Below are 72,089 nucleotides of genomic sequence, written 5' to 3' on the forward strand. Positions count from 1 at the left end.
GTCCTTCATTCCCTATTTTTTCAAATACTTTATATAGTATTAGAGTTAATTGTTCTTTATATGTTTGGTAGAATTCACATATAAATTCATCTGGTCCTGGAGGGACTAACTAACACTCTTACTAAATTCATCAGATTTTGTTTTGTGGTTTAATTTACTGTATAACGAATTACTCATTCAATTATACCAGCAAGCATTAGGAAGATACTTTAGCCAGACAATGAATTGAAGATGGGGAAGGTGCCTTTTGATTTCATATCATAGGCATGTTGGTATATATCCTCCCCCATCCCCAAAATTCCTTTCTTTCAGTAAATAAAAATAGGACACAACTATTGATACAGAAATCACACCAAAGATTTTTATGCCACACCTATGGGCCTCCACATTTCTTTTAAGAGGGGAGACATGTTTCATTATCTCTTCTTCAGGATTCACATTATTCATTATAATTAATTAAAGTCTTATTTCCTCTTTGTGATTTTCAAATTTGCAGAAGTCATTAAATATTATGTTCTGTTTTCTTCAATTTGCATCAGTTCAAACAACTCTTCTCATTTCTTATAATTCAATGTTATGTGATTATTTTCATATGATATAATTTAATCACCCATTCCTCAATCCATGGACACCCATTTTGTTTACCATTTTTGGTGTTCACATTTTCATTTTGTTTTGCTATCACAGATGTTCTGCTATTTTTCTTAAACATGAACAATTTCTTTCTAAATTTTGCCACCTTCAGTTCAGGTGGGGTGGCGTTATATCTCCATTTGCCTTAAGTCTTAAAGTGATTTAGAGAAATACCTTAGAGTTTGACCTCAAAATCTGACATCCTCAGATTGTAATTTTTGTTTCCCAGAAGTCTTTACTGCTGGAAAAAAAATACTTTGCTTTTATTCAGAGGAACGCTGCTACGATGGTAACAAAAGTTAATGGAGACTATAGGAGAAGGGAGTTTATGCCAACCTAAGAGCTGTGCTCATAGTTCAGAGAAATAGAAAAGAAAATAAAGATATATTATAATATGCAAGTTCTGTCCTTTCATTTGAAGGTTTTTCTTTTAATTTCTGATTTCCTAAATTGCCTTCGAGCATACTTCATGGTTGGGAACCCAAAGACACATTTGCATTTGTTCTATTTATTACTCATTGCAACACACAATTCTGTTTGACAATTAGTACAGCTACATTTGGAGCTTGCATGTGACCTTTAGGCTCTCCCCATATTTACTTGCAGCTTTGATGTGAATCTGAAATGAGTATATAGAGAAATGGTTGACCCATGGGGAAGATGAAGAAATCTTGTGAATAACAGAGTTAGAGAGGGTCACATCATTTGCAAACCCTAAAAGACTGAAGATGGGTCAATTGCCAGGCCTGACTAACTTTGGAAATAGCAAATTGGGAAGCAGCTCAAGACAATAAAGCCCTTCTGGCAGAGCATCTTAAATAAGCAAAACAGACAACAATTCCCTTTTTTCTCCTTATTTTTTTTTTCAGAAATAATTTGATTTTGAATTGTTGCCACAGTACAAAGTACACTCGAATTTTCAATAGTGCAAGTAATGTAAGTAGTAAGGTGGTAAAGATCTGATGTTCCATAAATGGCTGAAAATATCTTGAGGACGAAGATAATTTGCCTGTTTTTTTTTTTTTTTGTTTGTTTGTTTGTTTTGTTTTGTTTTTTTTCCCTTTTACATGACTTGGTATTTGTCACTACTCATTAAGGTAAGGAGATACAGGAGTTGCAGAAAGCTATTCAGCAAATTGTAGCACTCTGGGTAGCCACACTATACTTGAAGCAGTCATGAGAAAATGTGCCTCCAAAGCATCAGGAATTCAGAAGGGAGAATGAAAAAAAAAATGTTTCTCAATTAGCTTGTATCATTGCTTAATTTAAAAACATTAGCCAATACCGAAATGGTAGAGCTGGAAGGCTTGGCTAATTCCAGTATACAAACTAGCCCACAATTTTTAACCATATTTTAAGAGTTTAAAATTATGAGATATGAAACATACATTCAACAAACCATTATTAATCATCTCCTGTGTGTAGAGTTAAGGTTGTATAATCTGCAGAGCTCTGGATCTAGAGTCAGGAAGATCCAAGTTCAATTTAGCCTCAGGATAGTTTCTAAGTTTCTGACCCTAAACAAATCACTTCATCTCCACCTACCTCAGTTTCCTCATCTGTAAAATGAAGATAATAATAACACCTATTTCCCATGGTTGTTATAAGAATGAAATGATGTAATATGCATAAGTTTGTAGCAAAGTGCCTGGTACATAATAAGTGCTGTTTAAGTGTTAAATGTTATAATTACGTACAATACTTTAGCAAGAAAAGGACAGCAACAACATGGGGCTTATGGCATCCAAACATAGAACACTATATCACATAATAATACCGAGTGAATTTTTATTCCCCCAGTCTAAGCTTACAGTTTAATGAATGTCACCAAAACAAAACAAAACCAAAAAAGTTTTACTCCACTATAATTACGATCTTATAATTTGTTCTGAGACAATGAATGCTTAAATGCCTCATCTATTTAGAAGCATTGTGTATTATACTGTAATATACATAATGGTCATTGTGCTGTGTTGTTGAATACAGAAACAAAAATATAAGTGACTATCCCCAAGTAACTTCCATTCATTTGAAGGAGGGAGTTTATGCTAACCTGAAAGAATTGCTCGTAATTCAGAGAAATAGAAAAGAAAATAAAGATATCATATTATAGAAGTTAAATTCTGTCCTTTTGAAGTCTAAGTTGTCCTCGAACATACTAATATATGCAAATAAAAAACAAGGGAAACTTTTGGAGAATAAGTATGAGTCAAATACAGGACTTGAATTAATTTCTTCCTGATTCTAAGATTTATCTATCCCCTCTGCCACAGTGCTTGCCAAATACATTATAGGGGTATAAAACACAATGTTGTATGAAAATCAGAAACAATTTCCTGAAGAAGGTAACATTGGATTGGGAATTGGAGTTGAGTTTTAACAAATGGCTAAAAACATTGGCGGAAATGGGAGGGGAGGTCAGGGAGAGGAAGAGGCAAGAGAGCACAAGATAAGGTATTCCAGGTATAGGGTATAGTATCACCCAAAACTCCAAATCAGGAAAATACAGACTATGTTTAAGTGACAAAGTCCATTTTGACTAAAGTGTGAAATACTTGCAGGGGGCGTATTATAAAATGAGACAGGAAAGGTAGCATGACCCTGTATTGCTTTGAGGAGTAGGCAAAGTAATGCAGATTTTAATGGCTAATAATCCAGAGGGAGCCATGGAGGTATTATAAGTAGAAGAGAGACATGACTACATCCATGAATAAGGCAGCTGAGTCTAAAGGCATATGTAAAAATGGTTTATTAAGCCCAGATCAGAATGTAAAGAACCAAACCTAGCTCAAGCAGCTAAGCTATCTAAATTCAAGGATTTTTTTGTTTGTTTGTTTTGTTTTTATTTTTGTTATTGTTGATGTTGTTTTTCCTGGAAGAGTGCTTAATTTCCTCCTAAAGATAGTCAATCAGGAATTGTGCCAGGCACTTTTATACAACCAATGGTTTGTCCCCCCCTCCCTCCTTCCCCAAGGATTCTGGATCATTTCAAATGCACTTATTCTAAAGTGTGTGTGCATGTGTGTGTACATATGCATGTGTATGTATGTGTGTGTGTGTGTGTTCTGTGTATCAGTTAAGAGAACATTGAAATAATGGCTCTTTAGTTTATAATCTCAACTTGTATAACCTTAGGCACATTTGGTTTGAGCCTAAAATAAAATGACCATTTAATTATTCATAAGCCAGATTGTTAATATTCAGTTAAAAAAATCCAAGAAGAGTACTTAAGAAAGTGAATTCCCTTTGTTGAATAGATTGCACTATCTGTGTCTTCTCTTGCTTAGTGCTGCCCTTTTCCAGTCAGAAAGTTGGGAGGAAAACAAAAGCATTTTTAGCTAAGAGAGAAGACAGGAGGGACATACTTCAAAGATGCCCTATTTCTTCATTTCCTATTTCAATGTTTTCTTGCTCTTTTCTTATGTAATATTTATGTGACTTTAATGAGTGACCATGCAAAACCTTATGTTCTTCCTTTTACCACAGAGGTACTTCAGAGAAGAAAAGATTGTTTTAGACTTTAAAATTGTATATATATATATATATATATATACACATATGCACATACATACGTATACACACAAACATATATATGTGGTAGATGTCTGCATATAACATGTATATACTAATATGTATAAGTATAAATATAGTATTTATAAGTATATATATAGTATATATACATGCATATGTGTATCTATATGTGATTGTGTATCTGTGTATAATGTTCTGACATTTTCTAAAGGGCTTTTTTCCTTCCTTTTCTTTTTTTCCCCCTTAAAGGAGTGGATGCTTCATAATTTTGCATTTTTGGCTAGAGCTTTATGAAAGAAAGCAGTTGCATATTACAGGTTTCATCTGTTCATAGCTCAAGCTTTTCTTCAGTAATTCCTTATTCTGGTTTCCTTTATTATGAATTCTGGATGCTGTATCTAGTAATCGTTCTTTATGACGGCCCCAATATGGGCTGCATTATTTGTGAATTAGAGAGCAATTTATTTAGAATCTCAGAAAATTACTTTTCTCCTGAATGCTGTTTTGCAGTCTATCCGTTTTCTTTTATCTACTATTGCTTCCTCTGTGCCACTAGATTCTTAAAAAGATATTTCATTCAGATTTGAACTACAGTGCCACATTAAAAAATCTACTCTCATTTGCACACACGTTCACACACACACACACACACAAACATACACAAAGTGGAAAAGTACCCTGCTTTGATTTTGGCCAGAAGTGAAATAAAACCAATAGGAATAACCCCCAAAGCATTTCACATGCATAGGGAGGAGAAAACATTCAGCATTTTCCTCAATCAATAATCTTCCACAGCCATGGGGGTTTAAACCAAGGCCCAAGCACAAGAATTGAATGACAGCCTCCAATGAGTATTGACCATACCAAGGACCAGTGGATTGCAGACTCATTAGTATGACTGTGATAAACTGAGCTTTGTTCCTGCTCATTTCAGTAAGTACTGGAAAGGGATCAACAGGGAAATTGCAAGGATCCAAAAGCCCAGAAGTCATTGGTCTCTATGCATGATGACTCAGCAGGATGAATTCCACTCTCACCAGAAGAAATAGAATGTTTTTTAAAGACCACACAGGTGCCTTTCTCTCATTTATGCCAGACCTCCTAGACATAAGTAGACTCTAGCTATTAAAGACAAAATAAAGATGCTTTGAATGAAGGTGGCCAAATGTACCAGATCTAAAACTATATTATAGAGCAGCAGCCATCAAAACCATTTGATATTGGCTAAGAAATAGACTAGTTGATCAGTGGAATAGGTTAGGTTCACAGGACAAAATAGTCAATAACTACAGAAATCTAGTGTTTGACAAACCCAAAACCTCAGTTTTTGGGATAAGAACTCACTATTCAACAAAAACTGCTGGGAAAACTGGAAATCAGTATGGCAGAAACTAGGCATGGACCCACACTTAACACCATACACCAAGATAAGATCAAAATGGGTTCATGATCTATCTTTTAGAACTGAGGGAAGGAAGGAATTTGTGACCAAAGAAGCACTAGAGATCATTATTGATCACAAAATAGATTATTTTGATTATATTAAGTTAAAAAATGTTTGTAGAAACAAAACTAATGCAGATAAGATTAGAAGGGAAGCAACATACTGGGAAAATATTTTTACATTCAAAGATTCTAATAAAGGCCTCATTTCTAAAATATATAGAGAATTGAGTTAAATTTTATAAGAAATCCAGCCATTCTCCAATTGATAAATGGTCAAAGGATATGAATAGACAGTTTTCAGAAAAAGAAATTGAAACTATTTCTAGTCATGTGAAAAGATTCTCTAAATCACTATTGATCAGAGAAATGCAAATTAAAATAACTCTAAGATACCACTACAAACCTCTTAGATTGGCTAAGATGGCAGGAATACATAATGATGAATATTGGAGAGGATGTGGGAAAAGTGGGACACTTTCAGGGGAATTGTGAATAAATCCAACCATTCTGGAGAGAAATTTGGAACTGTGCTCAAAAAGTTATCAAACTGTGCATACCTTTTGATCCAGCAGTGTTTCTACTGGGCTTATATACCAAAGAGATCTTAAAGGAGGGAAAGGGACCCACATGTACAAAAATGTTTGTGGCAACTTTTTTTTTGGTGGCAAGAAACTGGAAACTGAGTGGATGCCCATCTGTTGAAGAATGGCCGAATAAATTGTAGTGTATGAATATTATGGAGTACTATTGTACTGTAAGAACAATCAGCTGGATGATTTCAGAGAGGCCTAGAGAGAACTATATGAACTGATGCTAAGTGAAATGAGCAGAACCAAGAGATTATTGTACACAGCAACAAGATTATATGATGATCAGTTCTCATGGATGTGACTCTCTTCAACAATGAAATGATTCAAACCAATTCCCATTGTTCAGTGATGAAGAGAGCCATCTATATCCAGAGAGCAGACTGTGGGAACTGAATGTGGTTCACAGCATAGCATTTTCAGTCTTTTTGGTTTTGCTTGTTATGTTTTATTTTGCTTCTTTTTTAGTGGTTTGATTTGATTTTTCTTAGGCAGCACAATAATTATATAAATATGTATGCATATATTAGATTTAATATATATTTGTACCATGTTTAATATATATGGGATCACTTGCCAGCTAGGGGAGGGCATGGGGGAAGGCAGGGAAAACTGGAACACAAGGTTTTATAAGGGCTAATGTTATAGAATTGTTCATGCATATGTTTTGGAAAATAAAAAGCTTTCATAATAATAAAAAAGAATCATTGAAAAAAATAAAGATGCTTTGATAGAAAATAATAATAATAATAATAATAATGTCACTCCTCCACTGAAGAAAATAATATTTCTTTGATTAGGATATAATTGTTCAAATAGGAGTTAATGCCAAAGCTATCCATTCTAGAGATAGCATATAATAGTAGGAAAAGGAATATGATTTTTAATAAAATGATTCATTTTTGAATTTCAGATCTGTCATTCTTATGTGATAAAATATAAGGCTTTTTAGTATAGGGTATCAATGTAAAATGAAAGCATTGGAGTAGAAAATGTTTAAGTTTCCTTCTAGTTGTAAATTGTCCTGATGTATATTTGGGCACTGGACCCAGATGGCTTTGGGAGGGAAAGTGAGGCAGGTGACCTTGCACAGCCCTCCCTCACTTAAATCCAATTCATTTTCATGTCATGGCATCACCTCCCTGATGCCATAGTAATTTTCAAGAATGAAGAATAAATAACAAAAACAATATATCTCTTGCTACTGAGGGGAAGCCCTTTTTTTCCTATTCACCAAAATTTTCCTATTGACTAAAATTTTCATATTTACCAAAATTTCCTGGCTCCTTTCAGTATCCAGAAACAAAACCCACTAATTTTAAGAAATTTCTGAGTGGCAATGTTAATTGCATTTTGCTAAGAGAAAAACATAAAACCTCAAAGAGCATTTTTATATTCTTTTACTGGAAGAATTTTTTTTTTCTCATCATACACTGAAAGAGAAAGGATGCCACTATTCAATCCAATTCTATTCCACAAACATTTACTTAGTGACTATAATGTGTATAAAAGTACACTCATCTAGGCATTTAAGGAGATCATAGAGATGAATAAGTTTCTTCTTCAAAGAGTATATAATTTAGTTAAAAAAGAAATTCATCGTAAAATTTCTAGTTAAAATAAATTCAAAAAGAGAAATGCCTAAAATCTTAAGTAGCCAAAAAATAGGATACTTGACTTCTTTTATTCATACTACCTCATAACTGTAGAGTTAGAAGGGATCAGAACTCACCTCAAGTGCTATTATATATAGGAGGTCTTTCCTGACACCCCAATCCTGTAATGCCTCACCCAAATCTTATCTTGTATTTATATTGAAGACATTTTGCATAGACCCATTTATATATCTGTTGTCATCTCCCCCAATCCCAAAGTAGTGTTGCTATCAGAGACTGTTATTTTTTTATCCTTTTTTATTGTTATCACATAGCAAAATACCTGACACATAGGCATTTAAGCAATATATGTTGCTTAATTGTTTTTGAGAGCTCCTCTCATTCCCTTGAATTTTCAGATGAAACATGACTTCAGTTGATCAAATTGCTTCTTGATTTCTCTATTGAGGAAAAATGGCATTTTAAAATAAAGTTCAATATTTTTTTTTGATTTAAGCTGCATGGGTCTTCCAGCAACACAGATCAGTATTAGAAAATGTTCTTTGGGATTTGCTATGGTTAAAAATAAAACAAACAAACAAAAATAAAATATGATTCTGATGCAAACCAATGATGACTGTCTCTGTGCTTGGAAAGGCTGAACCTCAGGGAACATCACCAGAACAGTCTATCATCAGGCTTTTATACCTGAAGACTTTAGAGCTCAGTAGGACCCATAAAAGCTAAGCTCTTCTGCACAAGCCATGAGGCATCAAAGCAGAATATTAGCAGAGAATTTCACCTTATGATGGTAAACCACTTTCTATACTACTTTATTGTTTATCAAGCACTATCTTCATGACACTTCTGTGTAATAGGTAATTAAAATATCATTACCTTCACTTTTCTTTGGATGAATATGAATCTCAAGCAGGTTAACTGACTGCTCACAATTATAGCACCAGTGGAGGTCAGGATCAGGATTAGAACCTAGTGTTTTTGAGTCTAATACAACACCATTCTCCTTGTCATAATTCACAGCAATATAGCATTTTAAGATTCTTATAGAGCTTCTCTCACAAAAATCCAAATTAGCCATGTAAAAATAAAAAAAAAACTGAAATCTAGAGAGTTTAAGTATTTTGGCATAATTACATAGGTGGTAAGTATTAGATAATGGGATTTGAACTGAGATATTCATGACTATAAGTCTCTTTCCATCTTAGTTCTGGCCCAAGTGTTTGATGCCGATGGGACTTGGATTTAATTTGTAGGAAATATAATGAAGGTGTCTCCATAAACCTGAATCAGAATTAAGGTCCACTTCCAGTTTCACCTCTTGGAAAAAACATTCTCCTTCACTTAGAGCAGCTAACATTCCATGATAACATTGCTATTTGCACCAAGTATAACTAAAAGCCATTTTAATGTAATAACTGGAATCTTTCCTGGAGTAGGTGCCATGTGTATGAAGATATAGGCAAACATTCTATTAAAGCAGGCACATAGATACATCTGCTCTGGCACTTTCATTTACATAGTAAAGAAATATTTTGCTGCTACTTAGTCCTCAAAATAACTGCCTCAGAGATGTTTGCTAAAACAGATGAATAACCTTAGCATCATTTTGAGTATGATATGCAACAATTTTAAACATTATCCAGTAAATCGCTTTCTTATTGACAAACTATAATCAGCCCTCAAAATAAATAAGGGTAAACTCAGAACAATAAAAGAGAGATGCAAAGCCCTCATTTCCCACAGTCAGTGGGGAATAAAATCCCTCTCACATATGAATAAGGAAAGCAGCAGGGTCATTTAATCTCATATTTTTAGCTCAAAGGAATGTAAAAAAATTTCGACTCAAGATATATACCTTTCTCCTCCATTCCTCAGTCACATTCACTGATCCTGTTTCCATTAACAGTGATAAATAAATAAATAAAAAGATAGATAGATAAATGTGGCTCAGCAATCAGTACACAAAATGCTAAGATCTTTAAAATGTGTTTGTACAGTGCCCTATCACAGAAATTGGAATAGGAGAAGGAATGTAATGACATCTGTACTATCAGATATAACACAATAAAGGAAAACATAGCTGACATTAGTGAGCACAGATTAGTAAATGGAAGATAGAAAGTTTTCTTCATCTAAAAAGGAACGATATTTAAAATGACTGCAGTCAAAGGACATTAAATGTCTTGCTCTGAAATTCTGCAGGTGGGGAGAGTTTGGGGTCAGGAGCAAAGGACAGGCTGAATGGGTTAAGTTGCAATTGCATTCATTGTACTCATATCCTCCTCCCAATGCCATCATTTTCTTCATTAGCTTTGGAATTCTCACCTAAAAAATTTCCCTTGCAAAGCTGTACTCAGGGATCTGGCACCCTTAGAAATAGCTCATAAGTTCATAGGATGATAGATGTGAACTAGAAGTGAATTCAGAGGGCAGCCAGCCCAACTTTCATGAGGTATGATGTAAGAAAAATTAATCGTGATGAAGTTTTATAATGAGGGCACTTGATTACTATCATCATCAATTTCTTCATCTGTAAAAAAGGAATAATAAGAAATCATTTCCTAGTACTGTTTCAAGGGTAAAGTGAGGCAATATTTGTAATTTGCATTTGCAGATGAGATATTTGTAAATAATATTTCATATTTGCTTCATAAAACTTAAAGGTATATGTAAATGGTAGTTATTATTATTATTATTTGTTATATTTCATAAATCTGAAGACGATAAAGCATTTCACAAATATGAACTCTCCCTAGAAGACAAATAGTCATCCTGGTCTTTTTCTCAATTGTTTCAAAAACCAAATCAGAGTTTTAGAGCACACACACACATTTTGCATGTGCATGTGCACCTGTGCATGAGAGAGTAAGCATGCATGCTTGTATTAGCAACTATCTTCCATTCAGATATGAAAGCTAAAAACTAAGGATGAGAATTCTGGGAATATCTTGGGAGAATAACCAAAGTGACTCTTATTGGTGCTTTTTTCTTTCATTCCTTTTTTTTTATTGCACAGAAGCTTTGTTTTTGATAGGAAAAGTCTATTTGAGCATAAACAGTTTATGAACAGTTTGTAATGGAATGAAGGATGCCCCACTATATAGATGGACTTTTTAGCTGCCTCTTCCATACAAGGTAACGAGAGGCATTAAAAATACATTTGCCACTGATAGGTTGAATTCATTTTGGCTGGCATAAATAGGACAGATGAGCTATTCAAATGTCTGAAGAGTACCATAGAATGAAATATTGATCATCTTCTCATGGTCCCTGCATAAGGGGCCAATAATTTGTTTTCTCTCAGTACTAGTATTTGGTGGCACTTATAATGAATTATACATTGCAGCTCATATCCTTTGCCCATTTCTATTTACCTATCAAGCCTGAAATCTCATTTGTCAAAGCTTTAAAAATCCATGAATTTGAAGCTACACCCCTTTTCAGAGAACCTAGAATTGATAACTCAGGCATCCTCTAGAGAATTGGAGATTAAGTACCTGTTATAACTTGGCTTCTAAGTATGCAAAATAATGTTCATTTTTGTCATAATAAATGCTCCCAGTGTGTGGATGGACAGGAACACTTCCCTCATTTGTTTTCACAAACTATGGGAACAGTTTCCTCCTTTTAACCCTGGTGATCTCAAGAAGGAATCAGGATCACAGAAATATTGTAGCCTTCAAGATTTGAAGAAGGTAATTTAATTTTTTTCTTTCATGAAGTCATTCCAAATATTCAATTAAAGTAACCAAGTTTTTATTAAGAGTGTCCCATGTTTAAGGCACTATTCTAGGAATACATAAGAATAAAATAATAAAATAATTCCATGCCATAAAGGAATTTAGATCCCACTGAAATCCAAATTAAAGTTTTCCTATTAAATCTGATGATTTTTTAAAAAAAATATTTGGATGAGGAATTCTAAGTTTTCTTTAGTTTGGAAATTCTAATCCTGACCCTCTGGATTCATAATTCATGTAATGTAAAGTTCCAGAGCATATTGAAAGAAATCACTTTTTTGTTTTCCTAAGTGAATAAGATCATTCCTCATGCCTGGAAGTCCCTCCCTCTTCACCTTTGCCTCTTGGAATCATGAGTTCCCTTTATACCTCAGCTCAGGTGCTATCTTCTACCTGAAGGAGCTAGGTGATACTGTGGATAGAATACTAAGTTTGGAGTCAGAAAGATGTGAATTCAGATTTGGTATCATATATTTCCTAGTGGCATAAATCACTTAACTTCTGCCTGTTTTCTTATAAAATGGTGCATACAATAATAGCATCTAATTCCTAGGATTGTTAGGAGAATCAAATTATAAATATTTGCAAAGTATTTAATGCTTGCCTGGAACATAGTAAGTAGGTGCTTAAAAGTATTTTCTGATGCTTTGAATGTCTTTGCTCCTCCCAAAGTCCCCATTTTGTATATAGATACATATTTGTATCCTTTTATACAACCTTAGAGTCCTTGAGTTCAAATCTAAGGGGAGTAGATTTGTGACTTTGCTAGCATAGGAAACTTAAGAGGGGAGAAAATTCCTTCTACCAATAAGGGTAGACAGTTTTTTCCTTAGCGAGCTGCTTAGAACATTAAAAGTTTAAATAAGAACCTCTTGCCCATAGGAAACAGAATCAGGGTCAAGCCAGAGTTGGAGGTGGAGCTCTTCCTAGCTCTTAGACTCACTTTCTATCCCTTACACCAAACTACCTCTGAAGTTGGTGGTCATTTTTGTTTTTCTATTCACAGCACTTAATGCAGCGCTAAGAACATAAAAGTTGCTTAGTAAATGCTTGTTGATTGGTTGATATCTTCCTATTCTCAGTTTTTAAGAGGCATTTCCTTCATTTTTTTTTCCACCAATTTGCTTAGTATGGCTTCAAAATTGGGTACTTGTGGCAACAATAACAATAATGATTGGTAGCTCCTGTTATAAAGAGCTGTAAGGTTTTTTGTTTTTTTGTTTTTTTTTTAGGTACTTTACATGCATTAGCTCATTTGAAACTTCATTGATATTGGATTCCAGTAAATCACTTGTGTATACAGATTTATGAATTGGCTTCTGGGCTAATCTAGAAAACAGTTTAGACATTCCATAATGATTACCTTTAGAGCCCTCTGATAGCATTTAAAAGTTCTGCATAAACACCAAAAAAGAACATGAATCGTTTCAGCTATTAAGTCAAGTTTTTTCCTGGAGACATTTAGAAAAGAGCTACAATTCAGCTTTTTCCAATAGTCCAAATGAAGGGTTTTCTTGATTTTTTTTTTAAAGCTGACTAGGCTCAGTTCTTCATTTTTTAAGCTTTGTTACTTTTGTCTGTGGCAAAATGCTCATCATCTCCCAGAAATCTTAATTTGGACAGATCTCATTATGGTCACATTGGAAATATAAGATTAATGTCTGTTGTTTCATTAAATTTATATTTGGAAATAAAATAATAATCCTCCATCAGTATAAGTTTTCCAGGTTTCTTCATAGAATTGGCTATCAAATGAAGAAAGAAGGAATATATTATAAAGAGGAGAAAAACGAAAGTATATTTTCTCCTTAAAAGTTACACTGTTCTTTGGCTTTGAAGTTTATCATTTTGACCCTGGGACCTGGGCTCTTGGTAGTCTTATCTTGCTAAGAGCCAAAGATACCATTCACTTCCTAGCCATTTAAAAAACAGATGTTTGCCCTCCCCGCCTCCAGCTGTTTTTCATCATACATCCTTTCCAAATTTACTTGTTTTGTTGTGTTCTCTCATGGGCAAAAAACATTTATTTTCTTCTATCTGTAATGCTACCTTTTAACACAGTGCTGGCACATAGTATATGCTTAATAAATATATTTTTTTCTTTTTTTTTTTTTCTCATTCACTTCCTGAGCATTGGAACAGAGAAGACTTCCAACTATAATTATTACCTCTACAATCTAATCCTTTCAAAATCTCTCATGCTTAACTGGTTTTGAACTTGGAAGATTTTGACTTCAAATTCCAACTTTTTTTTTCTCTATACTGCTTTCTCAGTATTGAGAATGACTCTGTTCCTTTCCTTCCAGTCTAGTTGAGATGGGTTCATTTACAATGCAGATTATGTCTCCAGAAACCAGAGAGCTAAGAAAGACCAGGGTTTTTTGCCAGAAGTTTTAAAAAGGTCACATGGAACTAAGGCTTAGTTACCACATAATGCTATGAACTATGTCGGAAAGCAGGACATGATCAGAAGTACTGATTAAGACTTTCTTAAGTCTTATCTGATTAAGAAAGTTCAATGGGCAAGTAAAAAGATGTAGTTTGTTGATCAAGGAGACAATTCTAAATCAGGAAAAAAAGAAAACATTTGGGTATAACACAAGGTTTGGCACAATTTGCAGGACAGTTTCTTGGGTATATGGTTGTTGTGTTTTGAACTTCCTCAACATGTGACCCTGATTTCCATTTCTCCTAAATTTGCTTCAGTTGTTTAGCTCTCTGCCGGCACTGACAACATTTTTCTCTGAGGAAAATAGCCTGTTTAAGCTTCAGCAGGCAGGACCACATCATATGCTTTGTATCTCCAGTCTGGAGCATAGCATTTTGATTGATTGAAATCTATAAGCAGCTATGTGTAATCAGCTACCATTTATTGAGTGCCTCCTAACTCTGACCACAGTGACTGGAGTGTACATGCTAATAACAGGCTGAGCAAAATCATTCAGGCCTTTACCCCCTCCAGATGGATTTCAAAACTAATTTTGCAAGAAGAAAAGTGGAATGGAAGAAAAGTCTGTCATGGTAGCTGAAGATGTAAGAAAGTAGGAGGGTTTATCAGAAGGCACAGCCATTTTAGATGAGTCTACTAAGAAATAATGGGATGGTTTCAGCCATCTTAACTCATTTTCCCCTGCCCATGAATTTATGTTTTGTGATAAGGAAAGCTAGAAAATCCTGTTTAACTAGGTTGGTGGCCAGAGTCAGTGGAAACTGGTACCAGAACCACAATTCAATGGATTGAAATTGACAAGGGCTGTGATGACATCTGGGATTTTGTAAGAAGCATGATTGACTAGCCTGAGTTAAACAAACAAAAAGAAAAAAATCACTGCTAAAATTTGATGGAATATAGCTTCTAGGGAAGACAGCAACACTTTTCAAGGTCACCTGACCTTAGGGTGCTTCTGTTCTAACAATCTGTCAGTGATTCTAAAGTTTTCTGGCTTTGGAATCTGTGGTCTGAGGGTTCCCTTCTCAACCTTAGAGTGCTATTGTTCTCGCAATCTGTCAATGATTGTAAAAGTTCTCTGGCTTAGGAATATAATAGTATTAATTTCCTTAGATTTTAGGCAAGACATATTAGTGATGCTGAGGCCCCCTGACTTTAGTGCTCTATTGTTCTCTTTCAATGATTCTAAAGTCTTCTGGCTTTCAGATAGTCTTGGGTCTGTTGGTCAGTGACAACCAAATTCTTGAGACCATTCCTCAGTTCTATTTCTAAGGCTATGAAATTAACACATTAGTGACATGAAGAACTGGTTAAAAATGTCTCCTTTCAGAGACTTACATGAACTGATGCTGATTGAAATGAGCAGGACCAGGAGATTATTATATACTTCAACAACAATACTATATGATCATCAATTCTGATGGACATGGCCATCTCCAGCAATGAGATAAACTAAATCAGTTCCAATAGAGCAGTAATGAACTGAACCAGCTACACCCAGCGAAAGAACTCTGGGAGATGACTATGAACCACTACATAGAATTCCCAATCCCTCTATTTTTGTCTGCCAGCATTTTTTATTTCCTTCACAGGCTAATAGTACACTATTTCAAAGTCCGATTATTTTTGTACAGCAAAATAATTGTTTGGGCATGTATACTTATATTGTATTTAATTTATACTTTAACATATTTAACATGTATTGGTCAATCTGCCATCAGGGAGAGGGGCTGGGGGTAGGAGGGGAAAAAATTGGAACAAAAGGTTTAGCAATTGTCAATGCTGTAAAATTACCCATGCATATAACTTGTAAATAAACAGTTGTTTTAAAAAAAAGTCTCCTTTCTCTGAGTTCCTTTTTAAATTCTTTTTGAATCCAGCTAGCTTCAATTGATTTCACAATTACAATAAACTTTGCCCCTTGACTTGGATATGGGTTTAAGCCTGCAAATTCTTTTGAGACACTTTGCTATACCAGTCTGTGACCCCCAACTTTTTGGGGTACCTTCCCCATCTTAACAATTTTGTGTAAGGTTATAGTCATACAGGCAAAGACTAAGAGAGAGCAAAATCATCTGTATTGTTGATATCAACAGCTTGCTCACAGACTGGGAAAATATAACTGAATCAGTAAGGGTAGTAAATTCAGGTCTGATTACAAATAGGGATCCAGATAAATAGTGAAGATAGAAGGAACTGGTTGATGAAATGAAGTCAGGGCAAGTGAAGGAAACAAATAGAAGATGAGATGATAGCAGGGACATCTTAGCTGGTTTGTTGCCACCATAAGAGTTTGTGTTCCACTATTAGTGACTTTTATCTGGAATTGATTCTTTCTGTAATGTTAAGCTTTCATATGGACTATTTGTGCCCAACCTGTGTTAGAGTCTTCCAAGTTTGTATTGGTCTGATCAGCCATAGTCAGACACACTATAAATTTATCCTGAGATAATGATGTAATTTTGATCTCCTTTAAGAAAGAAGGGCAAGATGATTAGCTTTCTAGATTTTGAAGGGTCCAGGTAATCCAGGCAAAATTCTAGTATGCTGTGGTACCAAAATATCTTAAAGAGTACAGTACAGTGAAAAGTTTTTCCAAGCTGAAAGGCTTTGAATAGACATGTGGCGATTAGCATAATTGTTACCTTAGGCTCATTCCAGCAAACAGGTCCATCCTTAGAAAGTTGATTTGGAAGTGCTGTTTTTTTGTTTTTTGTTTTGTTTTGTTTTGTTTTGTTTTGCATACACATAAAAACTATTTACTAAGGAATTGAGGGATTTTACATAATGGAGGGTCTATTCACATCAAAGAAATCAAGTAGAGAGACTACCTACAGTGACATCCTGAAGTTGGCTTTCATGAAGAACAAAATAAACCATAGACATTCCAAGTCAAGAAATGAAAAAAATAATGTTTGTTTTACATGTAAAATTATTCTTAGAAGGACTTCTGACTGAGGGTAGTGAGAAAGTAAAGCAGATGGAAAGAATGGGTTAATTAATAAATCATATAGTTTGAGATCCAGCCTAAATGTTATTCTATACTGATTATGGAAAACCTGGCTATTGAAATATATAATGTATATGGATAATTGCAGATGATCTCTATTCTTCTCTTCACTTCTAACTCAAGTGGGTGGGAACAGCTTTTGTCAGCTATTGGTACCTTGCAATTTAGAAACAGCCAGGTCTGTTTGTTCTTCTTCTGATAATATGTTCTCTGTACTCACTTACCTTTGTCTAGTTACAGAATTGCCTAAAAGAGGGTTTTAACTCTCCTTTCCCTTGCCTAGAGATTACAAAATGATTGGATGTCATGTCTATGTCAGTAGGTTGAGTGCCTATTTTTCTTTAACAATGATGACTCATTATTAAGACTAAGCCACAGAATTACCTATTCAGAAGCTACAAAATTAGTAATTACACGTGTTTCTTCATGTTGTACTTGTGCAATGTGGTGGAAGATTTAAGTTTGTGAAAAGATAATTGATATTAAAAAAATGAGTGAATACACATTTTGGTGCTCTGTGCAATTTTTTCATCTTGTTTATTGAAATTGTAATTAATGTGCTGCAATATAGCCGACATTCATAACTATTAATTAAACTCATATTAAATTAATGCCAAATAAATGATTTGTAAGTGAATGCTTGTGTACCATAAACCCAACTTATAAGAAAACCTCAAAGCTGTTGTTCTTACTTCATTAAGAAACTTTCCTCCAAGAGAGAGGTTGTGAGAGGGAGACTTTATTGGAAAATGAATGATTTGCTTTAAAAAAAATACTTTTCCACCCCACTTTTTTGTCATTGTTGAAAAACTGTTCCCTTGGAACACAAAGAGTCCTTACAATATGGCTTCTGTGGTTTTGTCTTGCAGCTCAGACATACCCCTACCTATGAGCCTTAGTAGGTTATCCTTTGATTATCACTTGGTTTCCTAACTGGCCAGAGGTAGAAGAACAGTCAAGCCAACTATTGTTAAAGAAAATATATCTGGCATTCTAAATCCTGCCCCAGCAGATGGCAGTATTCCCTATAATTTTGTCCAAATATGGTAGTAGTCCATATTGTATGGGAGACTCAGCTTTGGAAACTTTGCTAAGAAGGTAACTCCTAGATATAATTCATGGAGATTCCCAGGCATCAGAGAACTGAGAATGAAAGAAAAAAGAAAATACACAACTAAACATGGCATGTTTTTAAGTTGTGTAAAAGACAACTCACAGTCATCCTGTGATGGAAAGGCATAAGTATTTATTATAATCCCTTTTGTACAGATGAAGACACAATTTTAGAGGGTTTGTGACTTCCTACATAGCTAGCAAATCCTAATAACCAGGACTCAAATCCAACTTTTGATACTAATGTACTTTCCACTAAACATTGTCATTAAAAAGAAACATTTAATATGGCAAAGGATGACTATATATAATGTTATAAAGATAAACATTAGCCCATTTTATTCCACTAGAATGACTGTGCTATTAAAATGTGGCTTTCCTTCCGAGGAGGAATAAAGAATTCTTTCTCCCTAATCCCCAAGGAAATTTAAACATTCACATGGTGCCTATGAGAGAGATAGAAATAAAGATAGAGACAGAGAGAATATTACAAGCAAATAAACACTTATAGAAAGACTAGGGGATATATGTATAGATGTCTGGCTCCCAGCTAGGGGAGTATTGATGAAATACTTTTCAGGGCACTCCATTTTGTAAGAGCCTAAACATAGTTCAACTTGTCAAGTTCTCTCTCTGCCTGAAGGATAACACCCACGATAGCTTCATATGGGCAACCAATATTGAGAGAGGAATGTTTGGAATCAAACAATATAATATCCCTAGGAACTACTTACTTTCTGTAGACAATAACTGGCAGTCAACTTGACTCACATTGTGTTAACCTAATGGAAAAGTCAATCAGAATTCAAGTTCAAATTAAGAAGTTCAGCAGAGACAGTGATGGAGCGAATTAAGGTTTATTGCAGGTATACATAGGGGCAGGATTCAGCCAGAAAGTCTAAAGGCAGAGAAAAAAATTTCTTACAAATTCTGAACCATTTATATAATGGATCCCATATTTCTGTTTACTGAACACCTTGATGCCTTGCTTACTGAACAAAACAGAATACATGGCCATAGCCATAAATCCATTGATTAGTGAAGTGAGGTCATAGGAGTGAAAGTTGTTTATGTTCTTTTAATTTTCAAGCTTTGTTTTCCTCTATTTTAATATTTTTTTCTAGATATAATAACCCCATACCCTGGAACTGAAATACCTTGTAGTGAAAAAAGCAAAACAAAAGAAAACACACAGAGTTATGCCAAAGCAACTTATTGAGTTAACATATTTGACAATGTATGAACTACTCTACATGGCAGATTTTTTTTTTAATCCTATTGGGAGGTTAGAAAATATTTACTTAGTTGTTATTGCTTTGTTTTTAGATTGAGTCCCATTCCCATAAAATGGAAGATTACCAGTTAGTTTGTCACCTGTTTCAAAATGTACTCTTCCCTATGTGAACTTTAAAAATGTATCTACAAAATTTTGAGGTATGAGGTATACAGAATTTCTTAACTCCAGTAGGAAAATCAAAAGGTGTAAGTAGTTAATTATTGGGAGTCAGAAGTTTAGGAAGAAAATTCAAGACATGATTATATGATTATATTGAGGGCAGTTAATGAGAATAATGTTGAATTTGGACCTTGCAAACTACTTCACAAGCCAACAACATAACTGCTATAAATCTTAGATATCTTATACAATCCAATAGACTCAAACATATTTTGTCTTCTATTGTTTCCTAACATTTCATTTTTATATGCCTTATTTTAAAATTGTAAACTCATTAAGTATGTCATTAAATATATCTACATTTTTTGTGGTTAGCACAGAATTATGCAAAAGTTGGTGTTTAATATTGTTATATACCCTTTTTGCCCTACAAAATTACATTACCAACTCAATTTTACTTTCATTTTAACTAAGTCCATGATTATTTAAGTACAGTTTGATATGTTTTGATAGATGTGTCCCCATACTTTCCTGGACTGCCTTTCTTTTTTTTATTATTATTATTATAGCTTTTTATTTACAAGATAGCTGCATAGGTAATTTTTCAGCATTGACAGTTGCAAATCCTTAATCCTTTTGTTCCAACTTTTTCCCTCCTTCCTCCCACCCCTTCCCCCAGATGACAGGTAGACCAATACATGTTAAATATGTTAAAGTATAAGTTAAATACAATATATGTATACATCTGGACTGCCTTTCTTACCTGCCTTTCAGGTCTATGTTTTAGTGTATAAGGTCTAGATATAACCACACTATAAAATTTAATAGTCTGACTCCACTAAGCCTCATGTCCTTACTATGAACTTCTTCCTCCCCATGTCTACATCTGCCCAAGTGTCCTTTCCTACGAATGGATGCACATCTCCATTGTGAATTATCTTTATGGCCTTCCTGAATGTGCAGTATTGGAATGCCAGAGAGTATATCTTGGCAAGGAAGGCAGCCAAAAGTGGCTGGCACAAAAACAACTTCTAGATGGGAGACTTTGAAAGCTGAAGAGGAAAGGGCATGGCATCTCATTCTTAAGGATCTCCAAGAAATTCTCCACTTCTATAGTGTTGGCTTGAGATAATTCTATCAGAGTGTCCTTCATCTCATCATTTGCTTATGCATACCTATATATGTATGTGTGTATGTGTCTTTATATATATATATATATATATATATGCATATATATCTTCTTATTGTTTCTTGATTATTAAGTTGAGAAACAGATTTACCTAAGTAGTTTCCTCAATGTCTGTAGAGACAGCATTTCTTAGGCCTCTGTAGAACCAACCCAATTGATAAACCAAAATTTACAAGAGTATTGAGAAACTGGGGAAAAAAGAAACTAAAAGCAAAAAGATTATTTGGATGGCTGTTCCAGTGGTTCAAGTGAAAGATAATAAGAATCTAAATTACTGTTGTTGTTATTTGAATTAGTGAGGTGACGAGTATAAAAGATGCTATAGTTTTATGGTTTTATTTTTACATTTCCATGATAGTCATTTTATAAGCTCCACTCCCCCCCCAAAAAAAATATACACAGTGAAAATTTTAAAAAGTAAAAAAAAATCGCCATTCACACACTGTTTATTCTTTCTCTGGGTATATATATATATATATATATATATATTTTTTTTTTTTTTTCCCATCTTAAGTTTTTCAGAGTTGTCTGAATCCTTGTATTGTTGAGAACAGCTAAGTCATATGAGTCATCATCTTTCGATGTTGCTGTTACTTTGTACATAGAACATTTCACTTTATATCAACTCATGGAAGTCCTTCCAGGTTTTTCTGTGGTAATTCTGCTTATCATTTCTTTTAGTAAAATAATGTCATTATAATTACATGCAACATTTTATTTAGTCATTTCTCAGTTGATGGTCATCCCCTCAATTTCCAATTCTTTGCCACCAGGGGAAAAAAAGTTACTATAAATATTTTTGTACATATAGGTCCTTTTTCTTTTTTTCTTTTTATCTTTTGAGATACAGATCCATTAGTGCTATTGATATGTCAAAATATATACATAGTTTTATAACTCTTGAGCCCAGTTGCAAATTGCTATAAAGACTGGTTGAATCAATTCACAACTCCATCAACAATGCATTAATACTTCATTTCCCCAACATCCCCTCCACCATTTTCTGTCTTTTGAGCCTAGCTAATAGATAAGTATCTCAGAATTGTTTTAACTTGCTTTTCTCCAATCAATAATGAATTAGAGCATTTTTTTTAATATGGCTATAAATAGCTATGATTACTTCATTTGAAAACTGTTCTTATCTTCTGATCAGTTATCAATTGGGTAATAGCTCTTATGTTTATGAATTTGACTCAATTGTCTATATATTGGAGATAGAAGGTCTTTATTAGAGAAATCTGCTTCAATTTTTCCCTACAATTGACCTTGCTAACTGTATCCATTCCCATTTATTCTATTATCTCTCTCCTTTTACCCTGTCCTTCCTCAAAAGTGTTTTCCTTCTGGCTTATTTCTTCCCCAAATCTGTCCTCTCTTCTATCACACCTCCTCCCCCATACACACATGCTCATACCTGTTATCCTATCCTCTTCTCTTCTGCCTATTCTGTAGAATAAGATATATTTCAATAACCAACTGAGTGTATACATTATTTCCTTTTTGAGCCAATTTAGATAAGAGTAAGCTTTACTCCCTTTTACCTCGCAACCCTTTCTCTCTATTATAAAAGTTTTTTCTTGACTCTTTTATATATATAATCTTTTATGATACTTTTTTGGTTACCTTTGTATGTCTTTTATGATACTTTGCTCTATTCTATCATTCCCTTTTCTTTAATCTCAGCACATTGCTTTCTCACCTCTTCATTTTACTTTTTAGAAATCATCCATTTACATTCAACTAACAGCTTCAGCTTTGGTATATATATATATATATATATTTCTTTTAACTAAAAATGATAAAATTCTTATAAAGTCCAAGTATCATTTTCCCATGTAGGAAAGCAAAAAGTCAAACCCAATTAAGTTCCTTATGGTTTTCCTTTCCAGTTTATTTTTTTTATGCTTCTTTAGAGTTACATATTTGAAAGTCAAATTTTCTATTCAGCTCTGGTCTTTGCTTGAAAATCTTTTATTTCATTGAATATCCAATATTAAGATTATGCTAATTTTTGCTGAGAAAGTGTTTCTTAGTTAATCCTAGTTCCTTTGTCTTTTAAAGCTTCATATTTCAAATCTTCTAATCTTTTAATGTAGAAGCTACTAAATCTTATGTTATTCTGATTGTGTCTACATGATACTTCTATTCCATAATTTTTGTGGAGTTTGATGCTTTAAAATTTATTTTGTATCAAAATTTAAAGATATTTGAAGGGCTTTGAGGAAGAGCTCAGAAGAGTGCTTGTCTTTAATATCTTTAATATTTCTCCAAGATGCAAAAGTTGAGAATAAATAGGATTTTACCACCAGTTGGACATAATGGAACCTAATGGAATGGAGAGAATTTGAAATGCTCTCTCTCTTCTTCTCTACCTCATTTGGCATCCCTAGGTCCCCTCAAGATTCAATTTAAGTCATACATTATATATAAAGTATTTCTTGGATCCTTTCTCCATTTGTTAGTACTCTTCCCTAAACATGGTATAATTTGTATTTGAGTTGTTCCCTTCCAGTAGGAAAAGATCCTTGAGAGCAGAGACCATTTTTTTTTTAAATTCCCACCATAAAGCACAGTGCCAAGCATCTAGTAGTTGTTCAATAAATATTTGTTAGCTTGAATTTTTTTAGTTGAACACATTACAGACTATATAGACTTATTGAGAGCAAAAACATAGTAGAAAGAATCATCAAGAACACTTGTCACTGACTTATACCAGTTTGTTTTAGTCCCTAGAAACCTGTGCATAATAGGGGAAGAGGAGAGAATTAATAAGAATTTATTAATTGCTTATTATCTTCAAGAAACTATATTAAGTACTTTACAAACATTATTTTATTTGATCATCATAGCAACTCTGTGAAGTAGGTGGTAGGAGTTATTATGAACCTTATTTTATCTTTGAGGAAATAGATACTAGCAGAGATGAAATTACTTGCTCACTTAGTCAGTAATATCTGATGCTGGTCTTCAACTCAGTTTTTTCCTGGCTCTGGGCCTACAACATTTTGAATTTTAGTACATAAATTGTAGTATGAAAATTGTAGTACTCCCCAAATTGTAGTATGTAAAAGAGGAAGAGACTGAAAAAAGGGGAAAACAATAATAAAGTTTTGAAATAATACAAGCATAAGTTGAGAAGGACAAAAACTAGGAATAAAAATGTAAGTAAAAAGATAGAGCTAGATCTAAGAAATGAAAAAAAAAATGAATGATTGAATGTGGGACACAAAGGTGAGTTCAGGATCAAAAATGAGTTTGAAAGCTTTGAAACCCTCATAAATGACCAAAATCAACATACTCAAATAAATGTTTGTTTACTCCTGTAACATCCACCTACACGTTGGTTTTTTTGTGCATTGGAAGCCATTCTGGCTTTTAATGAATTTGTCCATAAAGTGATTTTATTCAGTCATTTTATTTTCAGTCAGGTGAAGCTCTTTTTTACCTTATTTGGGTTTTTCTTAGTAAAAATACTGAAGTGATTTGCTATTTTTTCCTCCAGCTCATTTTGAAGATGTGAAAACTGAGTCAAAACAGGACAAGTGACTTGCTCAGGTTCACACAGATAATCAGTGTCTGAGGCCAGAAGATGAGTGCTACTAAATCCAGTTGTGGCACTTTATCCACTGAGCCATCTAGTTGCCTCTACAAAATGTACTGTTATACTAAATATTTTTTGAGTTTCTTCTGATAGTATAATGTCTTTTAAAAATGAATGTGTTTGTGTACAGATATACATACATACACACATCTGTCTATCAATCTAATCTGCTCTATCTATCTATTTAGTCTACTGTATTATATCTAACAATCTATCGAGGCAGACAAGTAGCAGAGGATAGTACACAACAGACTTCATGATTATCAATCCATGGAATGAAGCCCCATTTCTGACACATACTGTCTTGTGAGCCTATGCAAATTTACTAATATTTACTAAATTTTACTAATTTACTAAATTTTACTAAATTTACTAAATTTACTAAAATTTACTGATATTAACAGGAAACTTACTAAGCCTTTAAGTCATAGAATAGTGTTAATCTCCATAGGCAGAGTAATCTACCCTTATTGGAGAATTGTGTACATTATTGAAATTACAGGTCTAGATTAAAAAGGAGGGGGGAGGGGCAAAAGAAACAAACAAACAAAAACCTACCTTCGATAAAACTCAATAGCTTTTTAAAATATAATCTGTGCTGACTTAAATACTTCTTTAGAAGGGACTGAGAAAGGAAACATGAAGAGATAACTGAGAAAATCCATAGATCTTAGTTCTAGTCCTTTATTACACAACTTACTAAACACAACTGACTTAGTTTTGTTTTTGAGATTCAAACTCCTCAAATCTAAATTAAGAACAATATCACTGGGCAGCTAGATTGTACTTGAATAGAGAACTGGCTCTGGAGTCAGAAGCATGTGACTTCAAATCCAGCCTTTGACACTTAAAAACCAGCTGCATGACCTTGGGCAAGTCACTTAATCCCACTTATCTAACAACAACAACAACAAAAGAACACTATCACCTAGATTGTCATCTTCAGAATGTCATTGTTAAATGCAATTGTTTAAAAGTTTTGACTACAAAACCCTACAGAAATATGATGGCTTTAAATATTATTCTTCAATAGGATATGTGTATATATACATACACATATGTAGATAATATTATGTATGTGATAGATGCTTAATAAACATTAGTTGAATGCATCTTTTTTTCTCCCCAAATGCATATATAGGTATATGTGTGTATATGTGTATGTAATATATGATATGCGCATATACACGTGGATATATTTGTATGTGCATATACAGATGTAAATACTAGTCTAGAAAATATTATGCATATATGTGACAATATTCAGTAAATATTTGGCATCTTTTTCTCCCCAATACATATATATGTGTGTGTGTGTGTATGTGTGTGTATATATATATATATATATATATATATACATACATATATATATATATATTTCTAGGTGTGTACATATGTATATATATACATATATATATATACACACATGCATTTTTGTTCTCCAGTGAAAATATATATTTCATGCATTTAACAAATGTTTATTAAATATTTATCACATTCAAGGGATTTATAAAGATCTATTACAAAATTCTTACCTTCAAGGGACTTACAATCTATCATAAAATTTACAATTACCAATGGCATTACCTTTCTCAGAGAAAAAAATAAGAGACTGTGTTGGAAGCACAGAGTCATAGACTGCAAAACTGGAAAGGTCCCAAGAGATCATCTAGTCCAACCTCCTCAATTTACAAAAAAGAAAACTGCTAGTTATTCTGTGAAAACATCTAGCCAGAAACGGGAGTCTTTTCTGAAGCAATATGAAGTACAATTCCATGGGCTGCTGGTCAGAGGAAAATGTTTCTTACTATCAAGAAACATATAAAATATCCTGGGGCAGGGGAGATTGAATACCAAGAGCATGAAGCCCAAACTTTGAAATATTTAATCTTTCTCTATTTGGTAACCCAGATGTTTACAGCGGAAACTTATACCTTAGAAATCATCACAAAACACTGGAGAGCCCTGAGAGAAGCTTAAGTACCTTTTACTTTGGGTGAAAAAACCACCACCAACAACAAACAATTGTTTATCTTTCTAAAAAAAAAAATAGTTAAGCTAATAATAAGTTAAGATAATAAAATATAATGAGCAAAGCTTTTTTGACTTTTTTAGATCCCCTTAATTTGTGTAAACTTGGAGTAATTTTAAAGATGAAAAATGTTATATTTAAACAACTCTACACATCTACTTCCCTACTTTAATCAAAAATAATTCTTAAAGCGATCATTAAAAAGGACCATAAAACTTTAGAGCTGCAAAAGGGAACATGGAGATCATTTTGCCTAATGTCCATATTTGACAGTTGAAGAATTTAAAATTCAAAGAAAGAAAGGAAGTGACTTACTTAAAGTCATTGATTTGTTCAAATCAAGAGCATATTGTCACAGTATATCAATATCACTGACTATGCATACTCTACTAATACACATTTAAGCTCTCCTTGCTTCAGGTAGTTGATTTTGAGTTCTCAGGGACAAAATACTGAAACTCTTAGTCAGTTTTTTAAGTGACTTTTTTGTTAAAAAAAAAAAGAATAGAAAAAAGAAAAATAGAAAAGGAAAACAAAACAGGACAAAACAGAACATTTTCATGTACACTGAAGAACATCAGGGAGGATTCAAAATCTATAACAATAAATTTCCAGTTCAAGAAATGATATTTAATACTAGAAGTGATTATATTCATGGGTATGCATCTTTCCTTTCCTGTAGATTGTTCTTTTGTCTTCTGCTGTGTACATTTTATAATTCATTTTTTTTTATCCCCCTTTTGTCCCTCCCTTCTCTTCCAAGCAGGCTATAGTTAAGCACAGATATAGTTAAATGTATATATGTAGATACACACACATACACACACACACATAAACAAATACACATTAACACCCACCCACAGACCCACATATATCTATATATAAGACATATATTTATATGAATATATATGCATCTATATATAGAATAACATTCATACATATCTATACATACTCATACACACATACATAACATATATATTTACGCACACACATTTACCTATATGTAAATATGCATCTACTATAATATTACTATGACTGACATATAATGTAGATTTCTCTCTTGACTTTGTCTAAGATCTGTGATTACTAATCTATTTTTTTTTCAAATAAATCCTATGCCTGATCCTTATTGCACTGTTTGTGAAGATCACCTTTTCCTGCTAAGTCTTTTGCTTTAATTTTGCTTCTTAACTTGCCTTGCTATTACTTAAACCCTTTCCTTCCCTCTCAGGTCATCCCTCCCCTATAATTTCTTAATAGATTTCAGATAGTGCTATACCCGTCATGGTATGTATGTAGTGGTATCTATTTAACCCATTCAAAATATGAATAGATTCTCAGAATTTTGAGGCCTCCTCCCTCTCTAATAACTCTGTCTATTCTTCTTCTACACCACATTTGTATAAGATAATTACTATTTTTACCTTTTTCCAGCAGGTTTTGATTTTGAGTCAGATCATACTCAACTCCACTCCAGTCTTTCTTTTGAGCTATCCAATTGCTGTCAATTGTAAATATATTTTCATGTTAAAAAGAGAAATAATTGTCCATGTTAAATTCCTTGAATTTGATTTTTGAATTTGATTCTTATGTTAAAGAATTTACCTCTATCAAGTTCAGAATTTGGCTGAACGTCTTGAAAATCTGCAAGTTTGTTGAATATCCATTTTTTTCATTCAACATTTTGAATCATTTTGCTGGATATTATATTTTTGGCCATAGGCCTACTTCTGTTGATTGTCAGTAAATATAATTCTAGGACCTGTGATCTTTTATTGTATCTGCTTATATGTCCTATATAATTCCAATTAAAGCTCCAGCATACTTGAATTGTTCTTTTTTCTTGTTTCCTGAAAATTATTTTCTTTGATGTGGGAGTTTCAAAACTTGGCACTATTCCTTTGTGTTTTCCAAAAAGAATTTCTCAGAGGTGTTGATTGGTGGTTTTATTTATATTTCTATTTTTCCTTCATATGTTTTTCATTCTAGGACAATTTTTATGAATTATTTCTTGTATTATTGTGTCAAGGTTCTCTTTCTTGTTCACAATTTTTAGGTAGTTCAATTTTTCTTATATTTTTTCTTCTTGATCTGTTCTTCAGATCTTTTGTTTTTCTTATAAGCTATTTCACATTTTATTCTATTTTTTTTTAATTCATTATAAACCATTTTGTTATTTCTTGGCCTCCATAGCTTTATTGGCTTTCCCCTGCCCAATTCTAATTTTCAGAGTTATTTTTATCTTTGAGAATCTGTATCTTCTTTTCTAGTTGATTAACTTTTCTTTTATAACCTTGCTTTTCTTGGATGGCCTTTATTTATTTGTTTGTTTGTTTATTTTAGCTTTTCCTCAATGTCTCTTATTTGATTTTTAAACTCTATTTTGGGTTCTTCTATAAATTATCTCTGGGTGGGGAACCATTTAGTGGTACTGTTCAGAGTAGACAAAGGTTTTTTTTTTTTTTTTTTTTTTTAACTTTAGTATTCTTCTCTAAAGAAGAACCATGGTCTTCCCTGTTCCCATGATAAATTTCTATGTTTGGCTTCTTTCTTCTTTGTTGGTTCATTTTTTTTTTTTTTTTTTTTTTTTAGTGAGAAGTATTAGTAAGCACTTCTAATTGTGAGGTGGAGAGATGGTGCCTCTAGCTTCACTTAAGGTCTCTCTTCTGACCTGGAACCCCAAACCAAAAGCTCCATCAACCTTAAAGGGCCAGCCACACTGTCTCTGCCCTCACTAGGTATGTTGGTTTCTTTTCACCCAGGTTTGCATCTCTGTAGCACAAATGGGTTTAATGTTCCTAGTCAGCAGAGGTTCACTCAGTCTTTCCAGACCTAGATTCTGAATTCCACATGCTGTCTGATATATGAAAGTTTCTGTGTTACCGTGTCCAGCCAATTTGGTGTTTCTGTGGAGCTAGCCTGGATATGTTTGCATTTCATACTGATTATTCCCCAGCTTAGAGTTTTTCTTCAGATTTTCTTGGCTTGTACCCCAAAGACTCCTGTTCTGACTTGTCTTCTTGATTTTTCACCCATCTATGTTCATCTCAAGGCACAAATTTGTTCTCTTTGGGGGGAAAATCTGGAAACTTGAAATTTATTGACTTTCCACCATCTTTCCAGAATCATCCTCTTTAGCCAGTTGTTTTGATGATACATCTTTCCAAATCTAGCTAAACTGGTCCTCTCACTATAGACACAGAAGATTCCTTATTTAGACCTTGCTTGACATCTTTCTAGCTTTGTAGCATAGGATAGAAATTTCATTCTTTTGAGAAACTTGTGCAGAAGCAAGGATTACTTAAATGCCAAAATGTATAACTAAAATACAAACAGCATAAATAAAGAATCTGACAATGATGCTACCTAAAGGATAATAGTTATAAAGCAAGAAAAATCTAGACTTAGAATATTTACCTTAACATTATCCTCAATATGTTTTCTTATTTTTCTTTTTGTCCTAGCTGCTATAGCATAAGTAAAATGTTCTATGTGTCTATATGTGTACAGTAAAGTATTCATTTTGAAATAATCTATCTAGGAAACTGCTTTTCAAAAACAGCTATCACACCGTAGTGAAAATATTTTAGAGCATAAACAGCATAAACAAACAAAATAAAAAAAAAAAAAACTATGGTACTGTTTACTAACATCTATAATTACAAAATAAATTAACCATGAAATGAAACACTAGGTTTTCTGCAATATTGTTATGAAAGATGGGGTGATTTTTTTTTCAAATTAATTCATGAAAAGCTTTGTAAGTGAATTATTGCAAAGGATATTATGATGTTGATTTTTTACAAAAGAAAACAACAGAGGATATATAGATTTGATTCATAAATTTATGTTTGTGTATGCATAATTAAAATACTGAAAAGGAACCATCCGCTCCAAAGGCAGAAAAATAACAGTATGGAGAAATAAACCATAAATGCTGTTAGATGAAGGATTATAAGGGTGATAGATCTGAGGTCTGGAAATTGAAGGTTTTTCTTATCTACCAGAAAGGTCAGAACCCTGCAATCTGAAGTTCAGTTCTGAGAAAACAAGTGACAATAACTCTGACCTATTTCCATTTCACACAGTGCATTACAGTGACCAATTTTGATGTTGCTTGGGGTCAAGACATAAGGACTGGGTCACAATGAGTTCTGCTATGCAAAGGACCCCTCACCATATATTCCAAACTCAGGGACCTGTTTAGCTTTGGCATACTTCCAAGAGGTGGGGAAAAGTGAATTAGCTTTCAGGGAGATCCATGGGAAGATCAATCATTCTGCAAGCAGGAAGAAAAAAATGACTTGGCAAATACCCTCATAAAGGAGAAAAATCAAAGCAGTTTCTATTAAAAAAAAGAGCAAAAAGGACATGAAATAGTGGGAAAGCATTGCCTTTGAACTTTGAAGTCCAAGGTTCATGCTCTACCTCTGTCATTTTTACCCATGTGAGCCTTATGTTCCTCCTCTGAGATGTAAGGAGTTGTGTTAAATGATCCAGTCTCATATTTTACAATTCCAAAATTCCAAGAGTGATTTTAATTCTTACACAAAAATATTTAAATTATATAAGCAGTTCAGATAACATAAACCCAAGCATGTATATCTGTATATACATGCATATATGTGCATTGTGCATATGTGTGCATTGTGCATACAGTTATATATTTATCTATAAACATGTATGTGGAAAGAAATACATATATTTACATATTTGCTTAATGTGTATTGTTTGGGTATATGTATGCTTTAAATTGCATTGAAGGAAATTGTCATATATATGTACATATAATCTCAATGATATATTTCATTATATATTTTATTATTTTTATCTATATCATTAATATATAACACATGTCCATAAATACCATATACATGTATATGTATACCTATACATACCTAATAGATAGATGAATAGACAGAAAGATAGATGGATGGATGGATATAAATATAGGTAAGCACAATATATATACTATATATACATACATATACATATATGTATATGTATGTATATTTATGCCCCATGCTTTGAAGTTAGGGTCATAAAGATAAAGGTGGATTTATTCTGTACCATCAAATAGTTTATGATACAAATAAAAAGATGACAAGTCAAACTAATGATTCTGTTAATATATGACAAGTACATCCAAACAGAGTTGAATCAAGTCCACAGAAAAAAATTAGGGGAAGGGAACAAGTATTAACTGAACATCTATTATTGTATTAGGCATTAAAAAAAAAAAACCTCCTTGATCCTGATAATAATCCTGGGATAAGAGGGTAGATGCTATTATCTTTATTTTACAAGCAAGGAAACTGAGTTAGACAGAAATTAAAGCAACTTTGCTTAAAGTCACAAAACTGCTAAGTGAACTTTCCTGACTCCATACCCACCATTTTGTCTACAGAATCACCTACTTCTGTGAAAATTTACTTCTAAATGAATAATAAGGGAAGACTTCATAAAAGAAGTATCCTAGATAGGCCTTGAGAAATCAAAACATTTCAAAAGACATTATGTAGGGGAAATATATTTAAGGTACTTCCAATGCCCCCCTATCTTTAATTCTAAAAAAGAATTGTTAGTAATCATATCATTAAAATATCTTTCATAATAGTTTCCTATTTCTTTAAAGTCAATTTCCCCTCTGAAATCTTAGAACAAAAATTCTAATCCCTCTTTCTTCTAAATTATTTGAAAGGTTCCATCCAATAATGTATGGTACAACTCAGATCAATACCTAAATTCTATTCTTTGTACCTTCTAAAATGATAGTTACTTCCTTCCAATTTCCTCATAATTTCCATTTCACTAAGTAGTTCATTTTTGTTGTTCAAATTTAAAGCACATCAACAGTTTCCATTTCATTTTATCTGCTTTTTGAAGACATTAACATCAAGACATATTAATAATTTATCAGCTGTTCTGCTTTTCTAATATGATGACTGATTAGTTGAAGTCCTAATACTCTCATGTACCTTGATGCAAAATTGGATGACTTTTGGAATACAGGGGAGCTGTTGGAATACATGGGAGCCACCTGACAGTGGCTGCTGGAAATCCAACCCAGACCTGCAGAATGGATCTCCTCTTGTGATAGGATGATACAAGAAGACAGAGACAGTTGCTGTCTCTCATCAGTCTCCTGGTATTACCTTAACTAAAAAAGTCTTACGGGGCTTTTCTTTCTTTCCTTCCCCACAGGTTACCAAAGGTACTCTGGAAGGATCGTTCTCACCAATACCTCTGGTTCTTGTAATTCTTATGTTTCTTATATCCCATGTTCAGATACCATGTGTTCAAGTGGCTCCTGTGTATTTCCAACAGTTCCCATGCATTCCAACATATGACAAACTTCCTAAACAAATTATCCACTACTTCTTGCTTAGTTTTTAATATGATGACTCTCCACCACAATATATCTTCTCTTTTGTTTGTCTGTTGATTCTTGCCCATATGACCCCTACCATGTTCATTAATTTCCACAGGGAACATAATTCTCTTTTTAATTTAAATTATTCTTTTTACCCATTTCCACAGTTGTCATGATCATACCACACTGTTCCTCATAGATATCTATGAGATATTATTTACTTTTTTTGTACTAAAAGTTTTCTTCACTTTGTATATTAACCACAATCTCTGCTTTATGGTATAGATATTTGACTCTCTGAATATTTCATTTGATGCTCTTTTGAGTTATTTTATCCTACAAAATATTAGAATCTTCAGTTACTATTCATCTTTCTTCATCATGCATGCTGCCCTCTTCTGTCTCATATTTGCAAGTTTTGCCTGGATAATATTTCCCTCCTTTTTGATTTTCAATTGAATGCCATCTGTGTTAGATCAATAAGTTTTCCTGGTACTCTGCAAACCCATCCCCTCTTTGATCAACCTGAGTATTCTTACATATTGAGCTTTGGTAAACAAAGTCAAAATCCATTCTCCAAAACCATATAAACTCTACGTTAACATTTCATATTGTTCTTTCTCTTCCAAAATCCCTACCTCCAGGCAACAGCTATGATGAAAAATCCACCTGAGATTCAAAGTTCTTAAGTAACCACTGATAAGAAATGCATAATATCAAGAAATCTAATTTCACTAATAGCAACAACAATAATAATAAATTTTAATTCAACCAAGCACATGCTAGTCATATGCTATTTGTAGGGCTTGAGGTTAAGCTCTGACACATATATTAACAGAAATGGATCCGATTTAATAAGCAGGATTAAAAAAAATGTTTGAGAAGACAGAAGAAGAGATATAGACAAAGGAAAAGGAGCTATTTGATATGAAGTAAATTGGAAATTTGAGTGGGAGAATAATCAATGGTATTGTAATGCCGGAGAAACTGAGCAAGACAGAGATTAGAGACCAATTTAATAGTTTATTAAATGGAGAGATATAATGGGACCAAATGGATCTTGTTCCCAGGGCTGGACTCAAAGAATCCAGCACTAAATATCAGACAGCAAGCTTTTTTATAGGATAACAAGAACAATGACATAATGGGGAGGTACCTAGATGGGGATCACCTAATGGGGAAAGGCACAAAGGATGACATAATGGGAGGTACTGGAGAGGCTCCAGATATTCTATTGATGTCTAAAATGGCTAAAGATCTTTATCCCATTAAATATTAAGAGGAAATAAATATAGCCTAAAGTCTAAGATATAAGACCTTGGTTATAGCCTGAGGCAGAGTAACTAAATCAAACATTAAGAGGGAAAGGTTATAACCTGAGGCAGATAGGGCAATGGGGAAACTAGGTCAGGACATCAAAAGGGAACTGTGGTACAACAGTATGAAAACCCAAAGAAGATGTGAAGGTATATAGCAAGTGAACAGGTATAGGGATTAGCCTTAGCAATAAGAGCATCCACTGAATACCTTGAGGCTATAGTGAAGGATAAAAAGATGGGGAAGACTTAATACATTATCTTCATTTTTTTTTCTAATTGTTTCCTCTGTGTTAATCTCAATCATTTTATTTCTTAATTGTAAACATAAAAATCACCATGCAAATATCTTTTGCCTCTATGTGCTTTATAATCAGTTTCTTAAACTGTAGTTTGCAACCCCATATGGGGTCCTATAACTGAATGCCAATTATGATTTATTATCAATAAATGTTTGGTTTGTATGCCTAATTTATATACTTATGTACCGGAGGTCATGTAAAAATTTCTTGGGCAAAAAAGGGCCATGAGTGAAAAAAGTTTAAGCAACCCTGTTGTATAATATCAAAGTTAACTACAAAGGAGCAGGGAATAGGGCCTACACCTGTGATTTCATTGGTATCTAGTAGTCCCAGATGAGGAAATTCCTGCTTTTTGTTATTTATAGTCTTAGGGAGTTACTAAAAGGACTGCAGGCTTAAGTCATTATCTTCAATTTCACACAGGTACTATGCATGAAATTTGGGACTTAAACCCAGGTTTTCTGTCCATTTATCATAGATGTCTAATTAGGGCTTGCTTATGATCTTCATTCTGTCATTTTCCCTACACTATCTATTACAGATGAAATAAAATTTCATGTCTTTCAGACTTCTGAATTAAGGTGCCCTGATGTAGCATAATATTCTTGGAAATAAGAGTGAGAACCTAGTTTGATGCTCTAGATGCATTATGGTTCAATAACTTCTTCTACAGATACCCTGACTTAATTAGCTTATGTCAAACACCCTCCAGCAACTAAATACTGACTATCATTGATCTCACTGAGCTATTGAGAGAGTTCACACAGAATAAAGCAAATAATAATGTTAATGATGATGGTAATGTCCCCACTAAATATCTCCTCCTATGCTAAATTCATGGTGTGAAAGTGACCTTAGGTTATCAAAAGATATTTTAGTATAATTTTTATTTATATTTAGTTATAATATAGATTTTAGTAATATTTACTGACCATAACTTTTCATAAGTCTTACCAAGTAGGAAGGATTGTGAATATAATCTTATCATAGACCAATTATGATATGGTAGCAGGATCATTTATGTACATCTCAGAGGAATGAATACAGGATTTAACTACTAGATATTAGATGATTTTTCAGACCATAACAAGTAGATAATCAAGTTCTTAAGAAATGAATGGGCCATCATTTGGACCATTGGAGACTATAGTCACACAATGAAATCAAAGATTGTTATAGCTTATTACTCATATTGTTCTTCAATATTGAGGAGTAAAAAAAAATTAAAATACAAATTTCCAAAAGACAAAATGCTGCTTCAAAATATTAGAACAAATTTGAAGTATTTTATTGAAGGGATATCAACATATATCTTTATACATGCATGCAATATAGACATTTATATATACACATATATAACATAAACACAAATCCGAAAAATCTAAGGACATAGAGTATAACTAAAGATGAAGCTGGGCATTACGCCAAGATTTCTAAGCAAATTTTTTCCCTTTAATATTCTGAAGAATTCACTCACACCAAAGATGACTGTTTTTTCAAGTAGATTCTGTGGACATATATAGGGGAAACTGGGGGGAATTAGAAAGGACTCTACAAAATGAGAAAGGTATCTCTCCCCAAAAAACCCACATTTGGTTTCTTTCTCAATATTGCCAACCTATATTTTATACTACTCTTTAACCTTGCTACTTTTATTTGGAAGACACATTAATAAAATAGCTCAAAAATATCTTATCTCAGCAGAATTCAAGAATAGGCTAAGGCTAAAAGTAGCTCTTCCTTTTATTCATGAGCTTTACATTGAGGATAGAAGATTCCTTAAGGCTAAAGGGATCCAAAGGGAATTGTAAATAGGTAAAATGTGTAGAAAGATGCCTCACACAACTCTTCTGACTTGTGACAAACTCTGGTGGCTCTAGGGAAATATCATAGCTGAAGTTGATCTTGGATGAAAAAACTTTGCTGATGAAGAATATTGGACTGAAATTTATTGTTTGACAATTATTTACATAAAGTCCATATTTTATGTATTTGAAAAATATTTATCAAAAATTTTTGAAAATTCAAAAAATAATTGTATTTTAATATTAAGCTAATAGGTCTCATGGGGGATACTTACGTATGGATTAATGGACCTCATTTTTATTTGAGTTTGAAACCACTTCTATAGAGAAGGGGTTATTAAACTTTTTGGGTGTGCAGTATATGAAACCAACAAATCTCTTCACAGTAATTTTTAAATGCATAAAATTAAATACACAGTTCTGTAAAAGAAAATAATTTTATTTAAATACAATTATCAAAACATATATTTTCTAAAGTTTAGTGATGTCAGATTAGTAAATCCTACATAATAGCTTGTACACTATTCAATAAGCAATAAGAAACTATTCAAGGTTGAGTTGTTATTTTCCCAACAAGTATGGGATGTACATAGTAGATCTGTGTACTACGTATATTAGAAATAAAATGTTTATATACTTCAACACTGATTTTGATGAACCTATTCCTTCTTCATAAAATACAGCCTTCTTGACCACATTTACTTAGGAATCACAGCTCTGATAATGTCAGTGATGCTTTTAGTTTCTTGTTTATGTTTTCTAGATATCAAACTTCTAGAAAGGAAAAGATCACTATTCTATACATAAGCTTTCCTAAAAGTTGTTTGTTGACAGTTTTATGTTTTAATGGGTTTTTCTTTTGCTAAATATTTCCCAGTTGTCTTTTAATGTGGTTCAGGTCATGCTTTGGAGCATTATAGTTGTATGTGGTTTATAGGCCATGTATTTGACACTTCTACTCTGTGTCACCTCTTCTGTTACCTAGTTTGAACTTTTATTTATTAACACTTGAAATTATGAATTTCATAATTATTTCCTTCATGTCTATTATTTCCTGTGAGTTATAGGTGATCTGTATTTATATTATGTTGTTCTCATGCTACACTTATGTCAAACTACTTTAACAGGTTGTTTTATGGGCACCATTTTTTTTCATTTTTAACTTAGTCATTTTGATTAAAATCACTAATCTCAAGTATTTCTTAACCATGTCTCATTAGAAAAACTCTATCCATAACAAAGAGACTATTTTCCCTATAAAATGGATAGGAAATCCAAATTCTGTTCTTTATTACCTTATTCTTTACCAGTTGCTCATTTCAAGCTTCCTTTCTATTCTAAAGAAGTTATACTTATTCTATAGCAATCATAAAAATACAGCTTTCACTAATAAAGTTTTTATCTCACCCGGGACTTCAAAAAACATAATAAAGTTTCATAAATGCTTTCTTGACATATTTTGTCAGAAGTTTAGTACTTTCTTAATCTCTTGTAAGGTCACACAAGTGACAGAGATAGAATATGAACTAGTCTTCCTCTTCTGGCCCACAGATCCAGAGATCTACCCAAAGTGCCATGATGATGCTTTCGAATTACTCAATCCATATATATATATATATATATATATATATATATATATATATTTATATTTGTTGTTGTTGTTATTATTATTATTATTGCTGAGGCAATTGGGGTTACTTGGCTTGCCCAGTGTCACACAGCTTGGAAGTGTTACGTGTCTGAGGCTAGATTTAAACTGACATTAGGGCTGGTGCTCTATCCAGTACAACATCTAGCTGCCCCTCAATCTATACATATAATTTAAATCCCATAGAAAATTAATAATTAGTTTGTCCCAGAATAAAACAAAAGGAAAAATGTATATCAACTCCATCTAATTGTGCAGAGATTACAAACAAATACAAACTGGCAAAGACCACTCTATATTTTCCCCTCCTTCACGTCAAATAACAAAACTTACCTTTAACATATTTTCACTTAATGCTATTTTTCCAATTACATGTAAGAATAGTTTTCATAATTCATTTTTATTAAAGATTTTTATTATTCAAAACATAGTCATGGGCAATTCTTCAACATTAGCCATTGTAAAACCCTGTGATCTAATTCCCACCCCCCACCCCCCCACCCCTTCCTCCAGGCCTTCCCTTAGATGGCAAATAGTCTAATATATGTTAAAGATGGTAGAAATATATGTTAAATCCAATATATGCATACATATTTATACAATTATCATGCCACACAAGAGAAAAAGTGAAGCAAAATAAAATGCAAGCAACCAACAAACAACAAAATGAGTGAAAATGCTATGTGGAAACTACTCAGTTGCCATATTCCTCTCTCTAGGTATAGATGGCTGCCTTCATCACTGAACAATTGGAACTGGTTTGAATCATCTCAGTTGAGAGTTATGTCTATCAGAATTGATCATAATGTAATCTTGTTGTTGCTGTGTATAATGATCTCCTGATCCTCCTCATTTCACTTAGCATCAGTTCACGTAAATCTCTCTTGGGCTCTCTGAAATTATCCTTCTTGTCATTTCTTACAGGACAATAATATTCCATAACATTCATATACCATAACTTATTCAGCCATTCTCCAGTTGATGGGCATCCATTCAGTTTCCAGTTTCTTGCCACTACAAAAAGGGTTGCCTCAAACATTTTTGCACATGTGGGTCCCTTTCCCTCCTTTGGTATATAAGCCCTCTTTTGGGATATAAGCCTCCTCTTTGGGATATAAGCCCAGTAGAAATACTGCTGCATCAAAGGGTATGCACAGTTTGATCATTTTTTGAGCGTAGTTCCAAATTGCTCTGCAGAATGGTTGGATCCAGTTTAATTCCAATGTCCCACGAACATTGCTGTAGGACAGCAATGTATCAGTGTCCCACTTTTCTCACATCCCCTCCAACATTCATCATTATCTTTTCTTATCCTCTTAGCCAATCTGACAGATGTGTAGTAGTATCTCAGAGTTGTCTTTAATTGCATTTCTCTATCAATAGTGATTTGGAGCACCTTTTCATATGCCTAGAAATAGTTTCAATTTCTTCATCTGAAAATTGTCTGTTCATATACTTTGACCAGTTATCAATTAGAAAATGGCTTGAGTTCTTATAAATTTGAGTCAATTCTCTATAGATTTTAGAAATGAGACCTTTATCAGAACCTATGAATATAAAAATGTTCCCCAGTTTATTGTTTCCCTTCTAATCTTCTCTGTATTAGTTCTGTTTGTACAAAAACTTTTAAACTTTTATATTAAGTTATAATAGGTTAGGTTCACAGGACAAAATAGTCAATGACTATAGTAATCTAGTGTTTGACAAACCCAAAGCCCCAGCTTTTGGGATAAGAACTCACCATTCAACAAAAACTTCTGGGAAAATTGGAAACTAGTATGGCAAAAACTAGGAACCACACCTAACAATATATACCAAGATAAGGTTGAAATAGGCTCATGATCTAGACATTGAGAATGGTATTATAAATAAATTAGAAGAACATAGGATAGTTTGCATTTCAGATCTGTGGAGAATGAAAGAATTTGTGACCAAAGAAGAACTGGAGATCATTATTGATCACAAAATAGATACTTTTGAAATATAATCAAATTTAGATCTGGTACAGCTAGACTACCTTTATTAGTTTTTTTTCCCCCATTAATTCCTTTGAAATTCTTGATCTTTTGTAATTCCAGATGATTTTTGTTGTTATTTTTTCTAGGTCAGTAAAATAGTTTCTTGGGAGGTTGATTGGTAGAGCACTAAGTAAATAGATTAATTTAGTGAATATTTCAGCAAAATAACGGTTTGGTCATGTATACTTATTGTGTATCTAATTTATATTTTAATATATTTAACATCTACTGGTCATCCTGCTATCTGGGGGAGGAGGTGGAGGGTAAGAGGTGAAAAATGGGAACAAGAGGTTTGGCAATTGTTAAAGCTGTAAAGTTACCCATGCATATAACCTGTAAATAAAAGGCTATTAAATAATAAAAAAAAAAGAAAAAAATTTAGTTAGTATTTTCATCTTTATTATATTTGCTTGACTAGCACTTCATATTTTTCCATTTGTTTAGATCTGACTTTATTTATGTGGAAAGTGTTTTGTAGTTTTACTCATATAGTTCCTGACTTTCCCATGGCAGATAGATTCCCAAACAACAAGAGATACAAAGAGAAATTCCATTCAAAATAACTGTCGACAACATAAAATATTTGGGAATCTATCTACCAAAGGAAAGTCAGGAATTATATGAACAAAATTACAAAACACTTTCCACACAAATAAAGTCAGATTTAAATAATTGGAAAAATATTAAGTGCTCTTGGATAGGCCAAGCAAATATAATAAAGATGACAATACTCCCTAAACTAATCTATTTATTTAGTGCTATACCAATCAGACTTCCAAGAAAATATTTTAATGATCTAGAAAAAATAACAACAAAATTCATATGGTAATAAAATGTCGAGAATCTCAAGGGAATTATTGGAAAAAAAATCAAATGAAGGTGGCCTAGCTGTACCTGATCTAAAACTATATTATAAAGCAGCAGTCACCAAAACCATTTGGTATTGGCTAGGAAATAGATTAGTTGACCAGTGGAATAGGTTAGGTTCACAAGACAAAATAGTAAACTATAGCAATATAGTGTTTGACAAACCCAAAGATCCTAACTTTTGGGATAAGAATTTGTTATTTGACAAAAACTGCTGGGATAACTGGAAATTAATATGGCAGAAATTAGACATTCACCCACACTTGACATCGTAAACCAAGATAAGGTCAAAATGGATCCATGATTTAGGCATAAAGAACGAGATTATAAATAAATTAGAGGAACAAGGATAGTTTATTCTCGACTTGGGAGGAGGAAGAAATTTGTAAAAGATCCAGGAGATCATTACGATCACAAAATAAAAATTTTGATTACACAAATTAAAAAGCCTTTGTACAAACAAAACTAATGGAAACAAGATTAGAAGGGAAGCAAATAAACTGGGAAAAATTTCACAGTTAAAGGTCTTGATAAAGGCCTCATTTCCAAAAAATATAGAGAATTGATTCTAATTTAAAGAAAACGCCATTCTCCAATTATAAATGGTCGGATATGAATAGACAATTTTCAGATGATGAAATTGAAACTATTACCATTCATATGAAAGTGTTCCAAATCACATTGATCAGAGAAATGCAAATTAAGACAACCTCGATAACCATACCCGATTGATTAAGATGACAGGAAAAATAATGATGAATGTTGAGGATGGAAAACGGGAACTGATGCATTGTTGGTGGAGGGGTTTGAATCAACCATTCTGGAGAGCAATTAGGAATTATCCCAAAAGTTATCAAACTGTGATACCCTTTGATCCAGAGTGTACTACTGGGCTTTAACCCCAAAGAAAACTAAAGAAGGGAAAGGACCGATGTGCCAAAATGTTTGTGGGCCCTTTTGTAGTGCAGAAATTAAAAAAAATGGATGCCCATCAATTAAGAATTTTAGTAAATTTTAAGGGAAATATTATTGTTCGTAAAAATGACCAGCAGGATGACTACAGAGAGGCTAGGAGACACTTACATGAATTGATGCATGAAATGAAGGAACCAGGAGATCATCATATATTCAACAACGATGCTTATGAAGATGTATTCTGATGGAGGGATTTTTTTGCGAACCAACCGTTTTCAATTGATCAATGATGGACAGAAGCAGCTACACCCAAAGAAAGAACACTTGGAAATGAATGTAAACTGTTTGCATTGATGTTTTTCTTCCTGGGTTATTTCTACCTTCTGAATCCAATTCTCCCTGTGCAACAAGAGAACTGTTTGGTTCTGCACACATATATTGTATCTATGATATAGAGCGACATAGTTAACATATATAGGACTGCTTGCCATCTAGGGGAGGGGATGGAAGGAGAGAGGGGAAAAATCAGAATAGAAGTGAATGCAAGGGATAATGTTGTAAAAAATTACCCTGGCATGGGTTCTGTCAATAAAAAGTTATTATAAAAAAAAAAAAAAGAAATAAATGGAATTCATCTGTTTCATTATATGTCCACCTTCTTCCATGGAAGAAAATGCTCAGTTTACCTGGGTAGTTTATTATTGGCTGCATCCCAAGGTCTTTTGCCTTTCAGAATATCAGATTCCATGCCCTTCGATCTTTTAATTTGGAAGCAGCCAGATCTTGAGTAATTCTTATTGTGGCACCTCACTATTTGAATTGTTTTTTGTGGCTGTTTGTAATATTTTTTCTTTAGTCTGACAGTTCTGAAATTTAGCCACAATATTCCTTGGAATTTTTATTTTAGGATCTTTTTTAGAAGGTGCTCGATGAATTCTTTCAATGCCTATTTTACCTTCTGGTTCTATTACATCTGGGCAGTTCTTTTTGATGATTTCCTGTAAAATAATATCTAGGTTCTTTTTTTCATATAATTTTCGGGAAGTCCAATAATCCTCAAATTATCTCTACTAATTCTAACAAACAGGCCTGGTTTTTTTTTTTTCCAATTAGATATTTAACATTTTTTTCTTTTTTTTGTTTTTGTTTTTTTTTGGTTTTGCTTTACTGATTCTTGATGTCTCAATGTATCATTCATTTCTATTTGTTCAGTTCTTATTTTTAATGAGTTATTTTATACATTAACTTTTTTTTTTTACTTCTTTTTGTATGTGTCCAATTGAGTTTTTAAATGACTTGTTTTGCTCTATGGAATTTTTTTCCATTTCACTATTTTTTTACTGTGTTTTTTCTTTTTCCAATTCACAAATTTTACTTTCTTGGGAGTTCTTTATCTTTTCCAATTCACAAATTCTATTTCCCTGCACTTCCTGTGTGTTCTTTACCTTTTCCTATTCACATTTCCGGAAGTTGTTACTCTCTTGCATAGCTTCTCTTTCCTTTACTCATTTTTCTTCTAGCTATCCTTAAAGATTTATTATAGTTCTATGAAAGCCTTATGTGATGGGGATCAAGTTACATCCCCCTTTGCAGTTTTGTCTGGAGACTGTCTGTTATTAGTCTCCTCAGGGTTGAAAACCTTCTCTCTTCCTGTATAGAAGCTATTGTTTGTCCTTTTGATTTTTTTTAAATTTCATTTTTTAAAAAATCTTTAGGGTATGCCTTCAGGGCAAGGATGTTACCAGCTTCCTCTGCAGAGCAGCGATAGGTATATGGACAGTGGCTATTGCAGCCAATGGGCTGCAAAGAGAGGACGAGTTGCAGGAGTTCTCTGGGAAAAGCTCCACACTGGAAGTGACTCAGGCCTGGGTAGCATGACCCTTGCTGTGGAAGTGTCCTGTTAAGAGCCCTGCTATGCAGATTAACAACTGTCCTCGGGCTCAAGGTTGAGCAGCGAAATCGTTAGTACTCCAGGCAAAAACCCACTGTGGGTATTAGCAGTTGCCCTGCCCCACACAGCACAGGAAGTGTCTCTTCCCAGGGGAGCATAGTTGTGCTGTGGAAGTTCTATTGCCCCAGGCCAACCCCCACTTTGTGCAGATTAGAGGCTGCCCCAGGCTGTGCCTACTTGCTGTACAAATTTGTGACTGCCCAAGCAATCCCTGTGCTGCCAAATGTGGCTGCAGAGCTGTGCTGTGGCCTGTGCTGGTTCACTCCCGGTTTTAGATGGGTATAGCCAGATCCTGTTAGGTTCTGGCGTTTTTTAGAGTACCCTCTACCTTTGGCTTTAATTTCTCTGGTGGGCTACTACTTTGCAACCAAAGCAGAGCAGTTAACATATGATAGAATCCTCTCTGTAAATTTTCCAACTACAGAGACCACCCCCACTCAGTCTGCTCAATATGCTAGCCTCTGGTTCTATTTCTGTGTGCACTGATCTGCTCCCACCACTCAGGACAAACCTTTTCTGGTGATCTTCCCGATTATCTTTGGCTGGTAAGTCGTTGCACTTCCAATATTCATTAATTTTACCAGTCAAGTGCTATTTTTTAGGCTGAATTTAATAATTAGTAGTGAGAGTATGAGAAGCTCCAAAAGTCGCATGTGCCTTCTCTGCCCATCTTAGCTCTACCCTCTATTTCATGTCTTTTTAAGAAAGAATTGCATATTATTCATGACCATATGAAACAGTGTACCAAATAACTAAAGACTAGGGAAATGTGAATCAAAGCAACATTTAGGTTTTACTATATACTCAACAAATAGGCAAAAATAAGAAAAGATGTGAATGATAAGTGTTAGATAGGGTTGTAGAAGATGGACAATCTACTAAAGCTATGGATTATATTTTGGAAAGCAAATCAAAATTTTGTAAAGAAACTGACTGAAATGGCTCTATCATTTGGCCCAGAAATTCTTCTGGTAGGTTTGTAAACCAAGGAGATCAAAGTTAAAAAAGAAATATCCTCTATAAAATAACAATCTTATTGCAGTGCTTTTTGAAATAGCAAGAGCTGAAATCAAAATATTACGACATCAATTCGGAAATAGCTAAACAAGTTGCAATACATGAAAATATCTCTAATATAATTATTATGAATGCAAAGAAACATGGGAGAATAAATATATGACCTAATGAAAAGTGCAATAAACCAAATAAAGAAAACAATATATATGATGATTGTGACAATGTAAGTGGGAAGAACAAAAAACAATTTAAACTGAATGCTGTAAAATTATAATAGCATATTTTAACCTCAAAAAAGATATATTAATTGGCATCTTACATTCCTTTTTAGAGATAGGGGATTATGTGTGTTTAAGATCAAAGTCTTTAAATATATTGGTTAGTCTTGCTAATTTTTCATAAGTGATGACTCTCTGGGAGGGAAAGGGAAAAAATATTTTGAAAAATGTATGTTATATAAAAGCTATCAATTAAGCTTCTTTTTAAAACCACCTTATGATGTATATATTTTTATGATGGTTTTATTCATGAGGAGTTTACCCATCTACACTTATGTCCCATAGGATTGTATAATGCCAAGTCATTCTTTCCAAAGGGAGAGATTCTCACAAGACTCTTGTCATACAACATAATTCTTTCACAAGAGAGCTATTATCCAAAGGAATATTGTAATTCAAGGTAATTACTTTCTAAATGTGAGTCTACATTTTAAACAAACAGACAAAAAGTAATTCTCTTTCACCTGGGTTATATTTCTTCTGAAATAAGTAAGGATAAAGGTCTAGAGTTCTCTCACCTTGAAGTAATTGACTTCTGTACTCAAATTTTCTTTAAATCTTTAGTCCCACTATGAACAGAACATTTATGGCTCCTTAGCTATTTAGAGAGTGTGAGGTCAGGGGGAAACTCTGAGGAAATTGTCTGGTTTATATAGTTCTCATGCTGCCCTTTTTGGACTTTGAGGTATATTGAAAAAAAGAATTTGCCAACATCTTGTATTCCCGGGAATTGTTTCCCTTAGTAAGAGAGAACAGAAGGTGGCAAAATAAGCAGATTTGAAGGTAAATTATTCGGTGTTCCTTATCTCTGGCACTGATTTTTATTTTATTTTATATTTCTGTGGAGTAGGGCAGCTTACTTCTTTGGTATTGAATACCTACTCTGAAGCTATAGCCTTAACTTGAGTGACATCAGATAAAACCCCTATCATCTAGATGCCTCTATTACATGGAGCCCACTGTCTACAATTTAACTTTTTATGATAATAATAATTTACTTATCTAGATAATTTTTAGGTCAGTCAACAAGGGTATACAGTACCCAGAACTGTGCTAAACCTTTAGAAGTATAAAGAAACTCCCAAATAATTTCTGCTCTCAAGGAACTCATAGTCAAATAGTAGAGACAACATGCAAAAAATTATATATTAAAATAAAAATGGAATTTTAGACCTACACAAATAACTAAATGTTATAATGGGATAAAGTGCTGGACTTGGAGTCTGAATTAAAATCCTATCTCATATACTTGTTCTCTAAAAATCTTTACACCTCTAAATTTATTATGCTATCAAAACTATGATGCATCTAAAAGAGGGATGGATTTGATACCAGGGAAGTCCTGAGTACAAACCTTTTTCTTATATTTAAAAACGTTTTTGATCATAGCAAAGTTTTTTTTTATATATTGTTTCAATTACCCACCCCATTTTATATGTGAGAAAACCAGGGCTTGAATAAGTTAAAAAAATTATATATCAAAATAAAAATGGAATTTTAGACCTACACAAATAACTAAATGTTATAATGGGATAAAGTGCTGGCCTTGGAGTCTGAATTCAAATCCTATCTCATATACTTGCTGTGGGAAAGTGAGGAAGTTATTAAACTTAGTTTGCTTACCTTTAAAATGAGGGGTTTGACCTCTAAAAATCTTTATACCTCTACATTTTCAAAATCTGTATAATAGTTTTTATATTGACATTGGAGGTAAGGATACTGAGGTTTAAGAAAGTTGTTATTTGCGGTTTGGTCATGTATACTTATTGTGTATCTAATTTATATTTTAATATATTTAACATCTACTGGTCATCCTGCCATCTGGGGGAGGTGGTGGGGGCTAAGAGGTGAAAAATTGGAACAAGAGGTTTGGCAATTGTTAATGCTGTAAAGTTACCTGTACATATAACCTGTAAATAAAAGGCTATTAAATAAATTTTAAAAAAAGTTGTTATTTGAAGGAGTTAGTGCAGTTTACAAGGAGAAAGCAATGTGGACCACTGAAGATTTAAAATGGATTATTATAAAATCAGTATTTCCTCAACATTAAATTTCAAATCTTTACCAAAGTCCCAAGGTTAAAGGGAGTTAAGAAAAAGAATGAAATAGATGGCTTATATGAAATATATCCTTGTGTTACCCAATGGCAAAATTACCAGATGCAGGTTCATTTGTGTCACTCAATGACCTGTAGCCTGATTTTTTTTTTTTCAGCATTTGGTTATGGAAAGAACAACAGACTTGGAATTAGGCTATTTGTGTTAATAACCCTACTTTGTTTGCCCTCTATGACCTGCACAAATTTTTGAATCTTTCTTAGTTAAAATATTGAAAGCTTAGAGGAAAATTAATACTTTTCTATATTCATCAATAACCAATATTTCTCTGTCATCCATCATTTTCTTTTCATATTGACAGAGCCAATTTCAGAAGAGTTAGATTAAGGTAATTGTTTCCAATCCTCAAGGCATTTTCTTGTTAACCAGCTTGGGGAGGACAGGGTATTGCTTCTTTTTAAGCACAGAAGTCAGCTCCAGCTAGGCCCTTCCCAGGGGATGATTCTTGTCTCCTGAATTTTCCTAATCAAAGTTAGGGTGGTCTAATCTACATGAGGGAAACCAAACTAAAGAGAATTGGATTGAGATGGTTTTCTAGCCAAGACTGCTAGAGCATCTGGGTCTCATGAAGCCACTAGTATTCCTTAAATGTCAGAAGGACATAATCAACCACATATGAAGACCAGCCCACTTTCCCTACCTGCAAGATTAATCATCCTCCCTTCATCTCTCAATCTTGAAGTAAGAGAGATAATTAAAATATTCACCAATGAGGATTGCCTTGCATTTTCCAGAAGAGGTATAAATTAGAAGAAAAATAATCCTAGATTAAAAAACAAAACAAAAACAAAACACAAAAGAACTGTCAGCCCTAATACCAATGTTTTTAGAACAAATGGAGTTGGACCAGAGACTCCATTATTAATAGATTCATCACTCTATTATTGAACTGCTATATCAGGAAATTGTATCAGTTTACATTTTTATTAAATTCCACTTATGACATTCCTTATTATGTGTATCTTATGCAGGTATTAAATAAATGTTTGTTAAGGCATTGATGTGAATTATTAATATTGACATATTAAAATAAAATTACATTACTGACTATAAATTCCAACTATAATTTATAAACTAAAATATCTTTATTAGTGTTAGGCAACATAATCTATAAATAGTAGGTATGTAATAAATATGTATGGAATGAATGAAATGAAACATTCTGTATCTTTATTTATTCTGTATCTTTAGTTATTCCATTCCTCCTACCTGTCTCCATTCTAAGTCATCCTTTAAGAATCAGATCAAATTGCTCAATCCTTGCATCCTCTTTGAAGCCCCTTGTAATCAAATTAGATGACTTCAGAATGATCTCCTCTTGTTCCAAATTTTCCTATATTTAATGTTTATATAACTTGGTTCTCATAGGGGAAGAGATGTTAGAATTTAGGGCCCTCGTAGATCATAGAGGTCATCTAGTTTAATCTTATTTTATAGATGAACAAAGTGAGTCCAGGCAAAGTTAAATGACTTGCCTAATGTCAAATCAATAGTAAAAAGAAGAGCCAAGTTAACTAGTCATGGAAGGTCATGTGTGGTGTTTGTGGTCTCACAAACTAGATGAACATTTCATGGAAGGCACCATCCACACACTTAGTTTTGAGTATCCTCGAGTATGCTTCGCACATAGGGGCTATTCAGTAAATTATCTATACAACACCTACTATATATTCATCAACTAAAAATTATTGATATGAATTAGTGAATTACTAACTGTAATTCTTTGCAGAGATTTAGTACCTTAGACATGAAATAAGGAAAAACACAAAACTCAGAAGGTCTTCTGGACCTTGCTTGTACAGAACCAAACTGTTATTGGTACTTCTAAACATAATTTTGATAGTTCTCCCTGGTGTATCTCATGGAGTGAGTATCTAGTAATAATGATAATGATCACAACAAAGTCTCAAATTGAAATGACACTTTTAAGTGCTGAAAGGAATCAGGCATGATAATTTCCCCAAACTGAAGCTACCACATAGCTCAGACTCTGTGAATCTTATGGAGATTCTTAAACTAAAAGATGCATAGAGAAGGAGCTCAGAGGCATACCCTGGGACCTTGATCATGTTTAGGGAACAATGCCCAGCTGTTCATACTGCCAAGTTCAATTCTGTCCATACTACAGAAAAGATACCTGCTGGTCAGAGAGAGGAAACCAATAGTGTTTCCACATCATACAATTCATAATACATCTTTGAAACTCCGATGACAAGCTCCTGGGGAGTCATAGGGTTGTTAACACTAGGAATCATTTGCAGAAATAATTTTAGTTATTCTTTGTTCTAAAAATGCTTCATTTTCCTTTTGTATTTCATCTGTGTAAAAATACAAAGGAACTGTTGTTGGTTAACCTGCACATCCTTCTTAAAGCAATTCCTTGTCTTTGTCTGTCTTTCTCTGTGGCACTGTCAGGAACTCATTTTCTCTAAGGGGTCACTGCTGAATCCTGGGGAAAATAGTAAGTTGGAAAGATTTTTACAGAAGAGGCAGTGTCTTTATTTTGCCCCTAAAACAAGCTTGTGATTTTTCAGAATAGTCCTTAGTTAAAGTCACTGAAACATGTTCCCAATCAGAGTAAAACCTCCATATAAGAGGAACACATTGTTCTGAGATGGAGACTGGAATAGCCTATGCTCTCTTCTTCCTTATAGTTGTGGCATACAGGAACAGGACGGAATTTATTCTGTGCCACTTCTTTCTAAGGCACAGATATAATATTGTGTAGTATAAAGTGGGTCCCTGCCTTATCACCACACTATCCTATAAATTCCACAAGGACATGAGTTAACTTTAATCTAAATTTTCAATCAATCCTGGGATTTATCACAATGGTGTGAATATGGTATTATTTTAATAAATGTTTACATAAATGAATGCTGCACCTAGCATAATACCCATCACATAGTGGATGCTTAATAAATGTTTATTGACTGACTGAATTTGAAATCTGAGGATGTTAGGCCATCCTTTGGCTCTGACTCTTTCTATCTATGGGAGGGAGGAGATAATTCAGTTTTTGAACCTCAATTCCCTCATCTTCAAAACAGGCATAATAAAAAGAGATAATACATATTAAGTACTTAGTAGCTGTAAAATATTATTTTTCTTCCTGGATCTGAGCAACATGTAACAGCTACTATTTCAGTTGTACTATTGTGTTACCTTTGTCTTAAAAAGTCAATCATTCAGACAGGAATAACCTCTTATTATGTACTAAACATTGTTCTATATATTAGAAATACAGACAAGAAATACCTTTTCCTTCCTTTTTATAATTCTCCCCCCATCCCCCACCCCCAGTTGAACTAGTCCTAGTAGCAAAGAAAAACAATTAAACAAAGAACTCTGTTAGAATTGTAATGGGCTGAAACTCTTGAAGCTCTCATTGCACTGAGGTCCCAAGCACTTGAAGCTGATTAGCAACTGGACAATACTCTATTAAGATATGCTTGGAGAAAGAACGGCCCCACCCACTCTGTGGGTGCTCCTTTGATGTGTTGTATAGGAGATTGCAGATGATTTGGTAGGTGGAGTGATAGAGGCAGAGGCACTGCTTGCCAGATTCATATCATGACTGCTCTCACTTTGTATCCCGATTCCCCTTCATCTCCACAAAGAATAAAGATCAAGGATTTTCCCTTATTCTGACTCTGGCTGATTTTAATATACTCTGGGTGCTAAATGTGGTCATTGTATTTGGTGCCCATTGTGGAACCAAGGGCCTACTTTCATTGAAGAAGTCTCCGGTGACCAGGAAATTAGGTTAGTATTTTAATAGACAAACAAGGAACTTACTTTGTTAAGGGCCAAACTGGTAACCTTTTCTGGCTGAAATGGGACAGATGATAGGAAAAGATTCTCCTCCATACCCCTGCCCCCCTTCCCCTCAAAGTGGCAGTATAGAAAGCATGCTTAAGTTGATAGAAGGACAAGGCTTACTTATAACTTGGGAATAGATAGCTAGACTTCTGGGTACATTAAAACACACCTGTCCTTGGTTCTTAGAGGAAGAGCAAATCTCTCCAGATAATTGGAGATTAATAGGACAAAAGCTCTCTGAATATTAGATTGAAAAAGGTCCTCATTCAATTTCCATTGAAGCATTCTATGTATACAATATAATACAGTTGGCCTTAAAGAATCCTGCAAGTTATAGAAAAAAAAAACTTCTAGGAACAGCCAGATGAGGAAGTATAGGGAAAATGAGGAAGACAATGAACAGATTAATGACCATATCCCCCACGGGACATGGAGATTTAAGTGAGTCTCAAGGGTGTGGTGACTTTGAGGCAGCTTCAACACAGCCTACAGAGCAGATAAGTGACTCTTCTCCATCAACTCCACCTTCCAAGATAGAGGGAGGAGGAGGGGCTGAGCAGTGACAACACCAGCATCTCCCCCCCAGCACCCAACGATTCTTATGAGTAGATTGCAAAAGGCACTACTCAAAGCCGTGGAAGAAGAGAAGAAAGATGTAACTGAGTTACAACCACACATTTTTCCTGTGATTCAACAGGATCTTCAGGTCAAGAAAGTAGAAAATACATTCCTTTTGATATAGAAATCCTCAAAGACCTGAAAAAGGCTTGCACTCTTTATGGGGCTACATCAGCTTATGTTAAGATGTTGTTTCAGAATTTGGCTTTTGAAGTCTAAACTCCTAGTGACTGGAAATCTATAGCAAGGGTATGCTTAGAACCTGGACAAGACTTCCTGTGGCTTTCTGAATATAGTGAGCTCTGCAGGATACAAGCCCAACAAAATAGTCAAAATGCAGTTCATACTCCAATCAACTGTGACCAACTAACAGGTGTAGGTTCCTATGCAGATGTCGCAGTACAGATTAATTATTCCATAGCAGCATATGAGCAAATTGCTCCTGCTGCTGTCAAAGCGTGGGCTTCTCTCCACAATAAAGACGACAAGAGTGAGGTCTTCACAAAAATAACACAAGGGTTAAATGAACCCTTTGCTGATTTTGTGGGACGTTTGTAGACAGCTATCGCACAAACTAATGGTGAAAATGCAGTAACAGACATTTTGATAAAGCAACTTGCCAAGGAAAATGCTAATGAGGTTTGCAGAAGAATTATACTAGGACTGTGAAAGGATGCTCTTTTAGAGGAGATCATAAGACGTTGTGCCACAGTGGGCATAAATGCCTTTTATAGCCAGGGTATGATGCAGACTTCCCAAGATCCCAAGAGGGGAAGACAGGGTCCCTTCTGGCAAGGGACTTCCAGAGAGACTCTTCAATGCTTTCAGTATGGTAAAGTAGGGCATCTGAAAGGTCAGTGTTGGTAAAGAGACAGAATGAGAAAAGAGGGTGGGAGAACAAGACCCAATACCCCATGTCCAAAATGCTACAGAGGCATCAATTGGGCCTCAGAATATAGACTGATTCAGAGAAACGGGATAAGGGGCCCAGCCCCAGGGCCCAAGGCAAAAAAATACTTGGGGCATGGTGACAGCTGATGGTGCACCTAGAAAGTGCCTAGAAGTCCAGTGCCCAAACATGACCAATCAGCCAGAAAGCAACCTGATGGGAGAAAGGGATTACATTTGGGAGAATAGAGTTGTATTCAGCTGGGACAACTGAGATACCCCCTGGAGAAGTGAAATCTGTTCCTCTCCAGCTTATGGATCCCTTGCCTCCAGGCACAGTAGGCTTGACCATTTCACCTCCTGAGAGTACATACAAAACAGTGTCCATCCACACACTGATGTGGGAAACTGGGGAATGTGTAGATAATATTCCCATCACTAATACAGGTTGAAAATGTGTGACTTATCACCCAGGAGAAGTAGTAGCATCAGGTTTACTGATACATACTTTTAATAAGCAATCTGGTGATAGTCGCCCAGATTCTGACTCCAAGCCACAAAATCCAGGAATATACTGAACAGCAGCTGTAACAACTGACCAACCTATGCTCACAATCCATATAAATGGCCTACCATTGGAAGGATTGGTAGACACAGACAGATTGTACAGTCATTAGAAGTGCCAACTGGCCCAGTCAGTGGCCAAACATTAAAGCAGACACTTACATGTCTGGCGTAGGAGGATCAATAGCAGCTGAAGTTAGTGCTGCCCCTATGAGATGGACTTTTGAAGGCAAAACAGGAGTTTTTACCCCTTTTATAGTTGAAAAAATCCCCATCAATCTGTGGGGAAGAGACATTTTATAACAATTAGGGTTAAAAATGAGTACTTCAATTTTTTAGGCAGGGCTGCTATTGAACGCCTGCCAACACTTTTACCTGTTCCTATCCAATGGAAAACTAATACACCAGTGTGGATAGAACAGTGACCCTTAGGTACCAATAAAATTCAGGCCTTATTAGATATAGTACAGGATCAACTTGACCAAGGACATTTACAACCTTCTCTAAGTCCTTGGAATTCCCCAGTATTTGTTGTAAAAAAGAAATCTGGAAAATGGAGCATGTTGACTGATTTAAGAAAGATAAATGAACAGATGGAAACTATGGGAACTCTTCAGTCTGGATTTCTATCTCCTACTCAATTGCCTAGAGAATGGCCTCTTTGGGTTATAGACATTAAGGATTGTTTCTATTCTATCCCTTCTGGATAAATCTATGAAAAGATTTGCCTTTTCAGTGCCTAGCATTAACTTAGCTGAGCCTTATAAAAGATATGAATGGACAGTTTTGCCACAGGGAATGAAAAATAGCCTTACTATGTGTCAAATGTATGTTGCTGCTGTTCTTACTCCAGTAAGAAAAACATTTCCAAGAGTAATGTTATTACATTATATGGATCATATATTGGGATGTGCATCTGAGAAACAAATGTTAGAAGCATCTCTACAAAAGACCATAGAAACACTAAGGAATTACAAATTATACATAGCGCCAGAAAAAATTTGAAGACATGCTCCTTTTCAATATTTAGAATGTGATGTATACCCTGAGGTGCTTACAGTACAAAAACTGTCCTTAAGAACATAGAAGCTAAACACCTTAAATGATTTTCAGAAACTGATAGGAGATATCCATTGGATGCAACTAGTGTTAGGCTTGACTACCTATCAATTGCAACCATTATATATTTTAAAGGGAGACACTGCTTTAAATTCACCACATCAGCTTACAAAAGAAGCTTGAGAGCCTTTGAGAGAGGTTGAACTGGCTTTATCCAATGTGGTTGAAAGAGTCACTCAAAAATCCTTGGAAATATCAGTTTTTGCTACAAAAGAGGCACCCACAGCAGTCCTTCATCAAGGAGAGGGTGTGATAGAGTGGGTGAACCTCCAAGAACAATCAGAGCAAAGCCTTACTCCTTACTCAGTGCTTGTGGCTAGAATTTTATTAAAGGCCATTAAGTGAGCAGTACAATTATCTGGGACAAGACCTGACAAGACATATACCTTTTACACTAATACACAAATTAATGTGTGCTGTAAGACCATCCCAGAGTGGCAACTTTTATTAGCCATGGCTCCAAATTTTACACATGGGTCTCCATTAAAGATAACCAGACTATTACATAATTGGCGATGTATTCTTGAAGAAAATGTTTCTAAAATTCCTCTTAAAGGACCAACTCTCTTTACAGATGCATCCAAACACAATATTTGCGCTGTATACTCTCGTGACTTAACTATAAAGAGAGTAGTTAGAACTCCTTTTTAGTCCACTAAGCAGAATGAATTATATGCAATGATTCTAGCTCTTATTTATTATCCAGAAGATATAAATATAATATCTGATTTGGCCTATTCAGTAGGTGTGGTACAAAGAATTGCCACAGCCCAAATAAAATGTGTAGCCTCTAATATATATCAGCTCTTTAAGAAACTTCAAGAGCAAGTGAGAAAGCATCCAGGTAAGATTTATATTTTGCATGTCCACTCTTATAGTGGACTTCTAGGTCCTATTTTTGATGGTAATTCAAAGGCAGATAGCCTTCTAATTATGTTGGTCAATACTCTTTTATTCCAAGAAGCCCACCAATCTTATTCTAAATATCATCAGGCTGATCGAGCTTTATGTTTACAATTTGGAATAACAAGTGAGAAAGCTAGAAGCATAATAAAAATCTATACAGCTTGCCTTCCTTTCCATGCTCCTCCACTGCCTCCAGGGAAGAACCCTTGTGGTTTGAGACCTAATGAAATTTGGCAAATGGATGTGACCCATTATAAATCTTTTGGTAGTCTGTGTTTTATCCACAGTGTAGTAGACACTTTTCAGGATTCACTTTTGCAATACCAGCAGCAAACGAGACAGCCCGAGTGGTCAATGAGTTCCTTATTCAAGCATTTGCAATTATGGGTGTGCCACAAGCAATAAAAACAAATAATGGACCTGCATATACTTGTAAACATTTTGCACACTTTTGTGCACAGTATAAGATTTTACACACCACTGGAATACCTTTTAATCGTCAAGGACAGGCAATAGTAGAGAGGAGAAACAGAGACATTAAGATGCTCCTCCAAAAACAAAAGAAAGGGGGAGCCACAAGTAACCCTAGAGAACTTCTAAATCTATCCCTTTATACTATTAACTTCTTGATTTTTGACAAAGATGCACTGGCTCCTGCAAACAGGTTTTATAATCCACTGGAAGGGCAGTGTCCCATGCAAGGGACTCCACTATCTTTAGATAATTGCCAGGTGATGTGGAAAGACCCAGAAAGTGGTGAATGGAAGGGACCAGATAGGGTGACTGCTTAGGGGAGAGGGTTTGCTTGTATCTCTACAGGTGGAGAAGGAATCAGATGGGTGCCAACGAGCCATATTCGCCTTGTCCATCGCAGAGAGATGGAGGAGACCTTTGAAATGAAGGCAAGACCCAAGATACATCAGGTGGTTCCATCCCTGATTGTGCCCACCACTGAAAGAGCATGGCAGTTATGGCATTTGACTCATGGACATTGAAAATTGTTGGACTTCAAAACCCTCAAGAATCAATGGATTCTCTGAGACATGATAAGATTGTTGTAGGACTTGAAAACCCTCAGGAATCATTGGATTCTCTGAGACATAAGATTGCTGTAGGATTTGAAAACCCTCAGGAATCATTTAATTTTCTGAGAAATGATAAGAGTGGTGCAGGACTTCAAAATCTGCTGAAATCATTGGATTCCCTGACATGTGAAGCAATGGACAATAGATTGGTTTTGGAGTATCTCTTGTCTGCTGAAGAAGGTATATGTGTGACTGTTGTTTACATACCCTCCTTCTAGGACTTCTGGAAATCTTTTACAACACCATGTTTATTTATATTGCTTGTTAAATCACTACTTGTGTGTACAGTTCATATTTGTTACACTACATCAAGCCTGCACTGACTATGGAGAGAATCATCACTAATAGCCTCTGTGTTATTGCTATGTGCTTGTGTAATACCTCCCATGCTGACGGATTTGTGCATACCTGTTTCTAATAAGACCCTTCAGCCCAGAACCCCCCTAGCAATCGCCACTTCTCTTTGGTGCTTTTCATCTCCCTTCCTAAGATGACAGGGAGGATATGATCATCTCCTTTTTGATGTTTTCACCTCCTTTCCTGAGAAGTCAGGGAGGTTGTGATCACCTCCCCTTGAGGGCTTTTACCTCCCTGAGAGGTCAGGGATGGCATGACCACCTGTGTTTTAAAACAAAAGAAAGTGGGAGATATAATGGATTGAAACTCTTGAAGCTCTCATTGCACTGAGGTCCCAAGTACCTGAGGCTGATTAGCAATTGGACAATACTCTATTAATATATGCGTGGAGAAAGAATGACCCCGCCCACTCTCCATGCAAGTTTGATGTGTTGTATAGGAGATTGCAGATGATTTGGTGGGTGGAGTGATAGAGGCAGAGGCACTGCTGGCCAGATTCATATCGTGACTGCTCTCACTTCGTATCACCATTCCCCTTCATCTCCACAAAGAATAAAGATCAAGGATTTTCCCTTATTCTGCCTCTGGCTGATTTTAATATACTCTGGGTGCTAAATGCGGTCATCACAAGAATGACCTCATCTAAAGTATATGCACCATTCTGACTTAGTAGTTCTTGGTTTCTGTTGAGAGAAAAGAGGGATATTTCATTATGTGTTGTCCCTCTCTTACTTTTGATCTATTAGGGGGAAACAAACCAACATGGAGGAGAGTAGATAGATCTTTGACCTCTTCCTGGCTTCCCTCAATTAAACACCAGATCAAGACTTTGAATGGGTTTTACAGTGACAGAACCCACAAGTATATGGAATGTAAAAAAGTTTTCAGAAGATATTTTTGAAAGAACTTTAGGAAAGGTCTGCCTCAATCTCTTAGTGGGAGGAGAGTGTTGCAGGACAGTGCAGGTGCAGGGCAATGTATTGTAGTGAAGGGAGAACCAGGGTGGAAAGGCTTCTGCTTTTTGCAGGAATGTAGCTTGAGGCTTATAGAAAAAATACAGTCGCATTTGCTATTCTGTTCTGGTGCAGAAGCCAGTGGATCAGCAAACTATCTGTGAGACATCCAGTGTAATTAAAGGGGGCAAATAGTGAACCCCTGAACGCCAGCAAAAGGCAAAACTTGGCTATGCCTAGTTAGCATGTGGGGGAGCCAGTAGGACCAGGACAAGGGGGATGCATGAGGGTACTGTTGTCTATAGAGGAAGCTTGGGACAATCTCCCCTTTGCCTTAAGAGCAGACATCAACATTTAAAAATGAGTAAAAAAGTACAAACACTCTGACTATAAATAGTTTTTATGGAGTCATGGAAGAACAAACCTCAAACCCTGAGGACACTAAATGCAAAACATCTGCGGATGAAGACTCAAAGAGTGATATAAGTTGGTCTCCATCTCACAAGACTCTCCTAGAAGAAGTCAAAAAAGATTTTAAAAGAGACAGAACAAAAATGGGGAAAGGAAATGAGAGCTCTAGAAAAGAAAACACAGAAATTGTCTGAAGTAAATCACTTTTTAAAGAATAATTTTAGCAAAATTGAAAAATAAAACAACAGAGTTTCTGAAATGGAAAGTTAGAAATAATAAATGCATCTTCTTTTGGATTGTAATGCAATATATATTACATGCAATAAAGGATCAGATAAAATTCCAAAACTTAATTGGAAACTAATCTACTAATAAAGAATGAGTGAGTGAAACATCAAATTATAGATACAATTGATATAATTTTATCCAAGAAAATGGCGATAATGAGACAGGATACGAAAATTTGTGGGATGCAACCAAAGCACTTTTTAGGGGAAGTTTTATATTTTTAAATGTCTACTTGTATAACACAGAGAAAGAAAAGATCAATGAATTGGGCGAACAAATAAAGAAGGTAAAAAAAAAAAGAACAAATTAAAATCCCAATTAAATACCAAATTTGGAATTCTGAAAATAAAAGTGGAGATTAATAAAACTAAAAGTAAGAAAATTATTGAATTAACAAATAAAACTGAGAGTTGGTTTTGTGAAAAAAATAACAAAATAGCTAAACCTTTAGTTAAGTTTATTAGAAAAAGGAAAGAAGAAAATCAAATTGTTAGTATCAAAATGAAAATAGTGAAGTTTCCACCAATGAAGAAAAAATTTGACCAATAATTAAGAGCTATTTTGCCTAACTGTATGCCATTAAAACTGATAATCTAAATGAATGGAATATTTACAAAAATACAAATTGCCCAAATTAACAGAGAAGGAAATGAGTTACTTAAAATGTCCCATTTTAGAAAAAGAAATCAAACAAGCTATTAATCAACTCCCTAAGAAAAACCTACAAAATGGATTTGTATGGATTTATATGTGAATTATACCAATTATACCAAGAACAATAAATTCCAATAATATGCAAACTATTTCAAAAAAGAGCAAAAGAAGGAGTCCTATGAAGTTCCTTTTATGACACATAGATGGTGCTGACACTCAAACTAGTTAGGGTTAAAACTGAGAAAGAAAATTATAGAACAATTTCCCTAATGAATATTGATACAAATTGTTAAATTAAATTTTTGCAAAGAAATTATAGCATGTTATCACCAGGATAATACACTTTGAAAAGTAGGATTTATAAGAGTAACACAAGGCTGTTTCACTATTAGGGAAATTGTTTGCATAATTGACTATCATAATAACTAAACTAAGAGAAATCATATGATTATCTCAATAGATGCAGAAAAAGAATTTGATAAAATCTAACTCTGATTCCTATTAAAAAACAGTAGAGAGTATAGGATTAAATGGAATTTTCCTTAAAATGATCACCAGCATCTATTTAAAACCACCAGCAAGAATAATATATAATGGGAATAAACTAGAACGATTCCCAATAAGATAAGGGGTGAAACAAGGTTGTCCACTAAAAGCATTCCTATTCAATATTGTTTTAGAAATATTAGCTTTAGCAATAAGAGGAAAAAAGAAATTAAAGGAATCAGAGTATATAATGAGGAAATCAAATTATACACTGATGCTAAGTGAAATGAGCAGAACCAGGAGATCATTATACATGGCAACAACAAGATAATATGATGATCAATTCTGATGGACATGGCTCTCCTCAACAATGAGATGGTTGAAACCAGTGCCACTTGTTCAGTGATGAAGAGAGCCATCTACATACACCCAGAGAGAGGACCATGGAAACTGAATGTGAATCATAACATAGCATTTTCACTCTTTCTTTTGTTGTTTGCTTGCATCTTGTTTTATCAGTTTTTTTTTCCTTCTTGATCTGATTTTTCTTGTGCAGCAGGATAACTGTGTAAATATGTATACATATATTGGATTTACCATATATTTTAACATATTTAACATGTATTGGACTACCTGCCATGTAGGAGAAGGATGAGGGGAAGGAGAGGAAAATTTTGAATAGAAGGTTTTGCAAGGATCAATTTTGAAAAATTACCCATGCATATGCTTTGTAGGTAAAAAGCTTTAATAAAATAAAAAAGAAAAAAAAGAAATCAAATTATCCTTTTTACAGATGCTATGATGGAATACTTAAAGAATCCCAGAGAATCAACTAAAAAAAAAAAAAAAAACTACTAGAAACAATTCACAACTTTACCAAAGTTGCAGAATACAAAATAAATTCACAGAAATTAACAACATTTCTATATATTGTCAATAAAATCCAGCAGTAAGAAAATAACTGTAGATAATATAAAATATTTGGTAGCCTTCCAATGCAAAATCAGAAACTACATGAACATAAATACAAAATATTTCCCACACAAAATAAAATGTAATCAACTAAAAGAATATCAAGTCCTCATATCAAGTGCTGAGCTTATATAACAAAATGACAATTCTAGCTAAATTAATCTACTGATGCGATGTCATACCAATCAAACTCCCCAAAATTTATTTTACAGAGGTAGAAAAATAATAACAAAGTCAGCTGAAAAAATAAAAGGTCATGAATTTCAAGGAATTTAATGGAAAAAATGCAAATGAATGTGGCCTAGATGTACCAGACCTAAAACTATATTATAAAGTAGCAATCACCAAAATCATTTGGTACTGGTTAAGAAATGGAGTCATTAAACAGTGGAATAGGTTACATTCACTATTGGACAAAAATTGCTGGGAAAATTGGAAATTAGTATGGCAGAAACTTGGCATTGATTTGCAACATTTAGACATAAGGATACTTCAAATGAAATAGAAGAAGAAAGGTTCATCTGCCTCTCAGATATGTGGAAAAGGAAAGGATTTTCAGGCAAAAGAGAACTAGAATACATTATGTAATGCAGAATGAATAGATTATGTTAAATAAGCTTTTGTACAAAGGAAACTAATGCAGACAAAATTAGATGGGAAGCAGTAAACTGAGAAAACATTTTGACATCCAAAAATTCTGATAAAGACTTCATTTCTGAAATATACAGAGAATTGATTTAAATTTATAAGAATACAAGACATTCTTCAATTGATAAATGGTCAAAAGCTATGAAAAGACAATTTTTATAGGAATAAATTAATTTCTGGTCATATGAAAAAATGCTCTAAATCAGTATTGTTTGCAGAAATGCAAGTTAAGACAATTCTGAGATACCACTACATACCTCTCAAATCGGCTAAGATGACAGGAAAATATACTGAGGAATGTTGGAGGGGATGTGGGAAAGCTGTGACACTGACACATTGTTGGGGGAACTATGAACAGATCCAACCATTCTGTTTGGAATAGTTTGGAACTATGCTCAGAAAGTTACCAAACTACATACCCTTTGATCCAGCAGTGTTTCTTTTGGGATTATATCACAAAGAGATCTTAAAAGAGGGAAAGGGGCCTATATGTGCAAAAATGTTTGTGGCAGCCCTTTTTGTAGTGGCAAGAAACTGGAAACAGAATATATGGGAAAAAGGGAGTGACATAGCTAAAATAGGGTACACAATGATGAATCATAGGCAACTTTTGCCTTCGAGAAGCTAACGTTTTATTTGTGAAGTTACATCAGGGATGCAACATAACCAGTCCTGTTTTAGGTGTGGTCTGATCTATTTTACAGCTCCAGTTAAAATTCAATATTACTTGGGACCTAGAGTGTATTTGTCCATTAGTGCTTATTATCACAATGATAGAGAGCAGTGCTCTAAGAGATAGAGACTTGGAACAAACGAGTTTATATGGAAAAAGGTCAAAAATATCTAAGAAAGCTAAAGTAACCCAAAAGATTGAAAATCTATCTATATATGTATATTTTGGATAGCTTGAGTGTCTGTAGAAGAAAAGAAAGGCACAGGGATGGAAGGAAATGAAAAAAAAATAAAAGTAGGCTAGAAGATAGGTGAGAGATGGAAGAGGAGAACTATTGAAAATAATATTTTATTTTTTGCACTTATATGTAAAAATAGTTTTCTATTTTTTTGAGACAAATGCTTTTATTATTCACATTTTACAGTTGATGATACTGAGACAAACAGAAATTAAGACAAAGTCATCCAGCTAGTAAGTGTCTGAGGCTGGATTTGAATTCAGGGTTTACAGACTCCAGGTCTAGTACTCTAGCAAATGTGCCACCTAGCTTCCCAGGTGAAGATAAAAGTGGCAGATTATGTCCTATTTAGTAATTTTCCATATAGGAGAAATAATTCCATATAGGGATAGATTTTTTTTATTAAAGCTTTTTTATTTACAAAACATATGCATGGATAATTTTTCAACATTTACCCTTACAAAACTTTCTGTACCAAATATTTTTCCTCTTTTTCCCCACCCTATTCCCTATTTATTTTTAAAAATAAGATTTTGAGTTCCCAAATATCTCTCTCTCTCTCTCTTTTTTGCTGGAGCAATTGGGGTTAAGTGACTTGCCCAGGGTCACACAGCAAGGAAGTGTTAAGTGTCTGAGACCAGATTTGAACTCAGGTCAGGTCCTCCTGACTTCAGGGCTGGTGCTCTATCCACTGCGCCACCTAGCTGCCACCTAGCTGCCCCCCCTCCCCCAAATATCTCTTTTCCTTTTTCCTTTCCCCTTTCCCCAAGATGGCAAGCAATATTTCTACATAAGTCACCTTGTGAAAGAAGAAACAGAACAAAAGGAAAAAAAAAAACATAAAAACAAAAACAAGTGAAAATAGTATTTAGCAATTTGAATTGGGACTCCATAGTTCTGTCTCTGGATATGGAGGGCATTTTCTATTATGAGTCTTTTGGAATTGTCTTGGATCATTGTTAATCATAGTTAATCACTGCACAATGTTACAGTTACTGTGTACAATGTTCCTCTTGTTCCAGTAGCAGCTACTGAAGAGAAAATTCATATTTAATCTCTAGTCAGCCTTGTTCATAGGATTCTCTTGTAGGAGGTAGCAAGATTTAGAGAAAAGTGGAAAGGATATTGGGGCTGAAAGACAAACCATTAACCTTTTGTGGTTTTCATTTTCCTCATTTGTTAAATAAAATATCTTTCTAAGGTATCTTTAGATCTAAGAAAAAATAGTCTGAAATTGCTGAATTATAGTTCTTCATCAAAGTGGTTCTAAGCAAAGTACTACTTATGGTGAATCTTAATGATTTGATTCATGTTTCAAATTACATTCGCAAATATTTAATGCATATTTTAATTAAAAAGAATATTTTATTAAAAGGTCTTTAATAATAATTGTTACAATACAAAAGATTAATGAGACATGTGGTTTCTTATAGGTGCTCCAATTTGTAACTACAACAATTTTTGTATGCTCAAAAGTATTCAGCAAAGCAGATGTGAATGAAAGCAATGAAGTTTACCTTAATAGCTGAGAATTCCCTTTGAAGCAATTTGGAATAGAAATTCATGCCAGCAGGACTTATTATGAACTAAAAATACACACACACACACACACACACACACACACACACAACACACACACATGAAATCCTTAAAAGCAAAATTGGACCAAAAAAGATGTGACATCTATTAATCTTTCAATGACTTTTCTGGAAGTGACAATGCTCTCTATTTTCACCATTAGAGAGCATTCTTCATTGTTACTAAAAATGAGATTTCAAATCAAGAAGGTACATTAAAAACTTGCTTACATACTTCAGGAATTAAGTTAAGAAAAAAATATATGTTGTTTTCCTTTTCCCATTAGCACAAGGTCTAAAGCAAAATCCAACAAACTGATCCTCAGCATATAGGTCATAAGATATCTACACAAACTTCAGATTCAATTGGGATCTATGAAGGTGGCTTCCATTTCCTAAATTACTCTGTCAATTCTCACAACCTTTTGATTGTATAAACACCAGAGATCAAGGAATTCATACACAAATAAATTCTTCTATAAAGGATTAAAATTATTAAATTAAATCAATTAACCATTAATCCATTAAATTAAATCTATTAAAGTGATCTCTTAAATCTACTAAAATGAATAATATGGTATCTTATTTTCCTCCAAATACATGTAAAAGCAATTCTAATCATTCATTTTTAATAAATTTTAGTTCCAAATTTCCTCCCTTCTTCTCTCTCCTACCTTCCTAAAATCAAGCAGATATAGGTTATATGTGTGTAGTCATGCGAAACATATTTCTATATTATGTTGTGAAAGAAAGCATAAACCAAAAAGAGTTGCAAAATAAAAATTTTTAAAAAGAAGACTGTGCTTCAATCTGTATTCTGATACTATCTGTTCTTTTTCTGAGAATAGAGAGCATTTTTTATCATAAATCATTTTGAGTTGTCTTTGATCACTTTATTGATGAAAATAGCTAAGTCATTCATAGCTAGTCATCTTACAATATCACTGTTACTTTGTAAACAATACATATTTTGCATCTGCTAATAGAATTCATTGCAGGTTTTTCTGAGCTAATCATGCTCCTCATTTTTTTCCTCAATTTTTTCCCATTATACCTCTTTCTTTCTTTCAGAGTATTATTCTTTCTCATTCATTAATTTTATTTTTTTTAATATTCCTTCATATTCAACTCACCTCTCTGTCCTCTGTCTATATATACTAATTCCAACTGTCCTATTAATGAAAAATTTATGAGTTACAAATATCACCTAACAATGTAGGGATTTAGACAATTTAACCTTATTAAGTCCTTACATTATCCCTTTCCTGTTTACCTTTTTAAGTTTCTCTTGAGTCTTGTATTTGAAAGTCAAATTTTCTATTCACCTCTGCTCTTTTCATGAAGAATTCTTTAAAGTCCTCTATTTCATTTAATTTCCCCCCCAAAAGATTATACTCAGTTTTGCTGGGTAGGTGATTTTTAGTTTTATCCTAGCCTTTTTGCCTCCTGAAATACCATACATATTCCATGACCAATGAAATTTTTATACATAAACTGCTAAATTTTGTGTTACCATGATTGTGGCTCCATGATATTTGAATTGCTTCTCTCCAGCTGCTTGCAATATTTTCTCCTTGACCTATGAACTCAGAATTTGGCTATAATATTTCTATGAGTTTTCATTTTGGGATCTACTTTGTGAGGTCTTTAGTTGATCCTTTTATTTAAAAATTATTTAATTATTCAAAATTTAAAGACAAAAGAAACATTTCCATGTATACAGCAGAGTATAATAAAGGATTCAAAGTATGGAACAATAAATATCCATTTCAAGAAAGTCTATATAATAAATACTATACATTGTATTTAGAGGAGTCCATCTTTTTTTGTTGTTTACTTGTATTTTTTCTTTTGTTCTCTGCTGTGGTCTTTTAACTTTCTTCAGTTTTTCCCTTTTCTCCCCTCACCTTCCCCCAAAATGTTAATTAAGCAAGCATAGAGATATTGATACACATGTATACACACACATTTATATACATATACATATGTAGTGTTCTTGTTTATTTTTTGGAGGTCTCTGGACCAGCCTTCCTTTCAGTTCAGTAATTACCACGAGAATAGCCAGGTATTAAAGTCCAAAATTCTTCATTGTCTCCTTGCCTGGGGCTGGGCAGCTTTCTGGAGAGCCTTTCAGACCTGCCTTTGTCTCAGTGGGGCAAGTGCAGGAGGCCAGCCACCACAATGATGTGAGATGAAATCAATGAATCTGACTCTGATCCTGGCTGAGTTTGTCCCAGTTTATATGCTCTACACTGAGTATAAACCAATCATTATATCACTAGGAAACCATTATTTGTTGTAAGATTAAATTGATCATACTGAACTTAGAGAACTATTAATCAACATGCTAAACTAGATAACCATTGTCTTATCAATTCCACTTAGTACCTTGTAAGAATCCTTGTTTCAAGTAAAAGAGTTCTAGCCCATAACATACATATACTAGCATATATACATATATATGGAGATATTTATAATCATACACACATACATTCATACACATCTATGTAAAGCCTTTGTACACTTCTTGTTCCTGTTTCCCTAAAGGTGGATAACATCATCCTTCATAAATATTTTTTTCCATATTTTTTCTAATTTCACAAACTCATCATTTCCTATGCTACATTAATATTCCAACCTTGTACTGTCTAATTATTTTAAATAATCTAAAATAATATTGATTAATATGACCAACATTTAGTGTGATTTTGCTATTTTTGTCTTTTCATTAAATCTGTTCTAACTTTAACTTTATCTGAGATTAATGCTTACCAGTCACACTTTCTTTTTCTAATAACTTCTACTCTTGATCATTATTATTATGCTGGTTTGTATCTCTTATTTTCTATCTCTATGTATTATTTTGTTTTACTACATGGTAACTTTCATTACTATGACTACTTAACCTGTTCTATGCCCTAAAATTCCCTCCCTTAGCTTCTCCTTTCTCCCTTTCCCCCTATGCGTTCCCTTCTCTTTATCCATTCCTATTAATCTACATACTTCGTTCCATCCCTGTAAAATTATATGCCCTTCTATAATCTATTCCTATTCAATTCCCTATATCCTATTCTCTATATCATGTATTGTTCCTTCTTTAACCAATTCCTAATGTGAATAGAATATCATAAATACCAGTCCTCTTCCCTTATTTTTTCTGTGATAGTTTTGCCTTTTATATCCCATTCATATAACATAATTATTATTTTTTATCTTTTCCTCCATGGCTTTGCTTTTGGGAATCACATTGAATCCTGCTCTGCTTCAGTCTTTCTTTTGAAGTACCCCAATTTCTAATTACAATCTTAGACATATTGTTCATGTTTCCACTAATAAAACAACCAATTTGTACTTATTGAGTTCTTTGTAATTAGTCTTTAATGTTTATTATATTTTTCTTGGATGTTATAAATAATTTTAAAAATTAATTTAGGATCTTTTACAACAAAATCCTGAACATCTGTCAATTTATTGAACATTTATTTGATTTTTATTGAGAATTATTGATCTTCCTGGGTGAAGCTAAGATGCAGAGAGCAGACATGACTTATTGTGACCTCCACTAATCTTCTGTCAAACAATAGTAGATTAAGTCTCTAAACTGGTTTTGGAGTCAACTGTCCCACAAATATTTGAAATACAACACATTTCCAGAAGAAGATACTTTGGAAGAATTTCAGAACAGGTCTGTTTCAAACAGTTAGGGGGACAGTCTGCCAAACCCAGACCACAGCACAGGAAAATGGAGCAAGGAGTTGGTATGGGAGTCAGAGCGTTGCAGCTTCCACACAACTGGAAATCTTATGTGAGCCTCTTAGGCTACTCTGCCCTGGTTGCAAACAGGTGGTTCGGCAGATTTGCTACAAAAGGCAGCTTGTAAACCACTGAGCTCTGGAAGAACACAAGACCTAGCTGCAATTACCCATTACCAGAAATCAATCATCAGCAGAACTGCCTTTGGGCAAACTAAAGCAACTCTTTATCCTTTGTATTGAGCAAACCTCAAGGCTTAAAAATGAACAAAAAATCCAAAAAGAACTCTCACAACAGATAGCATTGATGGAGAGTGAGAACAGAACTCAAATCATGAGATTACTAAATGAAGATCAACTCCAGATGAAGCCCCAAAGGAAGATGTGAGCTTTCAAGGCTCTCTTGAAAGATTTCATTAAGGATTTTAAATAAGAGTTAGAAGAAAAATGGGGAAAGAAAATGAGATCTTTGCAAGAAGGGATTGGAAAAGCATATAACTCTCTAAAAAATAGATTTGATGAAATGGAAAAAGAGCATAACATCTTACAAAATAGATATGAAAATGATACCAATTTGTTGAAAAAACAAAATTTGCAAAATGGAAAAAAAATGCAATGAATTAAACAATTCAATTGGCCAAATACAAAAGGAAATAAAAAAGGTAACTGAAGAAAATAATACATTAAAAATTAAAACTGAACAAATAGAAGTGAATAATTCAGTAAGACTTCAAGAATCAAACAAAAACAAAAAGAAATGAAAATTTTATATATACACATATATACGTATATACATGTATGTATATGTGTGTATATATATATAAAATATATATATATATATAAAATGAAAATTATAATATACCTCCTAAGAAAAACAACTGGCTTGGAAAATAGATCTAAGAGAGACAAACTAAAGATTATTGGTCTTCCTGAAAGCCATGAGGTAAAAAAGAACCTAGACATCATCTTATAAGAAATTATAAAGAAAACTGCCCTGATGTCTTAGAATCAGAAGGTAGAACAGCAATTGAAAGAATTCAGCAAACATTTTCTTAAAGAAAATCCAAAATTAAAACCCCAAGGAATGTTGTGGCTAAATTTCAGAACTATCACACCAAAGAGAAGATATTGCAAGCAGCCAGTAATAAACAATTTAAATACTGAAGAGCCACCATTAGAATTACTCAAGACCTAGCAGCATCCAACTTAAAGGATTAAAGGGCCTGGAATCTGATATTTTGAAAAACAAAGAAACTTGGATTATAGCTAAGAATAAGCTATCCAGCTAAAATGAGTATTATCTTTCAGGGAAGAAGATGGGTATTCAATGAGATAGGTGAATTTCACCTATCTCTAATGAAAAGATGAGAATTGAAAAAAAATGATCTCCAAACACAGATCTCAGGAGAAACATAAAAAGGCAAAAAGGAAAGAACTCTTGAGAACTATATTTGTGTTATGGGTATATTTAGAGAGTGTGGGTGTAAGTTGATTTTATGATAATATGAAAAAGAAATTAGATGTGGAAAGTGGATTATACTGGAAAAAGAAGAAAATGGAAGTAAATGAGAGAAATTACACCTCATGAAGAAGCAAAAAAGACTTATAGTTGAGGGAAAGAAGGGAAGGGGATGAGCATTATGAGAATCTCATTCTCATTAGATTTGTCTCAAAGAGAAAATACTAGACATATTTGGCATTGAGAAACTTCTCTCACCTTATAAAAAAGTAAGAGGAGAAAAGCGGAAAAAGGTAAGGGGTAGGCTAAATAGAAATTAAAACAGAAATAGTAGGGCAAAAGGCATAAAAGAGGGAGGGATTTTAAAGAGGGTGGGCTGCTTGAGGCGAGTAGTGCTCATAAGTAAAACATTGGAGAGAAGGAAAAGGGGAGAAAGAAAGAGAAAAAATAATTTGGGGTTAATAAGATGGCAGGAAAAAACAATTAGTAGTTTTAACGATAAATGTGAATGGGTTTTAACCATAAATATGAATGGGATAACCTCTCCCATAAAGTGTAAGTGGATAGCAGACTGGATTAAGAGCCAGAAACCTACATTATGTTGATGAGAAGAAACATATTTAAAGAAGAGCACTATATAAAGAGTAAAGGTAAATGGCTGGAGCAGAATATATTTTGCTTCAGGTGAAGTAGACAAAAGAGGGATAGCCATCCTGATCTTAGATCAAGAAAAAGCAGAAATTGAACTAATTAAAAGAGATACGAAAGAAAACTATATCTTGCTAAAGGGTACCATTGATAACGAACCAATATCAATACTAAGCATATATGCATCAAGTGGTAAAGCATAAAAATTCCTAAAAAATTCCTAAAGTAGAAGTTAAGAGAGCTGCAAAAAGAAAGAGACAGCAAAATTATAATAGTGGGAGATCTCAACCTTGCTCTCTCAGAACTAGATAAATCAAAGCACAAAATAAATAAGAAAGAAGTTAAAGAAGTAAATAGAATACTAGAAGTGTTAGGTATGATAGATCTTTGGAGAAAATTGGAATGGATACAGAAAAAGATTATACTATCTTCTTGGGAGTTCATGGAACTTATACAAAAATTGATGTTATATTAAAACATAAAGACCTCAAAATCAAATGCAAAAAGGCAGAAATAGTAAATGAATTTTTTTCAGATTATGATGCAATAAAAATTATACTCAATAAAAGGCCAGGGAATAATAGAAAAAAAGTAACTGGAAATTAAATAATCTCATCCAAAAGAATGAATGAATGAAACAGCAAATCATAGACACAATAAATAATTATTTCCAAGAGAATGACAATAATGATACAACATACCAAAACTTTTGGGATGCAACTAAAGCAGTAATAAGGGGAAATTTTATATTTCTAGATGCTTAGTTGCATAAAATAGAGAAAGAAAAGATCAAGGAATTAGGCTTGAAATTAAGAAATTTAGAAAAAGAACAAATTAAAACCCCCTAATCAAATACCAAACTTGAAATTCTAAAAATGAAATGAGAGATTACTAAAATTGAAAGTAAGAAAAAAAAAACTATTGAATTGAATAACTAAGAGTTTTTTTTTTCCAGGACATATGGATTTACACGTGAATTCTACTAAACATGTAAAGAACAATTAATTCCAATAATATATAAACTATTTGAAAAAATAGGGAATGAAGGACTCCTACCAAATTTCTTTTATGACACAGACATGGTATCCATGCCTAAACCAGATAGGATGAAAACAGAGGAAGAAAATTATAGGTAAATCTCCCTAATAAATATTGATGCAAAAATCTTAAATCAAATACTAACAGAGATTAAAGAAAATCATCCCCAGGGTAATACACCATGATCAAGTAGGGTTTCTGCCAGAAACAAATGGCTGGTTGAATATTAGGAAATCTATTTACATAATTAACTATAGATCAATAACCAAATTAACTAAAACCATATGATTATCTCAATGGATTCAGAAAAAGCATTTGATAAAATCCAATATCCATTCCTATTAAAAACACTAGAAAGTATGATAATAATTGGACATTTCCTTAAAATAGTCAGTAGGGTCTATTTAAAATCATCAGCAAACATCATATGTAATTGGGATAAACTGGAACCATTCCCAGTAAAATCAGGGCTGTAACAAGATTGCTCACTACCACCATTACTATTCAATATTGTATTAGAAATGATAGCTTTGGCAATAAGATAAGAAAAAGAGATTAAAGGAATTAGAGTAGGTAAAGAGGACATTCTTTGCAGATGATATGATGGTATACTTAGAGAACCCTAGAGAATCAACTAAAAAACTATCACAAATAATCCACAACTTTAGCAAAGTTGAAGGATACAAAATAAATCCACATAAATCACCAGCATTTTAATACATCACTAACAAAATCTAACAGCAAGAGATAGAAACAGGAATTCCATTTAAAATAAATGTTAATAGAATAAAATATTTGGAAATCTATCTGCCAAGGGAAAGTCTGGAAGTATGTAAGCAAAACTACAAAACACTTCCCACAAAAATAAAGTCAGATCTAAACAATGGGAAAACTATCAAATGCTCTAGGATAGGTCAAGTGAATATAATAAAGATGACTACTACCTAAACTAATCTATTTATTTAATGCTATACCAATCAAACTCCCAAGAAACAATTTTATTGATACAGAAACAAAATTCATCTGGAAGAAGAAAAAGTCATGAATTTTAAGTGAATTGATAAAAAAACTGCAAATGAAGATGGCCTAGCTGTACAAAATCTAAAGCTATATTATAAAGCAGTGGTCATCAAAACCATGTGATACTAGATAAGAAATAGAGCAGTTTATTAGCAGAATAGGTTATGTTCACAGAACAAAATAGTCAATGATTATAGCAATCTAGTGTTTTACAAACCCAAAGACCCCAGCTCTTAGGATAAGAATTCATTATGTGACAAAATACTGCTGGAAAAATTGGAAACTTGTATGGCAAAAACTAGGCATTGAACCATACATAACATATATACCAAAATAAGGTCAAAATGGGTTTATGATCTAGACATAAATAAAGATGTTATAAACAAATTAGAACAACATTGTATAGCTCACTGGTCATGTCTGTGAAGGAGAAAAGAATTTGTAACCAAAGAAGAACTAGAGCTCAATATTGATCACAAAATTGATATTTTGATTATATTAAGTCAAAAAGTTTTTGTACCAAAAAACAAACAAACAAACAAACAAACAAACAAACAAAAAAAAAACAAAACCAAAAAACTAATTCAGACAAGATCAGAAGAGAAGCAATAAATTGGGGAAATATTTTTGCATTCAAAGGTCCTGATTAAAAACTCATTTCTACAATATATAAACAAGGGACTCAAATTTATAGGAATTCAAGCCATTCTCGAATTGATAAATGGTCAAAAGAAATGAACAGACAATTTCCCGATGAAGAAATTAAAACTATTTCTAGTCATTTGAAAAGTTGCTCTAAATTACTATTGATCAGAGAAATGCAAATTAAGACAACTCTGAGATACCACTATACACTTCTCAGATTAGCTAAAATGATGGGAAAAAAGAATGGCGAATGATGGAGGGAATGTGGGAAAACTGGGACACTGATATTGTTTGTGGAACTGTGAATGGATCCAACCA

The sequence above is a fragment of the Sarcophilus harrisii genome, chromosome 2 (genome assembly GCF_902635505.1).
Source record: "Sarcophilus harrisii chromosome 2, mSarHar1.11, whole genome shotgun sequence".
NCBI lineage: Eukaryota > Metazoa > Chordata > Mammalia > Dasyuromorphia > Dasyuridae > Sarcophilus > Sarcophilus harrisii.